Below are 72,089 nucleotides of genomic sequence, written 5' to 3' on the forward strand. Positions count from 1 at the left end.
CCTCAAATCCAAGGGGTGTCGGCGCCGGCATCGTCTTAGAAGGCCCCAACGACATCCTCATTGAAAAATCCCTTCACTTTGCTTTCAAAACGTCAAATAACCAAGCCGAATACGAAGCCATCCTCGCCGGCCTTTCCCTAGCCCGTGAAGTAGGCGTCAAGAAGTTAACGTGCAAAACCGACTCCAAACTCACTATAAGTCATCTAAATGATGAGTTTCAGATCAAAGACCCCATCCTTCTACAATATTACTATCTGGTCCGTGTAGTTATTCAATCCGCCTTCAAACAAGTCCGCGTCGAACACATCCCAAGAACCGACAACGTCAGGGCCGACATCCTTTCCAAATTGGCCAGTACCAAGCTCAAAAACCGTAACCGATCTTTACTACAACAAACACTATCCACACCTTCCATCACACACACTTGCCTAAATTTAACCCACACCCCAGCCAACAATGTCACCCCCTCCCAAAGCCAAAACTGGACCACCCCCTACATTCAATACCTCAAAACCGGCAACCCCCGCTCGACGCGGACAAAACTTGGCTGGCTAAGGCCGCCAGATACACCATGATAGGAGACGACCTCTACAAGCGCAGATATGGCCAACCCCTACTTAAGTGTGTCACAGCAGAGGAAGCCCAATATATCATCAAAGAGCTACACGAAGGAATTTGTGGTTACCATTCCGGTGCACGCACCATGGCTACCAGAGTCCTTAGAGCCGGATACTTCTGGCCGACCATAGAAGCAGACTGCCAGGATCATGTCAGGAAATGCAAGCCATGTCAGAAACATGGCAACCTTATTCACCAGAAACAAGAACAACTACACCACATACTGTCCCCATGGCCATTTGCTAAATGGGGAATGGACATCCTCGACCCCTTTTCACCCGGCAAGGGGCAGGTAAAATTCCTAATTGTAGCCGTCCATTATTTCACTAAATGGATCGAAGTCAAGCCCCTAACTACCATCACGACCCAACAAGTCCAACAATTTGTGTGGAAAGATATTATATGCAGATATGGCGTACCACATACCATCATCACAGACAATGGCCGACAATTTATTGACAATGAGTTAGCCAAATTCTATATTGGCCTAGGCATCAAGCACATCACAAGTTCTGTAGAACATCCACAAACCAATGGGCAAGCGGAGGCGGCAAATAAAGTCATCCTCGTAGAGCTTCGCAAGAGATTGGATACCGCTAAAGGCCGATGGCCCGAATAGTTAATAGAAGTACTATGGGCTTACAGATGCACCCCCCAATCATCAACAAATGAATCCCCATTCAGCCTAGTCTACGGTGCAGACGCCATGATACCAGTAGAAATTGGCGAACCATCCCTGCACCGAGAACTATACAACCCAACCCACAACCACCAAAACATGGCCTTACATCTCGACCTTCTACCCGAACTCAGAGAAAAAGCCCAGATACGCAATTTAGCTACCAAACAGCGAGCTGCCAGGAAATATAATGCAAAACTACATCCACGATCATTCGTCATCGGGGACCTAGTATGGAGAATGGCCAGCAGTGCAAGAAAGAAGGATTACAAGTTCTCCGCCAATTGGGACGACCCGTACTGCATACGAGAAGATGCAGGAGGAGGAGTTTATCGCCTAGAACAATTATCCGGGGAAGAGATTCCCAACACTTGGAATGTATCCCACCTTAAGTTCTACTTCAGCTGAATGTGTATTCTAATCAAACAAATACTTGTAACCCCGGGTGTACTCTTTTTCCTCACTTGGTCTTTTTTCCCTAAGGAGGGTTTTGGCCAAGGAGGTTTTAACGAGGCACCCCTATTCAATAAATAAAAAAAGGGTTCCCTACTTTACGACTTTCTACGTGTTTTTCCTTTTAATTCGTTTAAGTTCCCCATCCTTAACCCAAGTAAGCGGCCTGGGTCGAACACCCTTAACTCGTGCTTAATTCATTTAAGTTCCCCACCCTTACCCCAAGTAAGCGGCCTGGGTCAAACACCCTTATCTCATGCTTAATTCGTTTAAGTTCCCCACCCTTCCCCCAAGTAAGCGGCCTGGGTCGAACACCCTTAACTCGTGCTTAATTCGTTTAAGTTTTCCACCCTTACCCCAAGTAAGCGGCCTGGGTCGAACACCCTTAACTCGTGCTTAATTCGTTTAAGTTCCCCACCCTTACCCCAAGTAAGCGGTCTGAGTCGAACACCCTTAACTCGTGCTTAATTCGTTTAAGTTCCCCACTGTTACCACAAGTAAGTGGCCTGGGTCAAACACCCTTAACTCGTGCTTAATTCGTTTAAGTTCCCCACCCTTACCACAAGTAAGCGGCCTGGGTCGAACACCTTTAACTCATGCTTAATTCGTTTAAGTTCCCCACCCTTACCCCAAGTAAGCGGCCTGGGTCGAACACCCTTAATGATGAAGGATTATCTTGTTTCCTTTTAGAGTTATGAATATGGTGAAGTTGTTTAAGAAAGCTTTTTGAAAATTCCCACTGGACATTAAGATAGCATGATATCTAGATGTGAAGGTTCATTTCTCAAGCTCATGAAAGGAAGAAGAGAGTTGGATTCAAGCTTAAACACACACAGCAATAACAATACTAAAGAGCAAAATGAAAGAAGAAACAATAAAAATGGAAAGCATAGAAGATGAAGAATGGAAGAAGCACGCCACTCATAGGGGGGGATCTAAGCCAACCAAGCCCTAGAGATGAGTGATGGTGCCGCCACTTGCAAGTAAGATAAGGCAAAGGTGAGTTCACTTCTAGGAAGGAGAGCTCACGAAAATTGGTGGTTGAATGCACAAAGTTTATAACAAAATGATCAACCCTTTTACAAGACAAGGAGCACCCTTTAAATAGGAGTTCATAGGGGTCCTTTAGCAAATACAAAAACATGAAAAAGGATTAACTAGCAAACCCTAAACCTAATGTGAGAGTGAGTCTTGGCCAAGTGAAGGGAGATGATTGGTGGAGGCATTCCCATGAGGATTCTAGGCCAAAAGAGGAAGGAGACCAAGTGACCTTCTAAGGCATAAACCACAAAGGCAAAAGGAGACAAGGTACATGTCTACTTTTGCTTTTGCTTTATGCTTTTTGCTTTCCTATCTCTTCCACTTCATCCAAGTGCTCCAATCACCAAATGCCACCTAGCCATGCTCTACTTTCTCTTAATTACCTACAAAACAAGACAAACAAGGATTAACATGTTGGTTTAAGTTAATCTAATCTTGGTCAAAGGTCAACTTTGGATCAAAGTCAACAAGTCAACCAAAATAAATCAACTATAAACCAACTTAGGGAATTCAAACTAAAGTAATGCAAAACAAAGATAAAGGTGAAGGAATAGAAGACTCCCCTCTAGACATGCTTCTAGTGATCCTTCTTGAGGGAGCTTCTAAGGAGGTGGTCATGTCTTCATCATCTAACTCATAAGCATTGTTGTTAATTCTCCTAATGACTTGAAAGGGGCCATCCCCTCTAGGGAGGAGCTTAGACTTCCTTTGAGTAGGGAATCTCTCCTTTCTCAAATGAAGCCAAACCCAATCTCCCTCTTGGAAGATGACTTCCTTTCTTCCCTTATTACCATCCTGTTGTTGTTTCTTAACTCTCCTCTCAATGGTTTCCTTGACTTGTGAATGCAAGTCTTGGATGTACTTGGCTTTAGCCTCACCATCTTGGCAAGTCCATGCCTCATGAGTGGGTAGGGGAAGGAGGTCTAAGGGAGTTAGGGGATTGAACCCATACACAACCTCAAAAGGGGAATGAGAAGTAGTGGAATGCACAACCCTATTGTAGGCAAACTCTATGTGGGGAAGAAGTTCCTCCCACTCTCTAATGTTTTGCACTATCATACATCTTAGCATTTGCCCTAGGGTTCTATTAAACACCTTAGTTTGGCCATCACTTTGGGGATGACAAGTGGTGGAGAAAAGAAGCTTGGTGCCAAGTTTACCCCACAAGGTTCTCCAAAAATGGCTTAGGAACTTGGAGTCCCTATCACTTACAATGGACCTAGGTAGGCCTTGTAGTATTACCACTTCCTTGAAGAAAATATTTGCAATATAAGTTGCATCATCAATCTTATGGCAAGGAATGAAATGGGCCATCTTAGAGAACCTATCCACCACTACAAAAATGGAATCCCTACCTTTTTTGGTCCTTGGGAGGCCTAAGACAAAATCCATAAAAATGTCAACCCAAGGCTTGGAAGGGATAGGCAAGGGGGTGTAAAGACCATGGGGTTGGACTCTAGACTTGGCTTTCATGCATGCTATGCAACCTTTTGCAATGCCTATCTACATGCTTCCTCATGTGAGGCCAATAGAAGTGTTCTTTCAAGACTTCCAAAGTCTTGTTTGGCCCAAAATGCCCCATTAATCCTCCCTCACGTGCCTCTCTAATGAGTGAGGCTCTTAAGGAACCTTGGGGAATGCAAAGTCTCTTACCTTTGAAAAGATATTGATTGAGAAGGTAAAAGTCTTTTTAAGCCCCTTGGTGGCACTCACTAAGAATGGGGGAGAAATCAACATCCTTTGGATACAATTCCTTAATATGATCAAAACTAAGAAATTTAGTTTCAAGAATGGAAAGGAGGGAATGCCTTCTTGAAAGTGCATCCGCCACAATGTTAGCCTTTCCTTGCTTATGTTTGATCACATATGGGAATTGCTCTAAGAACTCTACCCACCTAGCATGTCTCTTGTTTAACTTGCCTTGGCTTTTCAAATATTTGAGTGACTCATGGTCACTATGTATCACAAACTCCTTTGAAAGAAGATAGTGTTGCCAAGTTTGCAAAGTTCTCACAAGGGCATAAAGCTCTTTGTCATAAGTGGAGTAGTTGATGTGACTCCCCTTGAGTTTCTCACTAAAATAAGCTATGGGGTGCCCTTCTTGGAGAAGCACGACCCCAATGCCTACATTGGATGCATCACACCCAATTTCAAAAGTTTTGGAGAAGTTAGGGAGGGCTAAGAGTGGTGCATTGATCAATTTTTGTTTTAAAGTTTCAAAAGCCTTTTCTTGATCTTTGCCCCACTTATAGGCCACACCTTTCTTGACCAATTCATTGAGAGGGGCGGCTATGGTGCTAAAGTTTGGCACAAACCTCCTATAGAAACTAGCTAACCCATGGAAAGACCTAAGCTCACTTACATTCTTTGGGGGAGGCCAATCCTTGATGGCCATCACTTTTTCTTGGTCCACATGGACCCCGTGTTGATTTATGTTGAAACCTAGGAAGATCACATGATCCATCCCAAACACACATTTCTCCATGTTAGCATACAAGGATGCCTTCCTTAAGGTTTCTAACACACTCCTTAAATGATGCAAGTGGTCATCTTGAGACATACTATAAATGAGAATGTAATCAAAGTACACCACAACAAACTTCCCTAAGAACTCTCTAAGAACATGGTGCATGAGTTTCATGAATGTACTAGGTGCATTGGTCAAGCCAAAAGGCATGACTAACCACTCATATAATCCAAACTTAGTCTTGAAAGAGGTTTTCCATTCATCACCTTCTTTGATTCTAATTTGATTGTACCCACTCTTCAAGTCTATTTTGGAAAATATGGTTGCACCATGTAACTCATCAATCAAATCATCTAATCTAGGAATAAGATGCCTATACTTGATGGTTATGTTGTTGATAGCCCTACAATCTATGCACATTCTCCATGTTCCATCCTTTTTGGGGACAAGAATCACGGGCATTGCACAAGGACTCATGCTATGTTGCACCCACCCCTTTTCTAACAACTCATTCACTTGTTTTTGAATTTCCTTAGCCTCCTCGGGACTAGTCCTATAGGCTGGCCTATTAGGCAAAGATGAGCCTTGTATGAAATCAATTTGGTGTTCTATACTTCTTAGGGGTGGGAGACCCTTTGGAGGTTCTTGAAAAACATCTTTGAACACATCTAAGACTAATGACAAGTCTAAGGGACATCTAAAGTGAGGGTTTTGGAAGGAGGGGGAAGATTCACTAGGATAAGCTAAGAAGATGGGTTTTTGGGCAAGCATTACCTTCTTCACCCCTTTGAGGGTGATCATGCTCTTCTTGGACTCATTGCCATGCCCTTGCGCCTTCTTTTGCGCCTTCTCTTCTTTTCTTTTCTTTATCATTTGCAATTGGTCCTCATTGACTTCTCTTGGTGAAAGAGGTAGTAATGTGATCTTTTTGCCTTGGAAGCTAAATGTAAATTTGTTGGCATGGCCATCATGAAAAGCTTTCCTATCAAATTGCCATGGCCTTCCTAATAAAATGTGGGTTGTGTAACATCCCGTCAGGATATTACTAATTTATAAATAAATAAATGGAATAAATAAAACAGCGCGTTTAATAATACCTCATTTTCCCAAAACGCGGGAAAATTTAAAGCTTTATTAATTGAGCGGATAAAATTTAGAACGTCCATTACATAATTAAAACCACAATGTTATTAAGTCACCCATCCGGGTTTACAAATGTTTCCAAAACAAAGTAATACAAGTAAAAGTTTCCCAAGTCAATCCCCTCTCCGCGACTAAGCTGCACCAGGGCCACCTGCATCACCAACATCTGCTCCCGTGTACCGCGTACACGATCGTCGCCACACACACGCAGATAGGGTGAGCTTAGCAGATAAAACACATATATATACAAAGCTATAAACATATATATATAAATCAGTATACATACACAAAACATCACTTAACTTAACTTTCCACATTGCCCTATATTTTTATTTCCGCAATCTGATCCCCAATACGGTTATTCGTGTTCTACATCGTCTGATGATTACTTCAAGGTGACTTGCTGCCATACCTATCGGCCACAACCGATAGAGCACGTGCGGGAAAACATGCTACAGATCATACACCGCAACGCCAGGTAGAGTTCCCATATACGAACAAAGCCCGTATCGTCCCAAGACTACCAAACTCGTCAGCCAACAACTGAGGAGGGCAATCTATCCGGACCCATCCGTACTGGCCACAACCAGCACACTCATACCGGCAACACTCGCCAACCCGAGCCACAACTCAAGGGTTTCTCGTGTTCATCCGCCATCCCGAGCCACAACTCAAGAGATGCTATTCCGAGCCACAACTCAAGGAATACCACGTGCTTAACCCCTATCCCGAGCCACAACTCAAGGGATACATTCCGAGCCACAACTCAAGGAACTCCAGCAACCTCACCTCTAAAGCACTACCAGAAGCCTTGTAGAACACCCTACGAAGTCCAACAACTAGGACTTACAGCAGCTAAATCGCCTAGCGGGGGACACGTACCGCTAGGCACCACAGCTTCCAGACCGCCTGGCGGGTGTCGCGTACCGCCAGGCGCACAGTGCCTTTTAAATTGTTCACGCAACAGCGACCGCCTGGCGGAACTGTCTCTGCCGCCAGGCGCACCAAGCCCTAAGACTCGTCTGTGATCCCGCTACCGCCTGGCGGTTCCACATCACCGTTGGGCGCCAACACTTATAAGACATTCCTGTTTCATACTATCGCCTGGCGATTCAGTCTACACTACTAGGCGCTACACTAGTAATGTGACACTACTAGTTTTAGGTACTCTAATTCATTTCCTAGAATTCGACCATTTAATTCTCAAACATCCAGAAATCAACATACACATTCATATATTCCAAATTACAACATCACAACACATATGCATCTTTCAAGTATAAGCACACATTCCTCTCTTTTATAATTCATATATACTTACCTCTTAAATCAATTCCAACACACTTTATTTTCCCCTTCTCATTTTCCCAACCCTTTGCATGCTTACAATTCCATTACATTTAAAGTATGATTATCATGTTCCCATACTTTTCCAAAAACCCATCATGATCATGCAACACTCGGTCATAGTGATATCATCAATAGTGGCCTTATGCCCACACTTATAACATCTTACCTTCGAGCTAACATATATAGGTTCATATATTCAACATGTCTCAGCAAGCACTACCAAAAACATAGTCATCAATCATGCATCAATATATTTATATATATACATTCACCAATCAAGGCCATACTAGCACTTGATCACACTTAATCATCCATTAGTAATCATACTATTAGGGAATTCAACAACCAATCATGAGTGACGTATATCTCCCTCTTCAGGCATCCAAAATGAATCTCCACCGTTCAAAGTGAAGAACAACATGTTGTGAAACACCTTACAAAATTTCACCTAAATCGGACGGTTAACGAAGCGGGAAATGCAGTTTCACGAAAACTGCGCAGACTAGAAAAATCGGTGGCGCCTGGCGGCATGAAACTACCGTCGGGCGGTTCCTGTTCCACGAAAAGTACGAAAAACAGCGTTTTTCGTGAATCGGACACCATGTCTCACTGGTATGGCGCTTGGCGGCCAAATGGGTGCCGCCAGGCGGTTCCTGCACCTGCGAACCTTACCCCCTTCACAACAACTCTAATTTCCATCATTTTCTGACTCTATAAGATCCGATTCTATCTCTTAGGATTACAATTCATCTCTAACACTTTCCATACCCGAATTCATTCGCATTTTTCCATTTAGATGTGTGTCGTTTTCGAAATCCCAATTCATCAACCTAAAAAGGTGTTCTTAACGGTTCTCTCAAATTAACTCTAATTGATAGTGAAATTCCCCAATTTCTTTAGTCAAGTATTCAATTAAAAGTTAATGATCCCTTTCCTTCCATTTAGAATCCAATCAGAACACTCAAAACACCAAAACCGAACCAAAAATTGGTCCGCGTCGCCTAGCGGGTGTTCGTCACCGCCAGGCAGTTCAAGCAAAAACCCAGAATCTGGGTTGGTCGTCACGCGTCGCCTGGCGGCACAACGCTCACCGCCAGGCGGTTCCTCTCTGGAACCCAAGAAACAAGTAAAAATTGGATGAGTCGCCTGGCAGCAGTTCATCGTCCGCCAGGCGGTTTCTGGAAAATTCCAGAAACACGAATTATACACAACAGGGCATTGTACATGCATCAATTTAATCATACAGTTCATGAAATTAAACAGTACGCAATTAAAGGTACAATTCCAGCTCCCCTAACCTGGAATTCCTTCGCTTAAATTGAATTGTTTGAGATACTCCAATGATCACTACGTCTCCCCCTTCTTGATGTGGTCACTCAAACCTCACCAGAACCTTACTCAAACCTCACCAATCTCTCTGATTTTCGTGCTCTAATTCAGGTTGCTATTTCAGTTTGCCAAAACCTTCCCTATGGCCACTTTTTACCCTTTTAAACTTGGCTTTTAGTAAAGTTTAATTACCCAAAACGAAATTTACCTAATGGTACTGTTAACTACCATTTAATTGACCTTTATGATCTGTTTTTCAGCTACCCAAGGCTGCCTCTCAACTATCTAGGGTTTTTCCCCAACCTTTCATATTCAATTCAAAGCCAAAATGCCAAAAATAATGTTTTTAGTTTGGTTCTCCAAGGTTTGAACCCATAACCATTCAATCACAAAGTAATTACACCACCAATTCAACCAAGTCATGTTTCATGCTTAACAAATCCAATTCAGACATCATATCATACCAGAACATAATTACATAGATTTAAATAATAAAACAATAAAACAAAAGTTAGCATACATAGGACTCGAACCCAAGTCCTCTCACACAATTTAAGTACTCTCAACCACTTGAGCTAGTACTTTTCCACGTCATACCAACCATAATTTAATGTCATAATTATTTCCCCTCCCGTATTTATTAATTAGTTATTTAATTAATTAATTAAATTCTACGGGTCTTACAGGTTGCTTCCATGGGCACTAAGTCACATAATACCTCATCTTTGTAGTTTCCAATGGAAAAGTTAATAAGGACTTGTTTGTCCACTTTAATCTCACCTTCCTCACTAAGCCAAGAAAGCTTATAGGGCTTGGCATGAGGGATGGTTTTCAAGCCAAGCTTGTCCACAACCCTTGTGCTAGCCACATTAAAACAACTTCCATTATCAATTATGAGGGAGCAAGTTTTGTTGTTGATTTGGCACCTTGAGTGAAAAATATTTTCTCTTTGGTTTTCAAATTCTTTAGGAACTTGGCCTAGCATGCGCCTAACCACCAACAAACCTCCTTCATTAGGTTTGATTTCATCCTCACTAGAAGATTGGGAAAAAGTGTGGGAGGAAGAACCTTTAGGGGAGGGGGGAGAAGAATGTTCACTTTCAACCTCTCCTTTAAGGTTCAAGATCATGTTCCTCTTTGTTGAGCAATTTGAAGTAATGTGACCATTGCCCAAACACTTAAAACATTTGATGGAACTAGTTCTTGAACTTTGAGAAGAGTTTGCACTTTCATGGGAGGTTCTAGACGAATTAGTCCTAGGTGGGTGGTCTTTGGAAGGTGGTTTCTCATCCTTTCTTTCTTTTCCTTTCCAAGTTCTAGAGTAGTATTCATTGTATGAAGTATTCCTCTTGGCCTCTTGTTTCTTTTTCAATTGACTTTCAACTTTTAAGGCCAAGTGTAAAATTTTGTCAAGAGTGGAATACTCATACAACTCAACTACATCTTGAACTTCTCTTCTAAGACCACTCACAAATCTAGCTACCTTTTCTTCTTCACTTTCAAATTGGAGTCCTACTTTGAGAAGCATGGACTCCATCATTTTAAAATATTCATTCACACACATAGACCCTTGTTAAAGCCTTTGGAGCTTCAAAAGAGTCTCCCTCCCATAGTAGGAAGGAACAAATCTAGCGCGCATCAAAGTCTTAATGTCCATCCAAGAGGCTGCGGGTGGCTCTTGGTTAATATTGTCTATACACAATTGATGCCACAATGTCATGGCATAATCTTCAAATTCTAAAACTACTAAATCTACTTGTTCTTGATCACCAACTAAATGAATGTCGAAGATTTGGTCCACTTTTTACTCCCACTCTACGTAGAGGTTTGGGTCATTCTCCCCCTTGAACTTTGGAATCTTGATTGGTGGAGGTTGTCTTTGTGGGAGTTGATTGCGCCTTCCACCACCATCATAGCCGTGCCTTCTTCTTCTTCCACCATGGCTAGAGTCCTCGGAAGAAGACCTCCTCCTTCTCCTCTCATCTTCCCTAAGCTCAAGTCTTTGGATGTGCTCTTGTAGGAAGATCTCACTTTGCCTCCTATCCGCCCTCAATTGGTCAAAAGTTTCTCTCCTACTCACTTCCATCTCACGTAAGATGTTGGCAAGGGTCATTTGTTCACTTTCTTGGGCCATAGGAGTCACCATGGGAGGAGAATAAGGTGAGACCGACTCCTCCTCTTCTTCTACCTCCAATATTGGATCCATATTCATGTTCCTACACCAAATACTCACCAAAAACCGAGACAAGGAAGAGGTTAGCTAACAAAAAATTCCAAACCCGAGACCAAGTGTGGTCTTCTCAAGCACCCAAGTGTTTTTGATCACACTCCCAAAGCACACAAGCAAGGCTAGCACTCAAAAACCTTCCAAACAAGTGAAAATACCTTTAAAGAGATGAAAACCTTTTCAAAGCTCAAACAAGTGGCTCGACCACAACACTCTAGGAAGACAAGGAAAAGAAAACTACTAAGACAAAACAAAGATTACCTAAAGACAAGCAAGCAAAGCTCAAAAAACAAGAAAGTTTAACTTCTAAGGAAACTTGTTTTTAAAGACAAAACTTGAACAAGACTAAAGCAATGAAAAGCACTTTCAAAGACTCTATGGAAAGCATTTGAACAAGTCAAGATTATACCTCAAATTATGCATACACCAAGAAAGATCATAACCAAGTTAAAGCATGGAACTAATTTGCCAATATCACCCAAAATCCAAGTATAAAATTTGGTAGCATAACACCTAGTAAAAATGGCCAAATGGATTCACCAAGCAACACATTAGCTCTCGGCCAAACTGTTTTTGGTCATGAAAATAATTTTTCTTTTCAAAACTAGGTACTTAAGATGATGAGAAGGATATTTTAGGGTGTCTTGAACACTTAGTTCCCAAAAAAATTAGGTCAAAATCAATTTCAAGGAGCATACAACAACAAAAGGCATAGATCTCATGCAATAGCTCAAATACTTAGAAACAAGAACAAGAAAACTCAAAGAAGCATATGACAAGAGACTCAAGCATCCAAAGACATGTTATCCAACCACATTTAGGAGCAAAAGAGTCACAAAACCGAAGCCAAAATTGCCACAACATAACCTGAAAACGTTGTTTTTCGTATTCTCGGCAGCTCTGACCTTTTCTCACTCATTTGATCATAACTCTCTCCACAGAACTCCAAATGCGTTAATTCTTTTTTTTTTGGAAACTAGACTCACAGAGCTTTCTTTTGATATAAAGAACGTTACTTTTGGACCACTGAGCTAGCTGCAGTATTTTTTTCAAAAACGCACACGTTGCTGCCAGCACTGTTTTTATGTGGACCATTCAAAGATAACTACACAAGACAAGGTTAGAACATGAAAACACCATATTCAAGGACAACCAAAGCTCTAGATACCAAATGTTGAAGGATTATCTTGTTTCCTTTTAGAGTTATGAATATGGTGAAGTTGTTTAAGAAAGCTTTTTGAAAATTCTCACTGGACATTAAGATAGCATACTATCTAGATGTGAAGGTTCATTTCTCAAGCTCATAAAAGGAAGAAGAGAGTTGGATTCAAGCTTAAACACACACAGCAATAACAACACTAAAGAGCAAAATGAAAGAAGAAACAATAAAAATGGAAAGCATAGAAGATGAAGAATGGAAGAAGCACGCCACTCATAGGGGGGGATCTAAGCCAACCAAGCCCTAGAGATGAGTGATGGTGCCGCCACTTGCAAGTAAGATAAGGCAAAGGTGAGTTCACTTCTAGGAAGGAGAGCTCACGAAAATTGGTGGTTGAATGCACAAAGTTTATAACAAAATGATCAACCCTTTTAAAAGACAAGGAGCACCCTTTAAATAGGAGTTCATAGGGGTCCTTTAGCAAATACAAAAACATGAAAAAGGATTAACTAGCAAACCCTAAACCTAATGTGAGAGTGAGTCTTGGCCAAGTGAAGGGAGATGATTGGTGGAGACATTCCCATGAGGATTCTAGGCTAAAAGAGGAAGGAGACCAAGTGACCTTCTAAGGCATAAACCACAAAGGCAAAAGGAGACAAGGTACATGTCTACTTTTGCTTTTGCTTTATGCTTTTTGCTTTCCTCTCTCTTCCACTTCATCCAAGTGCTCCAATCACCAAGTGCCACCTAGCCATGCTCTACTTTCTCTTAATTACCTACAAAACAAGACAAACAAGGATTAACATGTTGGTTTAAGTTAATCTAATCTTGGTCAAAGGTCAACTTTGGATCAAAGTCAACAAGTCAACCAAAATAAATCAACTAGAAACCAACTTAGGGAATTCAAACTAAAGTAATGCAAAACAAAGATAAAGGTTAAGGAATAGAAGACTCCCCTCTAAACATGCTTCTAGTGATCCTTCTTAAGGGAGCTTCTAAGGAGGTGGTCATGTCTTCATCATCTAACTCGTGCTTAATTCGTTTAAGTTCCCCACCCCTACCCCAAGTAAGCGGCCTGGGTCGAACACCCTTAACTCGTGCTTAATTCGTTTAAGTTCCCCACCCTTACCCCAAGTAAGCGGCCTGGGTCGAACACCCTTAACTCGTGCTTAATTCGTTTAAGTTCCCCACCCTTACCACAAGTAAGCGGCCTGGGTCAAACACCCTTAACTCGTGCTTAATTCGTTTAAGTTCCCCACCCTTACCCCAAGTAAGCGGTCTAGGTCGAACACCCTTAACATACAATCGATTGCGTCACACATACACCACATATAATCAAAAACTGACATACACAATAACATACAGAACCTTAATTGCATTTAAACATAAGTGCAAGAATGTACCAATGTAACAAAATGTACCAAATATTACAGACATAGGCTTATAATATTCTCGAATCAATTAAAACCGAAATCCTATTCTGCTGCATCAGTTGCTACCTCCTCGGCATCGCCCACCTTCTTCTCGTCCTCTACCACCTTCTCCTACGCCTCCTCATTCCCACTCTCCTCATCCTCCTGGACCAACTTCCCGTCAATAACATCCTTATTTACATCAAACCTCGAATCTGTTATGTCCACATCTTGATGGAAAAAAGCCGCCTGCCGCAACCCCTTCTCAAAACCATTGATGTGCTCCTGTATGATGTTGTTCTTCATATCATCAAGCTCACCAACAACTCCATCATACTTGTCCTTCAAATCATCGTAGTCCTCCTCCAATTCCCCTATACGTTTATTCAGCTTTTCCTCAGAGTCCAAGCAACGAACCCTCCATGTTGCCAACCTTTTCCTCTCCGCTTCCCAGCCTTCCTTTACCTTCTCCAATGCAACCTTTTCCTCCTCCAGCTTATCCACCTTCCCCTGCAACTCCTCCACCTTCTCCCGGCCACCCTCCTTCACTTCCCTCCTAAAAAGCGACCCCACACGCCGGCTCAAGACTAAGGCCTTGCTTCCAATTCGACCATTGTTCTCACAATGTGCTCCGCATCCATGTTGTCAATAGAATTGACGATGGTATCTAGGAGGGTAATTGAAATGTCCTTCCTCACGGATATCTCCGGTAGCTCGATCAACCCAGCTTCCGGCCCCTTCTCTCCACTATTCAACCCCGTTCCAAGCAGGGCCGCCCTTACTTTCTTCACATCTTTTCCCTTTCCAGGTCGAGGCGGAAGCTCAACCTTCCTTTTTGTCCCGCCGTGCACGTACACCTCCACCACCGATTCTTGTAAGTTGGGAACATCAGTCTTCCCAGCCACCTTGGCCTTAGCGGCCATTTCTTTCCTCAACGTTTGAAAGAGCGCCAGATTCTTCTTTCCAGACTGCGCCATATGCCCTACAATAACACATCACAACTCGGATCAAAACAACTTAGCATTATTAACACAATTTAAGTAATAAACAGATACCTTCGATATCTATTATCGGATGCATCGAATTATAAACCCTAACTAAGCCCTTAGTGGGCAACTTATCGACAAACTTCAACAACATCCCCACCACCTCCTTATCATCAACCGACAACTCCTCCATCCCCATGTCTTTATACCGGGAGGGATTGCTGGTCCAACTAAAGGGAAACTTGGTACTCCCATCCGCATTCAAAAAGTGAGCTTTGCCTCCTTCCTTGACGACGACCTTGAAGTACCCATCCTTGAAGTGCTTGAAAGACTGGGAGAAGGCATCCAATCTGCTGATGCTAGGATGACTTATCAAAGATAGCCAAGTAGCCGGCCGCCGAGGTCTGGTGTCGTAAAAATACAAGAAAGCGTAAGGAGTGGGCTCCAAGTATAAGGACTGGCACAAAATGCGGAAAGCCTGCAAGTAGGCCCAACTATTCGGATGTAGCTGTGTAGGTGCAACATTCAACGCCCGCAATACGCCTATAGCAAAATCATCTAACGGCAATCGCACATGAAGTTGAGAAAAGTGGCACATATACATGTAGCAAAACTTTTCGGTAGCCCCCTCCTGGCCATGGCATACCCGGTCGATAGCACTAACCCTCTCCAGAGAAACAATATCCCCACTGACGCCCTTAGAGATAATAGGTGTGCAGTTCAACCAAGAGTTCAGTAGACGGGACCACCTGAACAACGATGATTGATCACGAACGTCAGTAGCCACCCACCCGTAGCTGCCTTTCGCCGGCCAGTTGCTCTCCTCCAACTCTTCGGGGGGGATCCTCTCAAACCTCCCTCACAATCTCCATGGGCATCCCACTTGTAACAACCCCAGAACTCGTACCCTCGTCATCAAGTCGCCTATCTCTACTCCTCTCCGACTCGGTACTCTCACTATTACTAGACGTAGACATGCTATCACTACTAGACATACCTGGTTTCGTTTTTACGGGAAGATGTCAGTTGATTTTGGGAACTAGTCGGACAGTATAACGCGCACAAGATCTCTGAATTCAGGATTCTCACAAATGAAGCAAGTAACCCCTCATCTGTTTTCAAATCCATATTTATAGTCCACGATCCCAAACGACGACAACTCTTCCCGCCAAAATAATGCCCCAGACCAATCGACACCATCATTGCGAAGGATATGACACTTAAAAATGACGGCGCAAAAACTTTTTCGATTTGACCACTAACACCCCTTCACCTACCTTCCGACGGTTACCACTTTTTAGCCTTAACACTGTTCACCACACTTAAAGGCTGGAAGACTAGTGTATCACACCTAGCCGGTTCCGCTAGCATACCAACACATATCACCCTTGACCGACAACCCATATCGGACAAGGCTAGGGGACTGGTGTACCACACCTAGCCAAACTCGACCAAATAAGTAAACAATGTATATATCAAGGCAGCCAAGTATCCAGCCTAGGCCGAGTTAGCCTAACTTGTACCGGTTTTAACCTATACATCTGAAAGAATGACCTACACCTCGTATAACCAATATAAGTCGTCAAGGTAGCCGGTCCGGGCCGCCTACTCCAGGCCGACAACTCTAATAGATTTAGTAAAATAGAAGCCCTCACCTTCAATAGGTCTTAAGGGCCTGGGTTAGGGCCCAGGCCCACTCATGGCCCAAGCTAGGACCCAAGTCAAGGCCCGGCCCATGAGGTTATCAGACATAATTAATGCTCTATAAATAAGCATGGACCCCAGTAATTAAAGGTACGCATTCATTAATCATTGATTTGACTCTCTGAGAGCTTTGACTTACTTGAGCTTCGGAGACTCTTCTACAGGTAACCCCTCCTGGGTTCAAGCTGACATGTATCAACCGGGGAGAAACCAACCGAAGAGATAGCGGTCTACATGGTAAGGTGATGCTTGTGCCTAACTCATCTTATTTGTTCTCTACAGGAACAACCAACAAAAGTTCAAGTCCATAATCACTAAACAAATGTTTATAAAAATCTCGTAAGGGTTTACATCTTATTTCAAAAGCCAAAGTAAAATAAACAATAGTTTTTCCCCAATCTATCCCCTCTTTGCAGCTAAGCTTCACCTGAACCACCTACATCAACAACATCTACTGCATACACGATCATCGCCAATCACAAGCACATAGGGTGAGCTTAACAAATATAACATATAAAAACAACACATCATTTATAACACATATATATTTAATCATGCCTACATATCGTTAGAATACCATGTATTATAATCACACCATAACTTTCGTGTTCTACCTCTCATAGTGATTACTTCAAGGTGACTTGCTGCCATACCTATCGACCATAACCGATAGAGCACGTGCGAGAAACCATGTTACGGATCATACACCATAACGCCTGGTGGAGTTCCCAAATACAAACAGAGTTCGCATCGTCCCAAGACTACCAAACTCGTAAGTCCACTACTGAGGAGGGCAATCTATCCGAACCCATCCGTACTGGCCTTAACCAGCACACTCACACCAGCAACACTCGCCAACCCGAGCCACAACTCAAGGGTTCCTCGTGTTCATCTGTCATCCCGAGCCACAACTCAAGAGATGTTATTCCGAGCCACAACTCAAGGAATACCACGTGCTTAACCCCTATCCCGAGCCACAACTCAAGGGATACGTTCCGAGTCACAACTCAAGGAACACCAGCAATCCCACCTTTAAAGCATCACTAGAAGCCTTGTAGATCACACATATGAAATCAAAGTTCCAAGCTGCAGCAGTACAAATTGCTTGGCGGGGGACATGTGCCGCCAGGCACACAGCGCCTCAAAACCCTTCTCGCTGCAGGTACCGCCTGGCGGAACTGCCCTCACCGCCAGGCGCCCATGTACCAGTGACCCACTATTGGCCATCTATCGCCTGGCACCACAGACTCGACCGCTAGGCGCTGCTCTCTCTGTTATTCTCTAATGCCCATGGTATCGCCTGGCGGAACCATTCCTACCGCCAGGCGCTATACCAGAACTACGTTGTTCTAATTAAAAATGTCTTAGCACCTCAATGTCTTTTCCAAAGTCCTCCCCTCGACTTAGCCCACCGAATTGGGTCTCACCATCTTAACTTACGATCCTTAGTTCCCTTTTTCCTTACCATCACTTAATTATGAACTATTGGCTAAGTCAACACACCCTAGAGTTTCATATTCATATTGTCCATCCCTTTTTAGTCCAAAGGCACCATTACACCTGAACTTACTACCATCTTTCTTTGCTAGTTCTCATTTAACTCTAACTTTACATGTCTCCCTCAAGAACAACCCACTCAATAAACACCTATATCAACTTTTGCATTATTCTATATCTCATTAACAAGCTCCTGGTGATAGATTCTTGTCATTCACTTGCATAAGTCATTTACCAAGCTTGCTATCCTATATTTACTTTATGCCTACATACAATAAAACATTCCTACATTTCCAAAATCACAGATCCTACATATTTCAGAATCCCCACAAAGAAAACGAAATCTCTGCACTAGCACCTGGCGGTAAACCACGTGCCGCTAGGCGGTGCATATCAGTTCTGGATTTTCCAGAATTCTTCCTCCCTGTAACAGCCCCCAAATCTCACAATTAAACCTTTGTTTTGTCCAATTTCTCCTAGTTCACACCCTAACTCACTCGTATATAGCCCTAAGTGTAAACCACACTCAATTCTTACCATTCTTCTTTAAAATTTCCGCACTGATTGGTCTAATAGCAGATATCTCCATATTTTCCAGCCCTATCACTGTTCCATCGATTATAATCAACGTTTATACTGGAATTCAATAAAATAATGCATCAATCATCTCGTAACCACTAAACCTTGATTCTTCCCCGATTAGAATCCTTCTAGAATGAACTTAATCACAAAATCAAGCCAAACAGACTCGCGTCGCCTGTCGGAAATTCATCCCCGCCAGGCAATTCATCAGAGAAACCCAGAAATGGTTATAAGTTTGCATCGCCTAGCGGTACAGGGCTTCACCGCCAGGCGGTCCCTCGTGGGAACCCAGGAACACTCAATTTTGGCATAAGCCGCCTGGCGGCTATGTGTAGCTCGCCAGGCGGTTTCTGGAAAATTCCCAGAAATCAGAAAAAACGCAGAATTAAACAGGAAGCATACATCCAATTATCATACTACTCATGTAATTGAATAAGAAAATCGAAGTTCAGCTCCCCTAACCTGGATCCTTTTGCTTTAAGCCTTGACACTTGAGAATTTCCAATGATCAACTTTGGCCCTCCTCTTTGGCTTCCTCTCAATTCAGCCCCTAAGAACCTCACTCCAACCTCACCACAACTTAGAATTCGCACTTAGCTTTCTGGTTTAACCTCAGTTTTTGCAAAACTCTAACTATTAGCCAAAACTTTCTTTTTAAAGGGTGTCTAAAAACTAGGTTAATTACTTAAACGAAAATTCAGTCTTTAAATGAGTTGTTAATGCCATTTACCATCTCCTTATGGCCATTTTCCGACCACCACCCACTAGGGTTTTCCCCCCAACCTTTCATATTCAAGCCAAAGCCAAAATACCAAAAAAATTAAGGTTTTAGTTTGGGGTCTCCAAGGTTTGAATCCATGACCACTCAATCACAATTCAAGAGCACAACCAATTCAACAAATCATATTTCATGCTTAACAAATCCAATTCAGACATCATATCATTCCATAACATGATTAACATATATTTAAATAATAACAACAATAACACAAAAATTAGCATACATAGGACTTGAACCCAAGTCCTCTCACACATATAAAGTACTCTCAACCAATTAAGCTAGCACTTTTCCACGTCATACCAACCATAATTTAATGTCATAAATGTTCTTCCCTCCCGCATTTATTAATTAATTATTTATTTAATTAATTAAATTCCACGGGTCTTACATTTCTCCCACCTTTAAAATTTTTCGTCCTCGAAAAAGAGAACTTACCAGTGAAAAGATTAGGATAAGACCTCCTCATGACATCTTCCATCTCCCATGTCATTTCCTGAGTTGCCTCATCCCATAGCACCTTCACCGTTCTGATCTCCTTCCCTCTGAGTTGATTTACTAGAGAATCCAAGATTCTAACTGGTTCGACTCCAATTGTCAAGTCCTCCCGCACCTGCACATCATCCTCCTCCAGAACATGTGTAGGATCTGCTATGTATTTTCTCAGCTGCGACACATGGAAAACATTATGCAAGTTTGCCAAGTGTGATGGCAAAGCAATCTCATATGCTACAGGACCAATCCTCCTCGTGATCTGATATGGCCCGATGAATCGAGGAGTCATTTCCTCGATTTAAGTGCTCTCCCAATGCTTGCTGTAGGAGTCACTCGAAGAAACACATGGTCACGTGCCTCAAACTCAAGCGGCCTCCTCCTCTTGTCTGCATAAGATTTCTGCCTGCTCTGAGTTGCGCGCATCCGATCCTAAATCACTCTCACCTTCTTAGTGGTCTTCTGCAGGAACTATGGCCCAAGAACCACTGACTCTCCATCCTGCTGCCAACATAATGGTGTCCTGCATCTCCTACCATAGAGAGCCTCGTAGGGCGTCATTCCAATACTGGAATGATAACTGTTATTATAAGTAAATTCTACCAGCGGCAGCACATCATTCCATGTACCCAAGTGATCCAAAACACATGTCCTTAGCAGATCCTCCAACGACTGTATAGTCCACTCATATTGTCCATCTATCTGAGGATGATAGGCGGAGCTCATTCTCAGTTGAGTGCCCAAGGCATTCTGTACTGACTGCCAGAACCTCGATGTGAACCTTAGGTCTCTATCCGACACAATGCTCGTCGGCACCCCATGTAATCTGACAATCTCTCTGACATACAAATTCGTCAATCTATCCATTGACATCTTTTGATCTATCGACAAGAAATGAGCACACTTCGTTAATTTGTCTACTATTACCCAGATCGAGTCATGCCTTCTCACCGATCTCGGCAGGTGGGTGACGAAGTCCATGGAAATGCTATCCCATTTCCACTGTGGAATATCTAGAGGCTCCAACATACCACCCAGCCTCTGATGCTCAATCTTCGCTTTTTGACATACCAAGCAAGAAGCGATGTAATCAGCCACATCTATCTTCATGCCCGTCCACCAGAAAGTAGCTTTTGTAACATCCCGCCCGGATATTATGAATTTAATAAAACGAAATAGAGATAATACATCAGCATCATTTATCAAAAACTCATTTATTAATAAAAAAAATACCTCGTTTCCCAAAACACGGGAAATGTAAAACTTCATTAAATTACCAATAAGTCCATAAATACAAAAATGTGATTTTAGTCAAATAGGCCATAAGCCTTTACATCATAATTCAAAATAGAATAACAAAACGTGAACATAAAAGTTCCTCTAAACATCCCCTCTCCGCAGCTAAGCTTCACCAGCTCCACCTACTCACGTGTACCGCGTACACGATCATCGCCAAACACAAACAAATAGGGTAAGTTAACAGTTAAAACACACAAAAATATACCTAACATACATATACATGTAAACCTAATACAAATAATGCAACAATAGTACGAACTCTTTCTTTATACTGCATGGCCACAACCACATAGAATATCCTTACTTTTCCCACCGAACCTTACTCCATTTCCATCACATGGCCACCACCATGTATACCGATGCACCTAGTGGAAGACTCGTTACCTTCCCTCCACATGGCCACCACCATGTATATTAAGTACATCAGGGAACCTCGTTCCATTTCTTTCACATGGCCACAACCGTATTAGCAGTGTTCTACATCTTCTAGTAAGTATCTCAGAGCGCCTTCCTGCCACACCTATCGGCCACAACCGATAGAGCACGTGCAGAAACCATGCTACAGATCACACATCGTAACGCCAGGTGGAGTTCCCAAATATGAACATAGTCTACAACGTCCCAGGACTACCAAACTCGTCAGTGACTCACTAAGGAGGGCAATCCATCTGGACCCATCCGTATTGGCCACAACCAGCACACTCACACCGGCACACTCGCCAACCCGAGCCACAACTCAAGGTTCCTCGTGTTCATCCGCTATCCCGAGCCACTACTCAAGGAAAGTCATTCTAGGCAACAACCCATAGAATGCCAAGTGCTTAACCCCTATCCTGAGCCACAACTCGAGGATACGTTCCGGGCCACAACCCATGGAACACTAGCAAGCCCACCAAGAAGATATTTTAAAAGCCATGTAGAACACCTCTCACAAGTTTCATCTCATCTTATAAACATAGCAGGTACATCTTCCTTAAACGTACCTCTTCACCCTTACTTGCTTTAATTGAGAGCCTTTGTTTAACCACTACAGCCCACCTCCCTTAAGCTAGGCCCCTAACCTGTGCAAGCCTGCATAACCACTGCAGCCTACGTATTCTCACTTAAGCGAGCTCATGCTCGCTTGGGCGAGACTCTCGTTCGCCCAGAATAAAAATGCCTCGTCTAGGCGACGAGTCCCACAAAAACACAAACCTTCCCTCGCAATCTCGCTTAGGCAAGAGTGTCTCGCCTGGGCAAGATGTACTCCCGCTCAGAACAACAATCAAGCTCGCCTAAGCGAGTTGTTCAATCAAAACACCCAATTGCATACGAATTCTCGCTTAGGCGAGTCTCACTCGCCTAAGTGAGATGAGCCCTCGCCCAAACCCCAAAACTCTCCGCCCGAGCGATGGCCATGAGCAGATAGAGGATACGCGTCCCTGCATATCTCGCCTAGGTGAGCCTGAATCGCCTGAGCGAAAATTGCAGGTTTTGACACTGATTCACGCACGCACACACTGCACCAGGGACCCCAAAACACATCTCAACCACACCAATTCTTTAAGCACAATTTAGATAGGCCTATACGCATTATTTGGACGCGAAAATAACCCCCAACCACCCAACTTTGCATAATCACAGAATACACCACATACCATCCCATTATAGGCAACTTTTAGGTCCAATTCCAATGCAACAGTCCCCAAAATCCACAACCCCGAATTTCCTCAAGTATAGCACGAATTTTAGTGCAACAATTCATCAAAATCAAACAAAAATAGTGCAGTAAAGCTAAGGTTCGGGTTCAGCTCCCCTAACCTGAAAAATCCCTTGCTTAACTTCTGAAATTGGGAAATTTCTTTTGATCACCAAGGCTTGCCTTATCACCACTTCAATTACCCTCTCTCCTTCACTCCCAACTATCCTTTCACTCCCAAATTTCGTCCTCCCTCTAAAGCTTTCAGAAAATAGCCTTCCAAAACCCTATTCTCCTCTCAAATTTTGCCTTTTATAGGTCTTACTAATTGGTTAATGAAAAAAAACGGGAATATGATTAAATTTGGGTTTTATTACTTTTCAAGGGCCATGACTTGATTGTTTCTCAGCCCTTTAGCTGCCCACTTTCTGCTAGGTTTCTCCACCTATTCATATTCAGCCCACAACTAAAGTTTAAGCCAAAAAGAGTTAAATTTAACTCACCAAGGTTTGAACCCACGACCTTCCCCATGCCAAATCAAAGCTAAACCACTAGGCCAACTTATGTTTCTTGCTAACACACACAATTCAAGCATTATGTCATACAAAAATGTGGCCCGACATACCATTAAAACAATAATAACAAAAATACACACAATTGGCGTGCATAGGACTTGAACCCAAATCCTCTCACACAAACCAAGTACTCTCAACCACTTGAGCTAGTACTTTTCCACGTCATACATTACAGAATTTAATGTCATAAATGCACAACCTACCCGCATTTATTAATTAATTATTTATTTAATTAATTAAATTTCGCGGGTCTTACAGCTTTCAAATCTTTATACATCTTAGTCATACCTATGTGTATGCTAAGACGACTCTTATGCCCCTCATCTAGGAGCATCTTCCTCAAGACTCTACTGTTGGGAACACACACCCTCTCCCTGAACCATAGGATACCGTCCCTGCCCATCCTGAAGTCCTTTCTCTTCTCAGTGCCCACTCACTAACGATCTGTTGCAGTTCATGATCATTACCTTATTCCACTCGAACCTCATCTAGGAACTCATTACTGATCCTCAGCATGTTGCACCGTATCTGTCATGCCCCCATATCCAGCCCCAGATTCATGTCCCGTAGCTGCTCTATCAGTTCCAACTCCTTAATCATCATGGCTGACACATGAACTCTCTTCTTGCTCAAGGCATCCGCTACGACATTAGCTTTACCAGGGTGGTATAATAGCTCAAAGTCGTCGTCCTTTTGATATTCCATCCAACGCCTCTGTCTCATATTCAGCTCCTTCTGATCAAACAAATATTTTAGGCTTTTATGATTGCTGAATACCTGAAACAGCGCCCCATACAAATAATGCCTCCATGTCTTGAGGGCAAACACAACTGCCGCTAACTCCAAGTTGTGCGTCGGGTAATTTTTCTCATGCACCTTCAACTGTCTCGATGCATAGGCCACAGATCGCTAGTACTGGTACGGTAGTCAATCTTCTCTTCATATCTTTAAAGCAGGCCTCACACTCATCTGTCCACGAGAATGGCTGGTCCTTTTTGGTGAGTTGTGTTAGAGGACTCACCATCTTGGAGAAATCCTCCACGAATCGTCGATAATACCTTGCCAAACCCAGGAAACTCTGCACCTCTATAACTGTCTATGGCCTCTCCCACCTCACAATTGTCTCGATCTTGGCCGGATCCACTACTATTCCTTGGGCTGAGATCACATGACCTAGGAATTATACCTCCTCCAGCCAGAACTCGCATTTCGATAGCTTCCCATACAACTGATGTTCTCTGAGAATCCCCAATACCACTCTTAGATGCTTTGCTTGTTCTTCTCTGCTCTCATAATAGATCAGAATATCGTCAATAAACATTACCACAAACTGATCCATATATGGCTGGAAAATCCTATTCATATAATTCATGAATATGGTCGGCACATTAGTCACCCCAAATGGCATCACCACATACTCATAGTGATCATAACGCGACCTAAAAGCGGTCTTCTGCACATCCTCCGGCCTGACTAGGATTTGATGGTATCCCGATCTCAAGTCTATTTTTGAGAATACCGTAGCTCCCATCAGCTAATCCAACAGGTCGTCAATCCTCGGCAGCGGGTACTTATTCTTTATCGTTAACTTGTTCAATTGTCGGTAGTCAACACACAACCTGGAGCTACCATCCTTCTTTTTCACTAACAAAACCGGTGCTCCCCATGGTGATGCACTCGGTCGGATGAACTTCTTCTCAAGTAGATCTTCAATCTGCTTCTTTAATTTAGCTAACTCAGCTGGCGCCATCATGTACGGTGCTATAGAAACTGGCCCAGCGCTAGGGATGAGATCAATGGAGTAATCCACATCCCTGCTAGGAGGCAACTCTGGAATCTCATCCGGAAAAAATCTGCAAAGTCATCCACTACTGGAATCCTGCTAATTTTCTCGGTCATACTCATCTTCTCCTCATGAGCCACTATCATAAAACATGTAGCTCCAGCCTCAATTTCCTTCACAGCCTGATTAGACGAGATAAGCTCCAACCCGGCTGTATCTGGGAACACTACCCTACGCCGTCCGCAATCGATGACAACATGGTTGCTCGACAGCCAGTCCATGCCCAAAATCACGTCCAAACCCTCCATCGGTAGGCAAATAAGATTCAGCTTGAACCTACGGCCTGCCACCTCGATAGGGCACCCTGCACACACAGAAGTGGTGGATACCTCGCCAGATGCTGGCGTCGCAACTATCAGTTTGCACCCCAGCTCTCGTATCGCAAGCCCGAGCCTCCTCACGCATTCATTAGACAAGAATGAATGGGTGGCTCCTGAGTCAAACAACACCACAACCTCATGGCTACACAACAAACACAAAAACTGCACTTCCTTCGTCCTTCATGTTGAGGTTTGGTGTAGGTTTTCTCTTGTCATTTCTCATTGATGCTATTATTGTTAGGATGTGCCCTCATGACCCGACTTGGGCCCCTCTCCAGTTGTTCCACCATCTTTGCATGTTTCACCGATACAGGGAACTCTCCGATCCTCAGAGGTACGAGGAATCGACGCAACTCATGGTTCAGACCGCCTTCAAATTTTTTGTAGTGCCATTCTTCAGTGACAGCCTGCGAGTAGAACCTCGCCAAGTACTCGAATCGATCAGTATATGCATGTATCGTCATAGTCCCCTACTGCAAGGTAAGGAATTCTGCTTCCTTCTCATATCTGGCATTGTTAGGAAAGTATTTCTCCAAGAATCGTGTCCTGAGGTTAGCCCAAGTCACATGCTCTTCGCGGGTCTGCATCACTGTTGCATCCCCATCCACTAGTATTTCAAAGTCAACCACAAGAAGGAATGTGACGAAGGTTAAGTTCTGTGCATCAGTGCACCCAATCGCTCGGCATATCTTCTTACACTCCCTCAGCTATGCATCCGCTTCGTCCAGAGTGGCCTTACCAGTGAACTTAGCTGGCATGTGCCTCATGAAGTCTTCCATAGTCACGGCACGAGTAGGTGTGACTCTGGCTCTGGATTGTGCTTCATTAGGCTGCACCACGTCCACCATCCGATGAATCGCATGTGCAATCTCATCCGCCCTAGTATTATCCCTTCTTCTCTTGTTTGCCAAAGCTAGTGCACGCCACATTTTAGCTGGATTATACCACACAACTTAGGTCATGACTATGCAACAAAAGGTTTAACACAAAAAAATTAACACACTGACTCGTAAGCGGAACACGATAAGCTCACTCCCCATAGACCCCAAAAATCTTTTGCAAACCATTGCTCTGATACCAAATGTAACATCCCGTATGGATATTACGAATTTAAATAATAAAATAAAAACATAACAATAATACTTCATTTATTATAAATCGTTTCCCAAAAACCGCGAGAATTTAAAACTTTATTACACTAATAAAACCAAATCCAATCGAAATATTTATTAAACACAATACATTATCAACTCAGTCTCATTATAAAGCCAAGTTCTGTAGTTCAAATGATTACAAGAAAATCCTTAAAACTCATAAAAATGATAAAATGTTGCCATTAAGTTTCCCAACTAGCACACGCTCCGGCTCTACGCTCCACAAGTCCCACCTGCAACATCATCTGCTCTCGTGTACTGCGTAAACGATCATCGCCAAACACGCGCAAATAGGGTGAGCTAAAGGAATATAAACATATGCAACAATTTATATAACAAAACACACACATTAAAGGAACTCCATCCTTTGGTCTCATCACACATGGCCACCACCATGTAATCCATGTTCTACGTCTTTGGTTGATAATCTCAAGCTATCGTTGTTGTCCAACCTACAAGCCACCACTTGTAGAACACATGCGGGAACACTCGCTATTTCGAGCCACAACTCAAAGAATGCTCATATTACCCTCCATCATGAGCCACAAGTCCAGGAATACTCCAGCATCTGACCCTTCAGATATCGCCCAAAGTCTCGTAGACCACGCACATCCAAAGCAAGCAAAACACAATGTCCGCTTCATCAAAAATCGATTGGCGCTCAACAGGAGTCACCAAACGCCAAGGCTTCCAGACCACCTGGCGGGGGACACATGCTGCCAGGCGCCAAGCGTCTCTAATGCTATTATTTATACAAGTATCGCATGGCGGGACAACCCTTATTGCCAAGTGCTACATGCTTCAATTCTCTACTGGTTTTGTAGCTATCGCTTGGCGGTCAAACACCACCGTCAGGCGTTACACTAGTACTTGCGCAGTACTGGTTTTTGCCTTTCTTTTCTCCTTTCAAATGTTCTTGATAGGTTACTGTGAAAGAACCTTATGGTCAGAGATAAAACCTCAATCCTTTTATAAACCGACATCCATCAAGTTGATTTTTATTTTATCTTTATTTTATTTTATTATCACTTCCCATAATAACCAATAGGTCGTTATATTTGATTGAATCACAATTGGACTCATCATAATATTTCAAATGAGTCACATAATAGAATTAATTCGTCAATTAATTCTAACAATACTCACTCTGAAAAAAATCACTTAAACTCATTCTCTCTAAACAGACTCTTACTCTTTTACTAACTCATTAGAGAGTCTTTTGCAAGTGAATCTTCGCCTTTGTTCCAACCTTCAAGAGGATTGAACTAGGATCCATCAGGTCATTTATATCTTGTCACTTGTCTAAAGACTAACTTCGAGTCATTAGATATTTGTAATTTTGAAATATACCCTGTAGTCTACCATTTTATCTATTAAAACATTTTCTTATACTAAATAAATTGTATTTTTAATTTATTACACCTATTAATTTTATATTCAAAAAGAATTCGTCTAACATTTTTTAAAAATAATTTTAACTCATCAGATCTCTATTTTATGTTACTTTCAATTTAAACTCATCAAATATTTATTTTATATTACTTTCAACTACAAGAACAAATTTGTAATCTTTAATATTTATATATTTTTTTATTTATTACATCCATTTATTATTCACAAATCTTATCTTTAAATTCATTCACTCACATCTCTAAACTTTTTAAAATAAACAAAAGTTTTACCTTCAAATTCTCTTAAATATATCCATTAATTTTTCTCCAAATTTATCTTTCAAATGAACGTAACTTGAAAAAAAAAAGTGAGAGGAAAGAAACAAAAGAAAACGAGAAGAAAATGAAAAAATACATTAACATTCAAATATTAAATTGTCAGACCGACAAAAATCAAAAAATAATTAAAAACAAAGAAATAATATTAAATGAACAAGTATAACTGTGTTATTATATAATATTATATAATATAATGTTACGTTATTATATTATATTATATTATATTATATTATATTATATTATATTATATTATATTATATTATATTATATTATATTATATTATATTATATTATATTATATTATATTATATTATATTATATTATATTATATAATATTATATTATATTATATTATATAATATTATATTATATTATATTATATTATAAAATAATTAACTACTAATTAAATATAGTAAAGAAAAAGTGTATTTAATTTTTTTAACAGATTGAACAAACAATTAGGCATATCCAAATATGTTTAATTCTATGGTTAGTGTGGAGCTTTCACAGTTGAATGTTTAGGGAAAGAGGGTGATTTTTTATGAAATAAAGCGAATAACAGAAAAAATAATAGATAATAGAAAAGAGAAGAAACAATAGAGAATAGAGAATGAGAGAATAAGAAGCAACTCATCCGTGTATTATTATTGATAGGAAGAGTCTTATTTATAGATACAATATGTAATAAGGAAACAAATCAACTTAGTTAATACAAATATTTACATTAAGAGTAACGAATCATATGAGTATCATTCATATGAGTAAATGTATCAAATCAATGGACAATCATTAATTCATAACACTTCCCCTTGAGTGTCCATTGATAAAAGAATGTGTCTCATAAATGTGCCTCGTTAAAACCTTACCAAGAAAAACCCTTTGAGATAAAAAAAACCTAGTAAAGGAAAAAGAGTACAACATTATGTATTCTTTAATACAATATTGTTCATCACATATTATATTTCTCCCCCTCACGTAAACTTACATCATTAAGGTGACAGAGTCCGAACTTGTGAATTATTTGCTCAAAAGTTCTTCTTGGCAAAAACTTCATAAATAAACCTGCCATATTTTCACATAAATGAATTTTTGGATATCTATATAATCCTTTCAATTGAACAATACGCTATTGTCTTCATATATGATTGTCGATTCCATCTTTGTCGGGGATAGTCACAAGTTTCTTGCACATGTTGAATTATAGACCTTAACCAAATATATTCACAACTTTTCGCGTAATTTTGTATGATTAGACGATGTTACTACTATGGTTTGTTTCATATACCTTCATGAAACCATTGTGCTACCACATGTGAACAAACATCTTGTTTGTGATCAACCATTGTGACATTGTAAGAATATGTAAAATAACATGCATATACATAACCCATTGGTCTGAATCTAAATCATTTAGATGGAATAAGCTCATATTCATAGTACCCTTAAAGTAATGAACTATATGTTTTACTCCAAACCATTTTCTTCTTGTAGTTGAAGAATTGTATCTTGCTTAACAAATTTACAACAAATGCAATATTAGATCGAGTATAATTAGCAAGATACATTAGTGTTTCTATGACACTAAGATATGGTGCTTCTGGACCAAGAAGATCTTCATTATTTTCTTGAGGTCTAAGACGATTCTTTATCAACATCTAACGACCTCACAACTATTGGAATGCATAATGAACATGACTTGTCCATTTAGAACATTTTAAGCACCTTAATTATATAAGCCTCTTGACGTATAAAAACACCTTTATTTAAATACTGAATTTCTAATTTCAAATAAGACTTTGCCCTTTAAAGATCAGTCATCTCAAATTATTTCTTTAAGTAATCAATTGCCTTTGTGAGCTCATTAGGAGTTCCAACGGTGTTTATGTCATCTACATAAACAATAATTATGACAAATTCATTTTTGGATCTTTTCATATAAGTACAAGAACAAATAGAATCATTTCTATATCCTTCTTTTAATAAGTACTCAATAAGACGGTTATGCCACGCACGTTCTGATTGCTTTAATCAATAAAAAAACATGTTCAATTTTATTGAATAACCCTCTTTAAAATTTCTCTTGTTGGGAAAATAAAATCATTTAGGGATTTTCATATAAATATGATTCTCAAAAGAACCGTATGAATAGGTTGTAACATCATCCTTTAGATGTAAATGCAAACCTTGTTATGAAACTAGGATAATTGAATATTGCAATGTTGTTGCATCCAATACTAGTGAATACATTTTTTCACAAATCAATACAAGGTTTTATGAGCAACCTTGAGCAACCAATTGTGCTTTGTATCTAACAATTTCATCATTCTTAATTTGAGTTTTGCGGAAAAATCCATATGTACCCAATGGGTTTCACAACTTCAGGTGTGCGAACTATAGGTCCAAAAACCTTTCGTTTAGCAAGCAAATATAATTACGCTTCTTTGCATATTTTCATTTTGGCCAATCTTTTCTTTGTCGACAATCTTCAATGATCATTGCTTATTGATCTTCATTGTCATTCATAGCATTCATTGCTATGTTATAAGTAAAAGTTTAGTCAATGTTAACTTCATTTTGGTTCCATATTATATGATTTATGACATAATTTATTGAGATCTCATCATTTTCAACAATTTCAGGTACCTGAGGTTCTTCTGGAACCAAACCATTAATTATGTCAAATGAATCTTTTGGGATTTCAACCTTTTCGATTAGGTCATTTTGCATTTTAGCTCCCTTTCTCATTCAAGAGTTTTTATCTTTGGAACCACACTAAAAAATTATTACATGAAAATATTAGGTCACTAACCAAAAACCAACTGCATAATAGAGTATTTGCGATAACTTATTGGCTTGATGCAAATCAATAATGCAACATGCGAAATTGCATATTTCCAAGTAGCCATTGGAAGATTAGCTTTCGTAAGTAATGGTCTTGCAATTAATTTTAGACGTTTTAGTAATGATTTTGCAAGTCTATTTTGAGTATCAACATGTGCCACTGGATGCTTAACTTCAATTCCAATTGATATACGATACTCATGAAAAGCATGATATGTAATTTCACCAGTATTATCAAAACAAATTTTCTAAATCGGATAATCTGGGAAGTGAGCTCTTAATTGTATTAATAACTTTGCAATTACTTGATTGCGAGTTGATAATAAAAAAATATCTGACCATCTAGTTGATGCATTATTTAAACCCATGAAATATATAAATGTTCCACATAATAGGTGTATTGGACCACAAATATCACCTTGTATTCGTTCTGAAGATGAGATTGACTCATTTCTAATTTTTCTAATGATGGTCTAATTATCAACTTCTGTGAACGTATAGTACATGAAAACTCATTGGTCTGAAGAAGTTTCTTGACTCTTAAGTGGGTGTCAACATGAATTTTTCAACCCTTTTTTTCGCATCATAATAGATCCAGGATGACCCAAACGATCATACCAAACAAGGAATTCATTTTGAATCGTAAACTTCTGGTTTACCATGACATGCCTTTTAATTGTACTAATATATGCATAATACAAATCATCCAACTGATCATGTCAAACAAGGCATTCATTTTTATTTGTAAACTTCTAGTTTACCATGACATGCATTTCAATTATACTAATATACGTGTAGTATAAACCATAAGAGAATGTTGATAATTTCTCCAATATACATTTTTTTTTCAACTCAATCGTAGAGATATAAAGTTATTTCATATCTTTTTTATTGTTTGTCTCATTATAATAGCCATTTAGACAAATATCCTTGAAACTTAATAAGTTTCTATTCAACTTCTTAGTAGAAGTATAATAGCTCTTCTAGAGTCTTCAAATATATTTGTAGTACTATAAATAATACTAACATTGATGTCTCACATTATCAAACAAGAGAAAAATTTATTACTCTTGAGAATTGTATAAGTTGTTGCACTATCAATAAGACACATATCCTTTGGTACTAATGCAAACATTCGTTTTTCATATAAACGTTATCAATATGAGATTTATTTTTTTAACACTCTCATAATCAATGAGGTGATCAATACTTCCATTTGCTTTAGCAAAGAAAATAATAATATCAAGATGAGTAGCATCCATATGGCCATAAAGCAAAGTGTGTTTCTATGTTTTTCTCATTATTTGTAAGATGTTTTGGTGTACAATAAGTACAACTCAAATGGCCTTTACCACCTTAATGATAATATATACTTTCATCTTTTTGTCAATATTTTCACATTTTCCTTTTCCCTTTTTCACATTATTGTGCCACTTCTGGTGACAAAATGTGTCTTTGAAATTTTCTTTATAACCATGTTTGTAATCAATATCACGATCACGATCATGAAAATATAAATCAAATGTTGTTGCATTCACTTCTGGGAATGGAGCAGAACCAATTTGGACAGTTTTCTTAATTTTCTATCAAAAGCTCATTACTTTGTTCAGCCATACAAAGGCATGAAATAAATTCATAATATTTATTGCTGCATTCACTTCTGGGAATGGAGCAGATTAGGCGGATCTCATGATTTTTCATCAAAAGCTTTATTGCTTTGTCCAGCCAGCGATACATAGCCATGAAATAAATTCATAATATTTGTGAAATCTCTTTTCACAATATTTTTGTCATAAACAAATGAGTTGCTTAGATGTTTTATTTCTTTATTTAATGGTATCCCAATATCCATTGCATCTAAATATATTTCAACATTTAAAATCCAATATAAGGAATTCTTCCTTGTAATATCAAGGGTCACAAATCCAAATTTTGCAATGTTTCGCGTGTTTAGAACTAGCACATAAAATAATAATATTAATAATAATAATCATCATCATCAAAATAATAATAAACACCGTCATAATAAAAATAAAAAAATAAGACAGGGATGAAAATTGATAAAGTTAAACAATTCTTATCACAAGAGGAAGAATATAAGGTAAAATTATAAATTGAGAAAGGATTAGAAAGAGCCCACGCAGAGCACTGTCGTTAGCGAGAAAAAGCTTCCACTAGTCCTCAATTGGTTGGAGCATGGTGCTCATAACGTGTTATGAAATAAAGCGAATAACAAAGAAAATAATAGATAATAGAGAAGAAAATAGACAATAGAGAATAGAGGATGAGAGAATAGGGAACAATTCATTTGTGTATTATTATTGATAGGAAGAGTCTTATTTATAGATACAATATGTAATCCATAAAGGAAACAAATCAACTTAGTTAATACAAGTATTTACATTAAGAGTAATGAATTATATGAGTAAATATATCAAATCAATGGACAATCATTCATTCATAACAATTTCTTCAAAATATTATCATGCATTATAAAACATCCAAAAGTAACATATAATCAAAAACTGAATCAATGATCAATAATTAAAGAATAACTAAACAATGATCAAGTCGTAATAGAATGAGATCAAAGACTTATTTAGTTACCGATACTCAAATATGGAATCAACCGTGATCTTTGTAGATAAGTTCAATTTAACTAGTTTTAATTCAGATATTTTCATAGAAAATGGATGAGAAAAAGGTTAGACACAAAATTTATGTATATGGTAATTTAATTAGTCTTTTTTAATATATTAATTTTTCTTTTTTAAGTTTTTGAAATAGTTTATAAGAAAGAGAGTCCTAACCGGTGTCCAAATACTAGTTAAGAAAATTAACATGAAATTTTACAAAAATTCATAATTAAGCATGATATTAAATAAATTATGACCTCAATAATTATTAATGTTTAGTTATTGGATAAAAATGTCCGTAAATACTATAAACTTGTAATTGATAATTTATTTGATACATAAAAAAAATAAAAGATAATTAAACATGAAATAATTAATAATTTTAATAATGTTATATTGTTTCTCTTCCTTTTTAACCATTACAAATCAAAATATAATTAAATGTGTATATCGACATAAATAAAGTGGATCAAACATCATCTATATGAATTTATATTATTTTAATTAATAAAATTAATTATTTTAAATTTCAACATAAATATAATAAATGAAGAATTATTACTTATATGTTAAATAGTGTCTTTATAACCTTTCGTAGCATTTCCTGTAAGAAAATAAATAATTATTTTATTAATGATCTGGTTAAAATTTTGTACTTAAAAGAATCAAGTTTTTTTTTTTCTGATATCCTGGCTACAATAATTCTATTCTGGTAATGTTTGGTATTGTTTTAAAAATCATGAGAAACTAAGGCCTCTTTTATTTATATTAAACAATTTTATATACCTTATCGGGAAAATTGATATAATACCTTAAAAAATATCGATATATTTATGAATAAATTTTTATAACCTAACCAAAATTTAAAAAGAATACTTACATTAATATCTTATATAATAACTAGGAAATTAAATGAATTGTTCACCAATCATGAATAACGGTAATGTAGAAATTTTAAGATCTTAAAGGGTGGTGATTAAATAGTTGGTCGGTTATCAATTATTTAACTGGTGTATGCTAATTTAATGATAATATTAACGGTTAAATAGTGAAGACCAAAATTCTCCTATTTTATTGACATTGAACTGTTATTTAAGCTTATACGTTTTTATATTTATTATATTAATATATGAAATATGGACAATATTTAAATGCATTAGTAACTTTGATTTATTAAGAAACCTTGTAAATATTATAATATATATATATATATATATATATATATATATATATATATATGATGAATCTAAAATTTATTAAAGTTTTTCATTTTGTTTTTGGAGATAAATAGAAAGTTGAGTTATTTTTTATAAATTATAAATCCTTTCGTCTATGATATTTTTATTTTTCAAGTTAAGACGTCTCTTTAAAGTTCTGAGATGACAATAGAAGAAATATCATTGAACAAATTCTTACCGAAATTTCCTTTTTCATGTCCAATGTTAAAAAAAGGAAAGGTCTATATGCCAGTTGACATTTTTTTTTTCATCTTACTTCTCTCTTTTATGTTATTCATTAAAATTGAAGAAAAATACATTCACTAAACGGACAGCATCTTTGGAAATGTTATAAATTTGTCGCTAATCACATTTTTCACTGACAAGTTAATGGTAAAAAATCAGTTGAAAAAACAATCGTCAAGTATTATTTACAAATAATTTATATTTTTCGATAATTATTGTTGGATACATTTTTCAATAGTAATTATAGATGGATATATTATCGTTTCGATAAAACACATGGAAACGTCATTACCATGATGCTTTAAACTCATCCTAATCCATGGAATTGAGGTTTTTCATACCTAAGGTGCTTAAATAAGTCAAATATTAGTTTTTGATAAAATAGATTCATTTGTGTTGATTTATAGTTGAAATTGAAACTAATTATGTTTATATGATTATAATGGATTCAAATTGATTTAATTTATTTATAATATTAACTTTAATTCTAATTACTTATTTTTTTAATTTGTTGTTTGTGTAATAATTTATTATAATTCTATTTGATAAATGAATAAATATTGAGGCAAGTTACGAGATATTGAAGATTTCAAATGTGTTAAAGATATTACTAAATTATAATTACAAGTGAATGCAAAACACAATTTATAAAAGTTGCTTTTGTGAGGTTGAGTGAGACATAAACACACTTACAAGAGTATCTTCTAAGTCACTCTAGTAAGTGCTTTGTCTAATCCATTTTTTATAAAAGAAATTTAAATTGAATTTTTTAAAATTTGTGTCCTTAAGGCCAACATGACTCAGTCCGTAAAGGTCGTCGGACAAGACTCGTCTGAGTCGTCAAGCCGACCCATCCTAGTCCATTTGAGTCTTTGGGCCCGTTGGGCCCATTCGGGTAATCGGGTCCACCTAACCCGTTCGGTTCTTCGGGCTTGCCTAGCCTGTTCGATTCTTCGGGTCTGCCTTGGTCATCGGGACCGTTCGGGTCTTCAGGCCGTCTGGCCCGTTCGGGTCTTGGGGCCCGCCTGGCTCGTTCGGGTCTTCAGGCCCACTGGCCCCTTCGAATCTTCGGGCTTGCCTAGCTCGTTCGGGTCATCGGGCCCGCTTGGCCCGTTCAGGTCTTTGGGTCCGCTTGACCCATTCTGGTCATCGGGCTCACCTGAATTTTCCGGGTCGTTGGGCCCGATCAGTGGCGGATCTTGACCAAAAGTTGTGGAGGGGCCAGAATAATATAATTTTTTGATTATTTGATTGGACCACTAGTATAACATTTTAAAAAATGACTCTTCTATAAAACAATTGGATCGTTAGATTGGATTATTAGTATAATGCTTTAAATACTTTAAAAGATATGAAGAAATATAATTTAACTTGTTTTCATCTTCACGTGTAGCTTCTTCCCTTTTACTACTTCTACAAAATAAATTAATTATTCTATTCTTCATCGATATGTTTTTTTTAAATATATTAAAAAATAATTTATCATAATCTAATAAATATTGAGAGACATAAGTATTAGAATAAAAAATATTATAATCAAGTCACAATTAAAAATCGGTTATAAAAAAACACATATACATTAATTTTTTTCTTCTATAATCATAAAAAGTAAGTATACAAAAGGCTCATGAGATAAAAAATAATTTTAATAACTATTAAAGTAATATTTCATCATCAAGTAAGACAAGAGAGAGTTACATTTTTTTCTTCGAGAAATGAAGGAAACAGATGAGAAATGAGAGCAAACATAATGAGTATGTGTCTAACTTTATTTTTCTTCAAAAAAAAAAACATATGATAGTGAGAGATGAGTACAATTTTGTCAAAATTTAAAAAGGCAATAAAAGAAGAAAATAAAAAATATTTTAATAAATGTTTGGTTTAATTACTCTTTTGGTTATTGTTTCCAAAAATGTAAGTTGATCTTCCAATTGTTTTAGTTTCAATTTAGTGGCAATTTGATATTTTTAGACCAAAAAAATACTAGAAGACTAATTAAACCTAATTTTTTTTATTTTTTTTATTTTGAATTTTATGTTTTATTATTTATTAAAATTAAATTTTGTATTTTATAAAAAAATAAAGAAACACAATTTAATTATCATTAATTTCTAAAATATACTATTTAAAATTTTAAAATTTTAAAAAATTTTAAAAATTAAAAAAATGGATATATAATTTTTAAAAAAAATCAAAAATATTGGGGGGGCCTAGGCCCCTCCCTACTCCTATGATGTTCCGCCCCTGGGTCCGATCGACTCGTCCGGTTAATCGGGCCTGCCTAGCCCGTTCATATATTTAGGCCCTCCCAACCTCTTATGGTCGTTAGGCTCGCCCGACTCTTCTGGATCGTCGGGCCTGCCCGGTCCATACAGGTCATCGAGCAAGGCCCGTCCGAGTCTAAATTTAGCCTAGTCTATCTCAACCTTTAGCTTAACCCAACTAAAAATTTAAACTAAAAATTAGGATTGGATATTTTGGATTATCCATATTTGAAAATCTTGATTTATAGAATGAATATCCAATCCATAAAATATATAAAATGTAGATTATATTGAAATCCAGATCCATTAAATGGATTTTATATGGATTGAATTTTTAATAAAATAAATTTTAAATGGATTGGATCAAAGCAAAAATGAATTGGATCAAGAAAATTAGATTTTTTGTCCACCCCTAATAAAAATAGATGTGCTCAAACAAAGGTTTCTTTTATGTCTTTTATGTCGCTAAGTGAAGATGCCACCTCACTGTAGTGAGTGTTTCGTCTAAAACTATTGCTTGATCAACAAATAGACACACAGCAGACGTATCTACATTTCTAATAAAATTAATGATCATTAATTTTACAAAGACTAAAACTATTTTTATTTAATATTTAATAGTTAATAGTTAAGATGTTTCATTAATGATCCTTAATTTTATAAAGATTAAAAGTATATTTAAGTTTTTATTTAATATTTAATACATAGGTGTTTTTATAATTTTAAAAAAGTGATGTGATAATAAAAAGTTTAATTAAGTCCTTTTTTAATTTGGGTACGTTGAGTCGAATTCTTAATAATATTTTTGTGATCTATTGAATATAAAAAGATAAAACTTATAGTTGTCAATTAAATTTTTGTCTCTTAATTTTTCTATTAATAGCTGATAATAATTTATTCTCTACTCTTACATGGTTGACGTTACATTTATAATTTTGTAATTTTATAGTTTAATAACTTTTATAAGTTTATAACATTTATAGTTTTACAGTTTTACAATTTTACAATAATGAAAAAAGAATAGGAAATACAAGTATAATACGAGAACATAAAATATTAACATTGTGATTTATTTAAATAATTTAAATTAATTTTTTATTAAAAAATAGTGACAAAAAAATCTTTGACTGCATTTGTACATACTGCATAGCACTTTCTTGGGGAGGTTCTTCAAGATTAAATAAGTAATTAAGGATATAATTAATCATTTGTGACAGTTTAAATTAATGTTATAATAATATAGATAATGAGCTAATAAATTGATGGTATGTTTATCATTAATGAATTTAATTAGTATTACTTTCTCTTTTTCAAGTGTAGTTAAGGTTGTCTTAAAAAATTAAGAAATAGAATATTTTCTTATCTCAATAAAATATTTATATAATTTTCTATTTATAATTTTTATTATTACGAAATATAAAATTTAATTAGAAGAAAATAAAAATAAAAATATTAATATTACATTGAATTTTGAAAATAAAAGTTAAAAATTTTAAAATATTCAAAAATTAAAAACAATTTTTTTTTTGTTAACTTGTTGAATTGATGTATCACTATAAGACATCAGTAATCAATCTTAGTGACAAAATTAGTCACTATAGTATAATAAAAAAAATTCTCCTTTTTTGGAAGCACTACTACCATGATGTCTTCGTACACATGTATTTGTTCACGAGTGAGTGATTCTTAAAGGGTTGTATGTTCGTTAGCCATTTCTTATTCATTATAATTTAGATCACCAACAATAAATATATTTTCAAAAAGAATTGAATATGCAAGTTAAGATTGGGGTAAGCAAGCATAATATTTCAAAGTCCTACCATTTGACATCAACGATTCTTATATTTGTAGAAGACAAAGGTTTTGTAAATTCATCATCCCCAATTTGAGGACCTATAAAAAGAATGAGTAGTTAATGATATAAAGTTTTAATTATACGATTATCTTAGATCACTACAAAAAAAATCGATATTACCGACGGTCAAAATCCGTCGGTAATGGTCAAAAATTCGAGAGATTATCGACGGTCAAAAATTCGTCAGTAAAATGCTTGTCGGTAAAATTTTATCGACGAAAATCATGTTTCGTCGGTAATTATCGACGAAAAAGTCCGCCGATAAATTTGTCGGTAATTATCGACGAAAAAATCCGTCGGTAAATCTGCCGGTAATTACCGACGAAAAATCCGTCAGTAATTACCAAAAAATCTGGTGGTAAATTTGTTGCACTGTTCATCTTCTTCCTCCTCCCTCTTTCAATTTCTTTTTTCGTGGTTGTCGTCGTCGTTGTTGCCGCTGCCACCATCGCCGCCACCATCGCCGCCACTGCCGTCGCCGCTGTTGTCGCCACTACCGTCGCCGCTGTTGCACATTGTTAAAATAGTATAGTTTAGTTTGTTAAGTTAATTCATAGCCTTGAGTTGTTTCTATTTGTTTGAATTGAATGTGTAACATTCTAGCATTTTAAATGAGTTAGGTTCTAAAGTTTAACACATTGTAATTGTTTTTATTGCAGTTTCATTGTTTATCTTTTATGCTCCTAAAATTCTCTTAAAAACATGTATTTTGTATTCAATCCACTCATTGCATTGGCCCTGTCCTTGGAGTTACCTGAGTTGATCTTTATACTATATTAGTAAGGGTGATTAATTTAGTTTGTTTGGGATAGTTTAGGCAACAAAGGTGTCACAAATCCACTAATTATGAAACCTAAGACACTCAATCTTTGTAAGGGTGATTCTTCCTTATGTACCTCCCTATTTTTCCTCTTACACCCGCAAAAAAGTGAAACTTCCCAAACTACCCTTGATTAAAAATATAAAAAAGGTATACACCTCTATAGTTTTAATATTTTCTGGATTAAATATTATGCAAGGTATTTTTGGATTTGGAAAATGTCTTCCGCAACATCTTCCAAAACACTTGGTCTTATTTGTTTTTTTTTAATATTCTAGAAAACCTTATGCAAATTATTAAAAAAATTTCGAAACGAGTGTTTCGGAAGATTTTTTGTATTTTGAATTGACTAATCTGGAAAGAAATTTTGGATCCAAAAATACGATTTAGACCGTCATTTGGAATAAAAAAAGATTCTTGATTGGGTGTTCCAAAATGTATTTACATACCCGAAAATAAGTTCCGAAAGAATTATTTTGGAAACCCTTTTTTTATATTTCGGAATATATATTTTTGAATCTAAAATGTATTTTTAGATCTGGATATACATTTCTAAATAGTCATTTCGAAATATAAAAAGAAAATTAAATGATTATTCGGGAAGACATTTTCAGATCTAGAAGTACGTTCCAAAATACTAGTTTTGGATTGTATGAAATATAAATATTCCATTAAATAGTGAATCTTAACATTACCAAAATATTGAATTTTCACGTCAGTTTAATGTGTTATTTAGTGGCAGTTTCAACCGTCACTATTAAGGTTAATAGTGGTAATGAATATATATATATATATATATATATATATATATATATATATATATAAAATAAATTAAACACTGAAAACAACTTTTTTTACAAAAAGCATGACAACTTGGCCGCAAATATGTCCATCTTTCAAATAATTGTCGATGTAACTTAGGACGGATGCCCATGCCAACCAAATTTGGTTGTTTTTTAACTTTATCTTTTCTCTTTTCTTTTATGTTTAGCAAAGTACCAATTACATTATTACAAACATTTTTTTCAACATGCATCCATGTATATAATGTCTTACATCAATTTTGCACTAATGTGGAAGATTATAGAACGTTGATAGTTTTTTTCCAAATGTTCTTCTTAGTGTTCTTCGTTTAATGCTTTTCAAACACAGTGTTAATGTTTTTCACCACGTCACATACTTTTTCACCATTGTGGGGTCTTGACGTAACTTCATCCTCCTACCTTTCATTAAATGTTTTCTTCATTTTACGTAAGGATGATTACAAGGAAGTAACTTTCAATTCTTAGTATAAACAGATTTTTGCCCATGCTTCAATTGAGTATAACTCGTGTTTTCTATGACCTTTTACACTATAACCACTCAAGTTCCCATATATTAGGAAATCATTTATTCTTTAGTGGAAAAATAGTCATTCCAATCTGGGTATTGTAGGAAGGTTCCACAAAACCTTAGCTAGGAGACCATATGTTTCTTCATCAATATTATTTTCATCAACTTCCTTTTTAAATCATGATAACCTACACGTTGAACACAACTTTAATGTAGCAAACTCAACTATGTATAATACACAATCATAGTGGCTACTTCTATGTTAGTGTCTTATTGTTTGATTTTCCAAGAATCCTAGAATGATAACTATTAAAGACCTTGTTTTAGATTCTATAAAGATTGTAGGTTGGGTAGACCAAAGATATTTTCTTCAAGACCTTGATTTTATAAGTATGTTTTTAGTCCACGAACCTTAACCAAAAATTGAAATTTGTCCCTATCTAAAAGTTCAATACATTGTGGTCCCTAAACTTTGAAAGTGAATGAATATAGTCCTTTTAACCTAATTACACTAACATTTTTTTTGTGTGTGTTGAACGCGTTTCATGTTAGTTTTGGAGTTGTTTACAACGTTTGACACATTTTCGGTTCAATATCTGCTGGGAAATTCATTCGACACCTCCAAAAAAGTTAATGTAATTGGGTTAAAAGGACTATATTCATCCATTTTTAAAGTTTAGGGATCAAAATGTATTGAAGTTTCGTATAGGAACGAATTCCAATTTATGATCAAACTTTAGGGACTAAAAATATACTTAATCCAAATTTTGTAGTGAGACTTGTTGCAAAATATGAATGAATGAAAAATATAAGTTGACGACTTAATAGTCATCATAAGGGGATGTAGCTCAAATGGTGGAGTGCTCGCTTTGCATGCGAGAGGTACAGGGTTTGATCCCCTGCATCTCCATTTCTTTTGACCATGAATTTCTGGGTCGTTTTGACCATGAATTTGTAAAATAGGCCGTTGAATTTTTTTTTTCAAAATTGGGTAAGTTGTCATGGGGGAGGACGTAATTAAAGGTGAACTCGTCCTCCCCCTAGTCGGGTTTTTTTTTGAAAAAACAATGTCATCAGAGCGGACTACAATTTCTACACATCTGAGAGTGAAGTTGTCGTCTCATATAACGATTTCACTTTTAGTTTTTTTTTTTAACTTTGATGCAATTTTATTTTATTTTTTCAAATTTTTCACTTTTCAAGTTTTTTAACCTTATAGTTTTTATATATTATTTTTACAAAATTTTGTTAACAAATTATATTTATTTTTTTGGTAATTATTTTTTATTGGTACAATAAATTAATTTAATAGAATATATTAGATAATAAAAATGACATAATAAAAATTACGTAATAATATTAAACTATATTAATGTTTATTTTTATTCAAATTTAATTTTTTTACCACTGCTAAAAGAAAAAAAGGTAAATGATATTTCTTGATAATTTTAAAAATGTATATTAACATAAAACTAATAAATGATTTTGTAATGCCTTAGCTTTTAAAATTTCTCCACACGGACGATGAAAATTTGGAAACGGACGTTGATGAACACCGCTGTGTTTCGAAAATGTTTTTTGAGGATTTTAGATCGGTTGTTGCAGAACCGACCTAATATGTCTCTGACATATTATATCGGTGTATATTACATCGGTTATAAAATCGATCTAACATGTGCTCCAGAACCAATCTAATATACATATTTTGTACTAGTGATGGATTTATTTGGACGCATTTAATAAATTTGTTTTAAATTTTCCCACACCTTGTAAACGACATCATAATAAATGTAGTTTGTTTTTCTCTATTATTTCAATTATTTTAAATTAGTAATATTCGACAAAGATGTTACATGTGACACAAATTGTAATTATAGATTAATTACTTTTTAGTTGTGTATTTATGATCATTTTCATTAGATCAACCGCATACATGATCAATGTGTTAGTAAATTTTTCTATATTTGAGTGTAATTGTTAATGATAATTAGTGTGTCACATTTTTTTTTTGTTCATAATTAGTAGTTGCTAACGAACAAAAGTGAATCAGAATTATTGACATGGATAGACTTGTTGTCAAGACATACAGCATGCTACATAATTGTAGCTCAATTAATTAAGGAAATGGGGATGATAGGTTCATAGAAGGAATGAAAAATAAGAACTTAACATAGTAATTTGCAATAAAAAAAACAACACCATAACCTTTGTGAACCTATGGGATAAGTGACATGCATGTTGATGTCACAAAGACCTTCAAGGACACTAGTGCTCCTCAAAATCTTCATGTAACTACATAATTATGTTTTTATTATTTTCGAATTTGAATCCACTCCTAACTATATAACATAGCATACGAACATCACAAGAACAAGAAACAACATATACAAGTGCATGAATGCATTGAAATGAAAAATAAACCGAAGAACACAGTGGATGAATAACAAAAAACTTTCGAAATTGTGAAAACACCTTAAACTCTGATTCAAACATGAACAACTAACACTTTTGATTTCCAGGAGTTACTTTTCACTTCTCAAATATAAGTCAGGCCACTTTGTGTTCACTACACTAGTGAGGTTACTTTGCACTCACATTAGCACGACAAAAAATGTAAGGAATACATGATTAACTCGAAGAAAAACGTGAATTTTGAGAATGAGATGGAAGAATATATTCGCACAAACGTTTTGAACAAAAAAATCTTTGAAAATTTGTTAGAAGTTTATAGAATTTGAATTCAATTTATAGACTCGAGCATCACAAACTCAACAACACACCATAGAGAAAAAAAAAAGCAAAACCTGAAGAATCAGGTGACCAAGCTTACTTTGTAGAAAAGGAGACCTTCCTCATCAGAGTTTCCTACTCCTACATGCTGACCAAGAAATGTTAACGGAAATAAATCTAGAAAGTCGTTTGTGTCCCCCTTACATTGTGCAGAACAAATCTTGCCCAAATTGCTATTCTAAGTCACGTAAACCCCTTGCAGTAGGTTACTTCACGTTCCAAAACCTATTTCCAAGCACATTCTTTTTTTCTTGGCCCATCCAAATGCAAGTTTCCATGTGCTGGCTTCATCTTCTCCACTACTGATAACAGGTTGATAGAGTGATGCAGAAATGTCTTATGGAGTTCTTCATATGTTGCGTCAAAATAGTTTATGTGCTTGTGTTGCTTTGAATGCCTTTCCTAAAGTTCAGTTTCGAGCTTCAATCCCTGTAGTACTTGTCTTTAAACACGAAACCAAACAATTAATCTACTCTTCAAGGTGTAAGCTTGCAATACAATCCTATTCCAAGTCTCATTTCTAAAATGATAATTCCTACTGTCTAATAATAAAGCATGCAAATTAATAAAAGCAATCAAGGCTAGCTATTAAGCTTATACTTTTATTTAACTGAAGTAGCAAATTCAACGAGAATTAATTTTTTACAATCAATAGACAATAACTACAGAAACAAAACAGTAACACAATCACAAAGATAATTAATATATTCTACTTCTAACAACAAAATTAAACACTAGAATTAGAACTCAAATCTAAAACTAACAACTATTTTTATCATGAAGAATTAGAAAACATCTTAATCTATCAATTAAAGTCTTAACTAAGAAAATCATAGAGCAAAACTACAAAAATCTCGGTTTCAACTAAAACTAGCCTAAAATTATGTAATTTACATGACATCAAAGAAAAATATCACTTTCTTATTCTAAACTAAATTTATCCTAAAAAGACCAAAATTTACACTACCTAGACCCTAAAGAAGTGCTTTTAAATATGAAAATGTTTATCTAGTGGAGAGATATCAACGTCATCAATTAATTTGCTATTATCTATTTTTGAGTGCAAAGGTCAAGGGTGATGTAAACAAAATGCATTTAGATAAGGCAGAGAGAATATTCTAGAGATATGCAATATTATTTGTGATATAAACAAAATCTATTAATATGGACAAAACTTATTAACCTATTACTCATAGGTGTAAAAAGACTATAAATATATAATATTACTATGTCACTTTTTACTCATGTGCTCACTCCAAATCTAGGAGATAGCTCAACCAAATTTAGTACAAAGAATACTTTTTATTTAAATTGATATTGAATGTATAATAAGAAGACTATAAGACTATACTCAATGGGATGTTTGTCAAACCAAAACCAAAATAAAATGGAGATGCAAGGGATTGAACCTTGTGCCTCTCGCATGCAAAGCGAGCACAAAGCTTAATTATAAAAATATGTAAGATTATAAAATATATTGTATTTACATTGCAAAATGAAGAAAACAATTTTGGCCCATGCAAGTCTTAAACCTACAACCTTCGTGTTATTAACACGACACTCTAACCAACTAAGCTTATAGGCCAATTTGATAACAGTTAAACAATTTATAGTAGGACACTCGAAAAGTTGTCTAACATAGGTGTAAAAAGGCTATAATGCATAATATTACTAGAAGTAGATGCAAAATGAAAAAACAAACTATTTTGGCCCATGCAAGTCTTGAACCTGCAACCTTCACGTTATTAGCACGACGCTCTAACCAACTGAGCTAATAGGCCACTTTGACTAATTATTGTAATTAAACCATTTATCATATTATAAACTATACTTAGTGGTATGTTTGTCAAACCAAAACCAAAACAGAGATGCAGGGATTGAACCTTATGCAGCTCGCATGCAAAGTGAGCGCAAAGCTTAATTGTAAAAATATGTAATATTATAAAGTATATTGTATTTACATTGCAAAATGAAAAAAAAAACAATTTTAGGTCATGCGGGTCTTGAAATTGCAACCTTTGCATTATTAACCCACTAAGCTAATAAGCCACTTTGATAAATTGTTGTAGTTAAACATATTATAGAATTACAATAACTTGTGAATCTGGTTCTCATTTTGAATCTTAAATAGTTCAACTTCACTCAAAAAGTTGTCTAATATAGGTGTAAAAAGGTTATAAATACATAATATTACTAGAAGTAGATATAGTCTCATATCACTTTTTACTCATGTACTCTGTCTAAAGAAGACTATACTTAGCGGGGAATGTTTGTCAAACCAAAACCAAAACAAAACAGAGATGCAGGGGATTGAACCTTGTGCCTCTCGCATGCAAAGCGAGTGCTAAGCTTAATTGTAAAAATATATAATATTATAAAATATATTGTATTTACATTGAAAAATTAAAAAAAATTGGCCCATGCAGGTCTCAAACTTGCAACCTTCGCGTTATTAGCACGACACTCTAACCAACTGAGCTAATAGGCCACTTTGATTAATTGTTGCAGTTAAACCATTTATAGTAGTACAATAACTTGTATTACTAGAAGTAGATGCAATCTCATATCACTTTTTACTTATGTACTCACTCTAAATCTCAGAGACAGCCCAATGAAATTCAGTACGAAGAATATTTTTTATTTAAATTGATATTGAATGTATAATAAGAAGACTATACTTAGTGTGATGTTTGTCAAACCAAAACCAAAATAAAATTGAGATGTAGGGGATTAAACTTTGTGCCTCTCGCATGCAAAGCGAGCGCTCCACCATTTGAGCTACATCCCCTCTTGAAAGAATCATTAAGACCTTTTATAATGTTTTATAATTTTTTATGTACATTGCGACTAGTATTTGTAAATGACCATTAACTTTGTTATATGATATATATATATATATATATATATATATATATATATATATATATATATATATATATATATATATATATATATATATATATATATATATATAATTAAATTTAGAATATTTAATAGTTTTTTAATTAATTTACGATCCACCATGAAAATAACATTTATCTTTAAAATTTATTATTACAAAAGTATAATATCGTAATTATGAGAAATGATTCATATAAATTACATTCACATTTACATGATATTTTTCTATACTTCACCAACTTTAAATCATTATAAGGGTGAATTTGAAAGTAGTTACGAAAAGTTTTAGTATTATTTTTTGTGCTAAATGAAATCAAAATGAATGAATGAACTCCTTTGAAGGGAAAGATTCAAAAGTTGAACTTAAAAAATGATGAGCTATATTCATATAGAAAGTCTTAGAAAATATTTATTTTGGATGTTACATTGGTGTGTGACACAAATTGTAGTTATTGATTGATTACTATTTAGTTGTGTATTTATGATCATTTTCATTAGATCAACCGCAGACATGATCAATTAATGTGTTAGTAAATTTTTCTATTTTTGAGTATAATTGTTAATGATAATTAGTGTGTCATGTTTTTTTTTGTTCGTATTTAGTAGTTGGTAACGAACAAAAGTGAATCAGAATTATTGACACAGATAGACATGTTGTCAAGACATAGAGCACACTACATAATTGTAACTCAATTAATTAAATAAGAAAATGGTGATGGGTGCGTAGAAAGAATGAAAAATAAGAACTTAACATGGTAATTTGCAATAAAAAACAATACCACAACCTTTGTGTAATTAGCATACTTAGACTATGGGATAAGTGACATGCATGCTGATGTCACAAAGACCTTCAAGGGCACTAGTGCCCCTCAGAATCTTCATGTAACTACATGTTTTTATTATTTTCGAATTTGAATCCACTCCTAACTATATAACATATAGCATACGAACATCACAAGAGCAAGAAACAACGTATACAAGTGCATGAATGCATTGAAATGAAAATAAACCGAAGAACACGGTGGATGAATAACAAAAAACTTTCGAAACTGTCAAAACACCTTAAAATCTTATTCAAACATGAATAACTAACACTTTTGATTTCCAAGAGTTACTTTACACTTCTCAGATATAAGTCAAGCCACTTTGTGGTCACTGCACTATATATTGAGGTTACTTTGCACTCACATTAGCTTAGCACGACTAAAAATGTAAGGAATTCATGATTAATTCCAAGAAAAACGTGAATTGAGAGAATGAGATGGAAGAACATATTCGCACAAACATTTTGAACAAAAAAATCTGTGAAAATTTGTTAGAAGCTTATAGAATTTCAATTCTATCACTAAAACTACATAAAACTGAATTAGTAACTCTCAAGCTTAGTTTGCAGACATCAGAGTCACAATCTCAACAACACACCAAAGGAAATAAGAAAAACCTCAAGAGTTAGATGACCTAGCTGACTTTGTAGACAAGGAGACCTTCCTCATCGGAGTTTCCTACTCCTACGTCTTGACATAGAAATTTTAACGAAAACAAATCTAGAAAATCATTTGTGTTCCCCTTTACATTGTGCAGAACAATTATTCTAAGTCTCATTTGTAAAACGATACTTCCTACTGTCTAAAAATAAAGCTTGCAAATTAATAAAAAGCAACCAAAGCTAGCTATTAAAGCTTATACTTTTATTTAACTAAAGCAACAAATTCAACGAGATCTAATTTTTTACAATCTATTAAGATAATAACTACTCAAACAGAACAGTAACACAATCACAGAGGAAATTAATCTATGCCACTTTTAACAACAAAATTAAATCACAAGCATTAGAACTCAAATATAAAATTAATAACTATTTCTATCATAAAGAATTAGAGAACATCTTAATCTATCAATTAAAGTCTTAACTAAGAAAACTTAAACTAAGAAAACACTACAACAATTTATAGTTTAGACCATACTAAAATAGACAACGGCTAAATAAATGTAGCCTAAACATATAATAATAAACATTTTTATAAATGATGTATAAATATCATGAAAGTCCATGATTATATAATTGCTGCTTTAAACTATGTGGGCAAAACTAGTAAAAATATGGTCTAAAAACATAGGTAAGGTATAAAATCAACATGTAAAATTGTTGTCTATTGTAAGAATTTTAAGCAACGGTTTTAAAAATATTGTCATACTAAAAACCGTTGTTTATTACCTATAGTTACACTCACCTATACCACGCCTAAAAAATTGTGGTCTAATCTTTAGACCACGATTTTTATAATTTATATAATAATTTTATGTCGTTGTCTAAAGTCGTTTTTATTGTAGTGAAATCATTTGTCATACTAAAAACCGTTGTCTATTACCTATAGTTACACTCACCTATACCACGCCTAAAAAATTGTGGTCTAATCTTTAGACCACGATTTTTATAATTTATATAATAATTTTATGTCGTTGTCTAAAGTCGTTTTTATTGTAGTGAAATCATAGAGCAAAACTACATGACACATCACTTTTACTTTCTATCAATACTTGATGTTTGTCAAACCAAAATAAAAGTGGAGATGCAGGGGATCAAACCCTGTGCCTCTCGCATGCAAAGCTCTACCATTTGAACTACATCCTCTTTATTTCTATCCTAAAGAATTAGAAAACATCTTAATCTATCAATTAAAGTCTTAACTAAGAAAACTTAAACTAAGAAAATCATAGAGCAAAACTACATTAATCTCGGTTTCAACTAAAACTAGCTTAAAAATATCTAATTAACATAACACATCACTTTTTACTTTCTATCAAGATTATGACTTGATGTTTGTCAAACCAACATAAAAGTGGAGATGCAGGGGATCGAACCCTGTGCCTTTCGCATGCAAAGCGAGCACTCTACCATTTGAGCTACATCCCCTTTTGAATGAAATACTAAGCCCCTTTATAATGTTTTATCTGTTTTGTGTAAATTTCAACTAGTATTTGTATATGAAAATTAATTATTTTATATGATACATATATATAATTAAATTAAGATTTAATAGTTGTTCAAATTAATGTACAATTCACCATGAAAATAACATTTATCTTTAAAATTTATTAATATAAAAGAATAATATCTTAATTATGAGAAATGTCTTATTCGTAGAAATTACATTAACATTTAAATAATATTCTTCTATACTTCACCAACTTTAAATCATGATAAGTGTGAATTTGAAAGTAATTAAGAAAATTCTTAGTATTATTTTTTGTGCTAAATGAAATCAAAATGAATGAATGAATTCCTTTGAAGGAAAAGATTCAAAAGTTGAACTTAAAAAAAGATGAGCTATATTCCTATAGAAAACCTTATAAATATTTATTTTGGATGTTACATTGGTGTGTGACTTAATTTGTTACAAATTAGTGTTTTTTAGTTGTGTATTTATGATCATTTTCATTATATCAACTATAGACATCATCAATTAATGCATTAGTAGTATTTCTGTTTTTGAGTACAAAGGTAAATAGTTAATTGTATGGTCCTCATCATACCTAATTGCAGTAACTGCATGGTTAAGTTGAGTTCCACACTCAACCATTGAAAACTCCTCCCTTTGTAAAACTCCTTTTCTAATCTACTTCACTCATTCTTACTTGAAATGTCTAGTCAACAAATTTTGCCTTAGTAGTTTTGACTCGTGTGGTAAACTTGGTCAACAAATTTTGCCTTAGTATTTTTGACTCGTGTGGTAAACTTGTTTGTCTTGGCTATCTACTATTTACTTTTATACTTGTTTCTTTTGTACTTTATGTTTGTTTAGGTAACATTATTAGACAACACACACACACACACTTTCTAACTTATGTCTTTCAATTATATATTTTTTTACCATCCGAACTTGCTTTGTCACGCTAGAATCTGATGGGGTTTTAATGTTATTATTGTATTTATTAATTCTTTTATGATCATATAAATAATAAAAACTCATGGTTAAACTTGGACTTCACTACTAAACTCTTTCTAACTTTATGTCTTTCAATTATAGATTTTGTTATCATCCGAACTTGCTTTGTCACGCTAGAATCTGATGGGGTTTAAGTCATTTGGTTCTAGCAATATGTATTCTTGTTAATTCACTATTTACTAAAACTATTTGGTTTTAATGTTATTATTGTATTTATTAATTCTTTTATGGTCATATAAATAAAAAACACGAAAGATAAATAAGGTTATTGAATATGTTTATTATAGGACATGGATAAAATCCTAAAATTTCTTATCTCCAATAATTGGTTAGATTGAGAAAATAAATGATCGCTTATTGCTTATTGATTTATTGAATACTTATTATGCTCAATTATAGTTGTTTTTTAGTGAAGATAACAATATTAGATGTGGAGGATTTATAAGAGATTGATCTAGATCCGCGATCATAAATTAAAAAGACTCAACCCGGGGACTAGAAGAGACCCGTTGCATGAAAAATAGCTTAAAAGCAACACGACATTATAACACACGAGTATCCCAAAATGTTGACCTAATCTGGAGGATGCTTGGGGAAACTTGGTAAATCAAGTCAAAGTGTCCAACTATGGACCTACATAAAAAAAAAAAAAAAAACTCCAAGTACCTTTTGTGTGTATGACCGTGGACTTACATGGAAAACACTCCAAGTACCTTATGAGTGTCCAACCTCAAATTACTTTGAAAACACTCAAAATACCTTACAGCTTTAAGGACACTCATCCTGCACCACAGATCTTGTTAATTAAAAGGACACTTCTCCTTACACTTGTACTTCATCATAAAGAATAACATATGAGGGCACTCGTACAGATGAAGTTCTAATGTTACTTCTAAGACTAAATTTGTCTAGTATTCTGGGATGTTATCATCGTTCAAGCTAGGGTTCAAAAAATTGAAGTAAGGACTGGGATTTATAATCTACACGGAGAAAGAAGAAATACTTAACGAAGAGAGAAAATACTTACGACTTAGCTTTTCGAGACAACAATGGAAGACAAAAGAAGAAATACTTCACGAGAAAAAGATGATGACTACTTGAGAAGGCTTCAATCGGGACGAGAGGATATGGTCGCCATTAGAGAACGTGCTCTCTGTTGATGATGAGAAATGAACATACAGATGAAGAGAAATGAAGAACTGGGAAGATGAAGAAGCTCAAGTAACAAAAAGATAAATGAATAAGTGGAAAGAAGAAAAAGCTAAGGTAACGGGAAGAAAGAATTAAAGCATAAATTTCCCGTCAGTTTTAAAGTGACCCTAAGTACAAATTAAATTTAATCTTTTAAAAACATAACGTGAGTTTTAAACCACCAAAAAAATTTTGCCACTATAAAATACTTTTCTTCTAGTGGCTCTTGTGTGACCAAATTTCACAAAGGTTGAAAGGAGATGGTATTGCAGAATAGGTTGATGCTAAGGTGAATGGCAAAGTTGGTTAGTTTACACTATATCATTACTTTTATGTCTTATTTTGATGCATTTTACTCGTGCCAATGTACTCATGTGCTTGGTATATTATTATGTCAGTTCATGGGATTCTGAAACTGTTAAACACTTAAAGCAGGTGTTGTCTACTTGCTTTTCCTATTTCATTATGTATATACTCATCTCAGGTTTCCTTTCCATTTTGTCTATTATAAATTCCCTTGATGTGTATTAGATGTGTTAATGCAAGTTCATTAAAAAAATACAACCTCTAAATCAATTGAGAGTGACCTTGAAGAGATTTATGGAAAGTATGAGCCCTATCAGTTCCTAGCATTCTGGTAAAATTAATATGTCTCAATCTGCAACTTCCTTTTTGTTCTCTGATGTTATTTTTTATGTGTAAATTTCCTCACTCGAGTTGGTTTGACCAAGTTTGAGATGTGGGATTTCTATGAAACAAGGTTTGGGAAGATGAATGAAAGCAACAAACAAGAGGAAGGGGCCTTCACGGAATTCTCGATATTATTGATGTTGTAGGATCTTGTTACCTAGTTCCATTTTCTGCCAACTTTACTTTGTCTCAATAGTGAAAAAAAAACAGGAATATTAAGATGTGGAGGATAAGATCCTACTAAGTCAAATTGAGCCAAACAAAAAAGTGCAGAAAAGACAAACACATTAAAACAATAAAGCTTTTTCTTTATTTGCTACTTGTCAAGTATGATATATAAAACATGACTTCATTCTCTTTTTAATGTCAGCATGTTTTCTGCCCTTATAACAAATTGTTTATTTCATATTGGAAATTCATCAATTAAGTACTAATGTATGGTTAAACTTATATACTTGCAAGGTGCTTCAGATGACTATTCTATTTTGGTGGTTGTGTTTTGCATTGTTTTGCATTGGCCAAGTAGAGGTGTGTTTTACTTGTTTCAAGCTTTTTTTTATTTGAGTATTCTTTCTTATGATCTAGACTATAATTAATAAACTGATGGACCATATTTCCATGTGGTGGACCCAATAATGAGCAATGGTTAAGCCTTGTCTACCTTATGGTTAAGGCTCATATTCTAACATAGCTAGATATAACAGATCAAACAAAACTCATTAGTTCTCGAGCTCAACTTATTAATTCAAACAATTGAGTTCAGTTGTAGAGACATATTTCATTGCAATTATTTGTTTTAATGATATTTTTAATTATCTATTTCTCTACATTTGTCATTGCAATTAATATTTTGTATCTTTATGATGACTTTCGATGTGTTCAAGATTACGTAGGTATTGTAGAAAAAACTAATTTAATTAAAATTGTCAAACACATTACCTACGAATTAGATCATTAGAGCTACGAATCAAATCGATAGATAATTAGAGATCCGTAGGTAAGTTAGCTACAACCACTTTACTTACTGTTTTTGTTTGTAAGTAATCTATAGGTAAATCAGTCTTACCTATGAATTGTATGGGTTACCTTCGAAGTTCTACAATAGGTAATACCAATTTTTCTTGTAGTGCATAGTTTCCTGCATAAGTCTTCATTTTTAGCCCTGAAAAATATTAAATTTTGTGTTGCACATTGTTAAAATAGTATAGTTTAGTTTGTTAAGTTAATTCATAGCCTTGAGTTGTTTCTATTTGTTTGAATTGAATGTGTAACAGTCTAGCATTTTAAATGAGTTAGGTTCTTTAGTTTAACACATTGTAATTGCTTTTATTGCAATTTCATTGTTTATCTTTTATGCTTCTAAAATTCTCTTAAAAACATGTATTTTGTATTCAATCCACTCATTGCATTGGCCTTGTCCTTGGAGTTACCTGAGTTGATCTTTATACTATATTAGTAAGGGTGATTTAGTTTGTTTGGGATAGTTTAGGCAACAAAGGTGTCACAACTCCACTAATTATGAAACCTAAGACACTCAATCTTCCTAAGGGTGCTTCTTCCTCCTGTACCTCCCTCTTTTTCCTCTTACACCCGCAAAAAAGTGAAACTTCCCAAACTACCCTTGATTAAAAATATAAAAATTGAATATTATGCAAGGTATTTTTGGATTTGGAAAATGTCTTCCGCAACATCCAATTCGGAACATAAGAAAAATATTTTGGAAGTGTTCCAGAAGATATTTCCAGATCTAAAAATATCTTCCAAAACACTTGGTCTTATTTGTTTTTTTTTAATATTCTAGAATACCTAATGCAAATTATTAAAAAAATTTCGAAACTAGTGTTTCGGAAGATGTTTTGTATTTTGAATTGACTAATTTGGAAAGAAATTTAGGATCCAAAAATACTATTTAGACTGTCATTTGGAATAAAAAAAGATTCTTGATTGGGTGTTCCAAAATGTATTTACATACCCGAAAATAACTTCCAGAAGAATTATTTTGGAAACCCTTTTTTTATATTTCGGAATATGTATTTTTGAATCTAAAATGTATTTTTAGATCTGGATATACATTTTTAAATAGTCATTTCGAAATATATAAAAAATTGAATGACTATTCGGGAATACATTTCCAAATCCAGAAATACATTCCAAAATACTAGTTTTGGATTGTATGAAATATAACATTAAATAGTGAATCTTAACATTACCAAAATATTGAATTTTCATGTCAGTTTAATGTGTTATTTAGTGGCGGTTGGAACCGCCACTATTAGGGTTAATAATGGTAATGAATATATATATATATATATATATATATATATATATATATATATATATATATATATATAACTGAGTATAACGGATTTTTGCCCATGCTTTAATTGAGTATAACTCGTGTTTTCTATACATATGTGACATGAAAAATGACCTTTTACACTATAACCACTCAAGTTCCCATATATTAGGAAATCATTTATTCTTTAGTGGAAAAATAGTCATTCCAATCTGGGTATTGTAGGAAGGTTCCACAAAACCTTAGCTAGGAGACCATATGTTTCTTCATCAATATTATTTTCATCAACTTCCTTTTTAAATCATGATAACCTACACGTTGAACACAACTTTAATGTAGCAAACTCAACTATGTATAATACACAATCATAGTGACTACTTCTATGTTAGTGTCTTATTGTTTGATTTTACAATAATCCTAGAATGACAATTATTCAAGACCTTATTTTAGATTCTATAAAGATTATAGGTTGGGTAGACCAAAGATATTTTCTTCAAGACCTTGATTTTATAAGTATGTTTTTAGTCCACGAACCTTGACCAAAAATTGAAATTTGTCTCTATCTAAAAGTTCAATACATTGTGGTCCTTAAACTTTGAAAGTGAATGAATATAGTCCTTTTAACCTAATTACACTAACATTTTTGTGTGTGTTGAACGCGTTTCATGTTAGTATTGGAGTTGCTTACACCGTTTGACACATTTTTGATTCAATATCTGCTGGGAAATGCATTCGACACCTCCAAAAAAGTTAATATAATTGGATTAAAAGGACTATATTCATCCATTTTTAAAGTTTAGGGATCAAAATGTATTGAAGTTTCGGATAGGTACTAATTTCAATTTATGATCAAACTTTATGGGCTAAAAATATACTTAATCCAAATTTTGTAGTGAGACTTGTTGCAAAATATGAATGAATGAAATATATAAGTTGACGACTTAATAGTCATCATAAGGGGATGTAGCTTAAATGGTAGAGCGCTCGCTTTGCATGCGAGAGGTACAGGGTTCGATCCCCTGCATCTCCATTTCTTTTGAGTTTAAATCACAAGTTGGCTTTTTTGTATTTTTGGGTCGTTTTGACCATGAATTTGTAAAATAAGGTCCGTTGGATTTTTTTTTTTCAAAATTGGATTAAGTCGTCATGGGTGAGTACGACATTAAAGGTGAAGTCGTCATCCCCCTAATCGATTAAAATAATGTCGTCAGAGTGGACTACGGTTTCTACACATTTGAGAGTGAAGTCGTCGTCTCATATAACGACTTCAATTTTAGTTTTTTTTTTTTAACGTTGATGCAATTTTATTTTATTTTTTCAAATTTTTCACTTTTCAATTTTTTTAACCTTATAGTTTTTATATATATTTTTTTTACAAAATTTTATTATATTTATTTTTTTGGTAATTATTTTTGATGGGTACAATAAATTAATTTAATAAAATATATTAGATAATAAAAATGACATAATAATATTAAACTATATTAATGTTTATTTTTATTCAAATTTAATTTTTTTACCATTGTTAAAAGGAAAAAAGGTAAATCATATTTCTTAATAATTTTAAAAATGAATATTAACATAAAACTAATAAATGATTTTGTAATGCCTTAGCTTTTAAAATTTCTCCACACGGCACTGGTTTTTCCAGAAAAAGAAAAGTCAGACCTTGATTGAAGGAAAATTAGGGTAACGAGAGACAAAATAGAAATTGACTTGATAAGGTACAAGTTGCAAATAACATTTTCAATGTAAATAAATTTTGTAGTAAATGAAGGACAAGGAAGGTAGTCCCCATATCGAAACTAAAAATCTGGAATATTTGTATCAATGAAATAAATTTACAAGTAAAGCATATATACAATTTAATATTGAATTAATATTGTTTTAGGCTCTAGAAAATAAATATGTTCTGTAAAATTAAGTTTTAGATGGAAGATGATAATTAACATTTATTTTAGGGATGTAGAAAATATTTGAAGAATGAAAGTATTATACTTTTCAAAAGAGAGAGGAAGTTAACCATGATGAGATTATGATAAGTGAGAGGTATAGCTAAATATTAACGAAGGCAAGAGACAAAGACATGCATGTGATATATGACAGACGCAGCAAACGAAGCAAACACGGCTTGATTGCTGGAGATGATCTGTGATGTTGTAACCCATCGGGCACGCCCCGGCGTCAGGACACACCAATCTCCCACTTCTATTCTATTTATACTTGTTCACTTCTTCACAATCACTTAAACACATTCATCAACTCCTAGGTGCAAGTGCATGCAATGGCATCAATACTAGACACAAAATCTGTAGTTGTTACCTTGTTCATATTTTTGTGGACATGCACATCTCGTGCTACATCCCGGGCACTCTCTGAACCTTCCATTGCTGCACTGCATGCAGACTGGGCTGCCCTGCATGGCCGTGTTTATGCTAATAGCGCTGAGAAGGACAGACGGCAACAGATATTCAAGGACAACTTGGAGTTCATACACAAACACAACAACCAAGGAAACAAGAGCTACACTTTAGGCCTAAACCTTTTTGCTGATTTAACTAACCACGAATTCCTCGCGTCTCACACAGGAGCTCTTTATAACCCACACACTCTACCACCACCATCCTCCAACATCAACCATAGTCTCTCTGACATTTCGTTAAGCTTGGATTGGAGAAAGAAAGGAGCCGTTAACAAAATTAAGTTCCAGGGCCAGTGTGGTACGTTGTTGCTTTGCATTTGCATGCATTGATATATATGTTTGGATGACTATATTTGACTTTGATTTGATGTGGCAGGGAGTTGCTGGGCATTTTCAGCCGTGGCCACCGTTGAGGGGATTAACCAAATAAAAACCGGAAACTTGATTTCGTTGTCTGAGCAACAATTGGTGGATTGTGCCAGCTATCACGGATGCCAAGGAGAATCCTTGGAAAACGCCTTTGGGTATATAAAAAGCACGGGTCTTGGAACTGATGAACAATACCCTTACAAGGAAACAACTCAGACTTGTCATTCTGTGAATCCTGCAGTCAGGATTCTAGGTTTCCAGATGGTGCCTCCGCAGAGGGAGGACCAACTTCTTCAGGCAGTGAACAACCAACCTGTCTCAGTAATCCTTGATGCTTCTGGACAAGCATTTCAGTTTTACAGGGGAGGAGTTTTCTCTGGTAATTGTGGAACTCAACTTAACCATGCAGTTACTGCAATCGGGTATGATGAGGACGCAAGTGGCAAGTACTGGTTGATAAGAAATTCCTGGGGCCAAGGATGGGGAGAGGAAGGTTACATGAAGATTCGCAGGGACACCGGCTCCCCCCAAGGTCTCTGCGGCATCAACATGCATGCCACTTATCCCCTACTCTGACTATTCTATGCTCATTCCTTCTATACGCACCTATCATCACCATGCTCTTTTCTCTTTTCTTATTCACTTATTTAAGCTACAATTATGTACCATGCTCTACATGTGTTCACCACAGATCTAGCTATCTGTGTGTCAATAATTCTCGTTCACTTTTGTTTTATTATTCATCACCAGTACCATTTATAGATCCACATTTCACTTTCCTCTTCAAGTCTTACTAACTACTAATTAAAAACAAAAACATTACACACTAATTATCCTTAACAATGCATTTCTAAGGTTTTGCATAGGAATATAGTTCATCTTTCTTATAAAAGTGATGTAAGTCAGATGGTAGAGCGCTCGCTTTGCATGCGAGAGACACAGGTTGGATCCCTTACAAAAATCCCACTCTTGGATACTTTGCTTATCGGTACTATTTAAGGACTACCAAATAGAAAAATCTTGCAAGTGGACCAAGTTATTAAATGAACAACTTTATATGTTTCTTTTAGCTAATGACCAAGTTATATTCAAGTAATTATATCGTCACGCTTTTTATATGTTTCTTTAGCTAATGGCCAAGTTATATTCAAGTAATTATATCGTCACGCTTTTAGACGTTTAATTTATTCTCAGAGTTTATCGGATAAGTCCATAATGAGACACTAGTAAAGTATTTGGAGTTTTCCAAATAAGTCCATGGTTGAACACTCATACACTACTTACAGTGTTTTCCAAATAAGTTCATGGTCGGATACTCCTAAAATACTTCGAATGTTTTTCATGTAAATCTATGGTTGGACACTCATAACGTACTTAGAGTGTTTTCCATGTAAGTCCTAAAAGTTATTCTACTAATCTATTATCTATTAAGAGAAAAAGATATTAGCAAAATTATTACATTACCCGTTTTATTTTACTGATAAGCGTTCTAAAAGTTAATTCTTTAGTCATTTGACATTTTTAATTTCTTTTATATTTATATTTATTTTGTTGCCACATGTGCATGAAAGTTATTCTATTTTTTTATCCATTTATTTTATTTTATTTTTTATTTATTTATATTTATTTTTCTGCCACACTTGCATATAATTTATTTTACTTTTTTATCCACTTATTTTATTTTTAAACTAATTTGCCTATACTATTTTTTTATTCTTAATTTTACACTAATTAATTTGACATTTCATAACTTCCCCAAAAAAATATTTTACTCTTTTATATATTTTATTTGTTTTTAAATTGATAAAAATAGCAATATATTTCAACTCACTCGTTTAATATGGAATAAATTATTATTTTTTCTCTTAAATAGAATTATTATAATTCTCAAATTTAAAATTATTATTTTAGGTCTTAAACAATACTATAACTTTCTCAAATTTAAAATTTTATATCAATCTTCAAAAATACAATTATGAATAAATATGAAATTACTTTTTAAATTAATTCAATCCATGACATGCATTCATAAAAAGATATTTTTAAATTTTTTTGATTTTTGAAATAAATAAATAGTTATTTCTTTAATGTTCGTTCTTACACACATTTTAATTATCACTAAAAAAATTATAATGTATTTTCAATATATTTATTATTCAAGAATACCTTATAATTAAAATATAAATTTCATTATTTTATACTATTTTTTCATTCTTAATTTTATTCATTCATAATTTTTAATTATTTAGTCATTTAATAATTTTTTAAAGAATAACTTATATTAAAGTATTAATAATTTTCTATACTATTTTTTTTCCATTTTTGATTTTATCCTTTATGATTTCTAATTACTTCGAAACTTAATAAAACTAAATTTAGATAAATATATTTTATTATTATTTATTAAATAATATTTAAAAATATAATATATATTTATTAAGAATACAAATTGTTTATATTGTCAATATATTTATCATGTTAAAGAATGACTTATATTTAAATTATAAATTTTTTAATCTAATTACTTAGTCCTTTATAAAATTAAATTTAAAAAAATTATTTTTATTTCTTAAGATAATAATATTTAAAAGTAATATATGTTTATTGATAATAAAGTACAAAAATAAATTTGATGAAATAATTTTGTCGTGCAAAATATAAAAATAAATTTTATGAAATAATTTTGTCGTAAAAAAATTATTAATAAAAAATATTTTTATATTTTTTATATTAAATAATAATATAAATATTCTTATCGTTAAATATCCTTCTTCATTTTAGAATATAAAAATTAAATTAGTTTTATCTGATAAAAAGTTACATTAATGATATGTACATAAAATTCCATATAAGGTTTTAAATAATTATATAGATAGCAAAATAAATTAAAATGTTGTATTTAATAATTCATTTCAAAGGTTTAAAATATATATTTGTAACAAAAAAAGTTACACTACTTAATATTATAATCTTTGTTTTACTTAATTGTTCACTTCAAAAGTATAAAACATATATTTGTAATAAAAAAAACCATACTTCTTAATATTATAATATTGAAGTAGAAATGTATTAAACAGTGTAAACAACTAAAATAATAGAATGAAATCGTTTAAAGTGCCAAAAATAGTTGACTTAATTGGATTAAAAGGACTATATTCATTCATGTTTAAAGTTTGAAAACAAAAATATATAAAAGTTTCGGACAGGGACGAATCTCAAATTCGCGTCAAAGTTGGGATTAAAAATGTACTTAACCCTAATTTTAGTAAGACTAAGACAAAAGATAAAAGCTAAAAATCTAATTATCTTAAAATATATCACTAATGTATTTATCTTGTCATTAAAAGAGTCTAAAAACATACCTTGATTAAATAAGTCTAAAAATACACACCAGATGAGTATAGACAAAAATTAGACGAGTTTAACAATATATATTGGATAGTTCTCTCCATACACTAACTAGATGGGTATAGTAAAAAATTAGCCAAGTCTAGCAATATACATTGGACGAGTCTATCTATATATTAATTAGACGAGTATAACAAAAAACATTAGATGACCCATTTCGTTCATTAATTAAACGAATATAACAAAAAATATTAAACAGATCTTGCAATACACATTAGACCAACCTGTCTATACACTGATTATAGATTAGCACAACAAAAAATATTAGACAAGTCTAGCAATATACATTAGACGAGTCTTTCCATATACAAATGGATGAATATTGCAAGATGTGAAATTTTTAAGATAAAATTTAGAACATCTATCATTTTCATGCATGGTGAATTCGGTTTTGCAGCTCCATGACATTAGATGTCGACATCCATAGAGCAAAACAAAAAACAAGATGTCGACATCTGTAAGAAAATGTTCTTAATTAACAGAGGGATTAATCTTTTAATCAGAAGCATTAAAACAGATATATAATATTTTCCATCTTAAGCAGAAAATGTTTGTATAGTATGATCCATAAGAAGTTTTGGGTGCTGCCATGATTTTGGTATGCAGTGCGAGCAATGGTGGAACATTGTAATGACATAGGGAAGCTATGGCTCCCTAAAAGTTTTTAATTTTTAATTTTTATATATGTTAAATATATTTTTTAAAATTATATTTATATATTATTATTTTATTTATATTAAATTTAGTAAAAAATTTATTGAATTATCTATTATATATATATATATATATATATATTAAAATTTATATATATTTATTATTTAAAAAATAAAATAAAAATTAACTTGATGGACATTGGTTAATAAAAGATAGTAGGGTTCTGTCACTAATTATAAGATTCTTTTATCATAAATGATTAAAAAAGAATGAGAGTAAAAAAAAGGTAAAGAAATAAATTTAGAAACAAAAAGATTTAAAAACACACAATATGTGGTTAGTATCTTATTATGATTTATGATTATCCTATTGCGATGTTTTTCTCAAGTTAAACTTTTTCCAAATTAGTATGCCTAATTATGATAGAGATTCTTTTATAAAATTAACATGAACCCTAATTATATTTTTCCCGAAATTGGTATAACCTTAATTATGAAATTTAGAATTTTGGTGTTTTTCGCAGTATATGGTAAATTTTGTAAAATTTTATAGATATATCTTGGACTGCATTACGAATTTTTCTGCACATAATGAATTACTTGAATGGCTTTGAATTGGAGTAGAATTTAGAATGTCCCTGTTGAGTTAATTTAATGAATTAGAAATATTATAAATTGAAAAATGCATACGATAATCACTATATGAAAATGATTTAAAGAGAGAAAATAAAAAAAAATAATTTATATATAAAAAATTTAGTTTGGCACCTCCAAAATTTTTGTTCAAGTTCTATCACTGAGTGCGAGCAAATTAATGGGTACAAGCATATAAGATTAATGGGGGTACAACCATCTAAGTTATCCTTAAGCTCTACTTAAAGATAATACAGTACAAATTAAAAAAAAAATTACTTACTTAACTCTGCTTGCACTTGAATGTGGGGGGAGAGGAGTTTCCACTTGCGGATGTGGAGAGAATTAGAGATGTGAGGAGAAGACAAAAGGAGAGACTTGCGGATGTGGAGTGAGGGAAAGAGCGGTGCAACAACTAGGTTAAAAAATTAGGGGGTGGGACTTAATTCTTGTGCATTAAATAGGAAAGAGAAAAAAATGTATTTATTTTAACTGAGGGGCAAAGTGAGAATTTAACTACTATATGTATGTTTGCCAATGCCACTTTATCTAGTAGTGATGCTCATGTATGTTTGGTTACACTATCTATGTATGCTTGATTATGCCATTATATATTATTATGTATTGCTGAACTTTATCAAGCTATAAAGAACACTTATAAAGCATCGTCCTACAACTTAATTTTGAATTTATCTCCCACAAGCTTTTGCCAATTAACCGTTGATGTCAATATGTTGTATTGTCGGACTTAATCTCTGCCAAGACAACTTTTGGTTGTGCTAGAGTCGATGCTAACCTTGGTCATAGCCAAAGTTAGCCTTTGACCGAGCTAGGGTCGATACCAAACTTGATCTTTTGCCAAGACAACCTCTAGTCAATCCAAGGTTGATCTTAGCCTTGGTCATAGACAAAATCAACCTCCAACTTAGGTCAAGGTTGATGCCAAACTTGGTCTTGCCAAGATGGTCTCTAGCTAAACCACGATTAGTGACTGTACCTGATCGATACTATTTAGGTGCGGAACCAGACGGTCTCAAGAACCCTCTGTGTCGAACCTCCTCTTGTTCCTCTCTGGACTCCTCCTGAGACTCCCAGCCGTCTGCACTCCAGGGGTGGGGGTACCTGCAGGTACTCCGACGCTCAAGTTAGAGAGTGATTGATATGGGTAGTAGTAGGTTAATCAGAAAAGTGTACCTTTACCTGTTCACTAGGCCTTAATTTATACTAATTTCTTAATGGACCCGTTATTAATGTTTGCGGTCCGTTTGTATTTGAGGATCGATTCCTTCCCTTTCCGACTGAGGTTGCACGCAGCGGTTCTTTCCTTATTGGCAAGAATTGTTCTTCTGTGCCTTTAATAAAGATCAGTCCTTTCCATTCCAAAGTTTGTCCGTCTGTACTTCTCACATATCAGCTCCTTCCTTTTTGGCCTCTGTACTTCTCAAATATCAACTCCTTCCTTTTTGGGGTTTGGCCGCCTGTACTTCTCACATATCAACTCCTTCCTTTTGGGGTTTGTACTTCTCAAATATCAACTCCTTCCTTTCTTAGCCGTCTGTACTTCTTGAGGTTTGATTGCATGTTGCCCCTCTATAACACATGTTCCGCCTGCTACCCCTTGGGCCGGGGTGTACTCGGCCAAGAGGGTCGGGAAGTACACGACCGTTGTGCTTACTGGGCTGCCAGCGTTGCGCTGGATCCAAGCCTTCGCGGCTGGGCCATCATGTGGGGATGCCCCTATCTGGGCCGGGATGATCCCGGCCAGTTTCTTCTTATTGGGCCGGGTACTACTCGGCCATACACTAACACCAGCCCCCCTAGGCTTGTAATGAACGAAGTTCACAAGAGGCTATGATGTGTTGCCTTTGGTAATGGTGTCGAGACGTCCCCCACCACATGCATTTATGAGTCTTGCTTTAATTATGGGGAAGGAGAAAGTATTAACTCGGCTCGTCGTTCGAGGCTGTCTTGTCATAATAATGAGGTGGTTGAGGTGGGAAGTTTTAAAGGAGATGTGCCGCCAACCGTTGGATGGAGCGAGATCTCATGGTGATAAGGGGGTTACTTTTGTGAGAGTGGTCCACTATAAATAGAGGTGGGGTCTTGATGTTATGGTGCAAAGGATTCATTTAGGAAGTGAGCCACCACCAGCCGAGCCTTTCCCGTCTGCGCCATCCCAGGTATGTCGTCCTCCTCTGCTTATTATCTTTCCAGTAGGCATAGCGACTCTGAGGAGGAGGGGACCATATCTGACTCCCCGTGTAGTGATAGTGTGCAGAGAGACGATGAGGACTCTGTGGGTACCGAGGAGTTCTCGGCCCTGCGTTACCCGGGGTACGAGTGGGTAGATCCCCGGGTGAAACTCCCTCTGTCTAGGTTTAGTAAATCTGCCACCATAGTTGATTTTCATAAGAAGTATGATATTCTAGCTGATACAGTAGACGATCGTATTATTAGTGTAGAGCGAGCCAGGAGTGGGGATAGTGTGTGTCACGGTCGAGAAGGTCATTCGCATGACTTTTTCTACATATACTCTGCCTTAGTCTCTGATTTGCATGTGCATCTTCCCTTCGATGATTTTACAATGGGAGTGCTACGAGTGCTGAATGTAGCACCCACCCAGATGCATCCTAATAGTTGGGCGTCCCTTCAGGCGTTCCGACTGGTCTGCTGAGTGTTCCATTTGAGACCCTCCCCTCAGGTTTTCTTGTAGTACTACTATACGCGCCTGAGGGATCTGGTTAGTTGGTTGTCTCTAGTGGGTCAAAGCCACCAGTGTCTACTCGCGTCTTATACGCAATCTTTTAAAAGGTTTAAGACTGGTTTCTTTAAGGTTGTCATCCGGTCCGTTGGGGCTGGATATTTTTACTTTGAGAATGGCGAGCCCAAATTTCCGTTCTACTGGACCAAACATCCCACCCCCTATCGAGTTTGGCCGAGAGCATCCCTTACCCAGGAGGATCTGTATGTGCTGTCTTATTTGGACCAATTGCCCAAGAAAAACTCTCCTCCAAGAAAATTATTGGTGTGTTTAGTTCCTCTCGTCCGCGCGATGACCTTTTTGGTATGTATGTTCGTCTGACTCCCTATAGAGATGCGTCTGGTATGTTTGGTCTAACGCTTATTTCTTTTTTGCAGATATCATGGCTGTTGCTGGTCCTTCTGGCAAAGAAGTGTTTCTGGAGCTGAGGAGGAAAAAGCTGGAGGAGGAGAAGAGGAAAGGGGGTGAAAGTGCTAGCCGTGTGCCCACGGAGACGCCTTCCCATAAAGGCGACCTGATGCCTCCGGCCGCGGCGAAGAAGAAAAGCAAGCGTAGGGATTGTGCCGCAAGGCCTAGTACTCCCCAGTTATCCTCCCCCAAGAAGTCTCGAGGCACTTCCTCTGCTGATGTGCGGCTGATGCTTTGTCTGCGATGTTTGATGCACAACTCAAAATTAACCAAGGCATAGAGGTTTCTTTGTCGTCAGAGGAGGTTGAGATTGTTTCAGCCATGCGTCCTGAGACTGTGCTGTATGCGCTGAATGAATTTCACGCCAGGGCGATGGTGATGGGTCACCACCTGAACACAATGCTAAGCCAACTGCCAGAGACAAGCAAACTGGCTGCTGAGATAGAGAGTTTACAGAGGGAATTGGCCGAGGCCAATAGTAGGAGGCAAGAGGTTTCACTTCAGTTGGAAAGTGTGAAAAATGAGCGATCTCAACTGCTAGCAGAGCGTAATGTCTTGAAGGCGCATTGTAGGGATTTTGAGAAGAAGGATGAGGATTCCCAGGCGGCCTTGGAGCGCCTAAAGGAGGAGCTGGTCACTGAGAAGAGGGATAACGCTGAGAAGGCTGGCCGGATTTACCAGTTGGAGGGGTACGTAATGTCCCAGCACGAGGAAGGTTTCCACAAGGCCCTGCGCCAGGCTGCTCACTACTTTAAATTTGACGCGGGAGATGGGCGTTTCAATATTGATGAGGATGTGTACCAAGGTTCCGTCATGGCTATGGAGGACATTCCTGTGGCTGGGCAATAGAAACCTACCCCCGAGGATTGATATGTTACTTTGTATTTTCGTACTTTTAGAAACTATTTCTTGAGCTTTACTTTCTATTTGTTGGACATGTATTAACACACATTATATGTTTGGATGTGGTGCTTCGAACTTTCTTTTAGACTTTTGTGTTTACATCTGTTGCATGTGCCTCTTTGTATGTTGCTTTGTATTTGCAGGTGAAGGTGAGATGCGTTCGGCCACTTTGGGCCGTGATGTGGCTAGCCATCTTTGGCCGGGATGTGCTCGGTCATACCTGGCCGGGATGTACTCGGCCACTTCTGGCCAGGATTGCGTTTTCTTTTACGTTATCTGCTCCTTAAGCTTTTGTTTGTGTATTTACCTTAGGTTTTGGCTTGTATGGGGGGATCATCTATGGCGATGAAGCTTCCTTTCCCATTGGTATAGGTATAGGGGGATCATCTAGTTCGATGAAGCTTCCTTTCCCATGAGAGAGTGTGAAATTTTATCGGTTATTGTTCTTGATCAAGATATATGCATTTGTTGACAATAGATAAGATAATTATAGGATAATGAAATGATCATGCTTTATTTATGACTATGATGCCTCGTTAAAACCTTCTTGACCAAAACCCCTCCTTAGGGAAAAAAGATCAAGGTAGGAAAGAGTACATCATTTATTCCGCAATCAAAATCACAAAAGAGTCTGAAAAATAAATGTTTGGCAAACTAACTGTAATAAAACTTGAGATGTGAGGCGTTCCAGGTGGCTGGGACAGGGGCACCGGATAGGTGCTTCAACCTGTATGCGCCGTTCCCCATGGCTTCGCTGATTCGGAATGGCCCCTCCCAATTGGGCGAGAACTTTCCTTCATGCTTCCGAGCGGCACTTGCCATACACCATACTAGATCTCCCTGGTGAAAGGATCGGGGTTTGACTTTGGTACTATATCGACGCTAGGCCCTTAGTTTGGATGCCTCCTCCCGAATGCGCACTTGATCTCGGAGCTCTTGAACCAGGTTCAGGCTTGTTAGCATACTTTCTTCATTAAGACGCGCGTCGAACAGGCGGCGCCGTAAAGAGGGCTCTCCAATCTCGACCGGGATCATTGCGTCTACTCCATATGCTAAGCAGTAGGGTGTCTCTTGTGTTGTTGACTGCGGGGTGCAGCGATATGCCCATAAGACTTCTAATAACTCGTCAGCCCACCTTCCTTTGGCATCTCCCAACCTCTTCTTAAGTTCTCGCAGTATGACCTTGTTTGCTGCTTCGGCTTGCCCATTTGTTTGTGGGTGTTCGACTGAGTTGGTTATATGTTGTATATGGAGTCCCCTATAGAACTCAGCTAGCCCCTTGTCGATGAACTGTTTACCATTGTCTGTTATGACGATGCTTGGTATGCCAAACCTGCACACTATATTCTTCCAGACAAATTTTTGTACCTGCTGGGCCGTGATCAGGGCCAGTGGCTTCGCCTCAATCCACTTAGTGAAGTAGTCTATAGCTACCAACAAGAATTTTACCTGACCTTTCCTTGGGTTGAAGGGCCCTAGAATATCCATGTCCAACTTAGCGAAAGGCCAAAGAAAGGTAATACCGTGCAACTCCTCTGACTTGAGATGTATCATGTTACCGTGCTGTTGGCACTGAGTGCACTTCCTTACGTACTTCTCGCAATCTTCTTTGACAATCGGCCAATAGTATCCTGCTTGTAGTACCCGAGCTGCCATGGTTTGGGATCCTGAATGTAAGCCACAAATTCTCATGTGTAACTCTTCCATAATATACTGGGCCTGGTAGTTTGTGACGCATCTTAACAGAGGGTTGGAGAAGTCCCGTTTGTACAATTCTTCACCAACCAAAGTGAATCGAGAAGCTTTCCTACGCATGATAGGATTATCAATTCCGTCTATGTCACCGTGTTGAATGAACTGTATAATAGGAGCCATCCACCCTTTCTCCTCTGGTGTGACTGTCTCAGTAGCATTGCATTCTGCCAAAGTCATAGTAGGACGGTCGAGTGTGGCATGGATCACTGTATGATGTTATCCTTTTACTTTGGTAGTTGCCAACTTCGAGAGCAAGTCGGCTCTGGAATTTTGGGCTCTATCAACATGCTTTACGTTTGTCGTTCTGAATCTGTTCAACATGCCCTGCACAACGTGATAATATCATAATAGGAGGGGGTCCTTTACCTGGAAAGTATCGTCCGAGTGTCCTACGATTAGTTGAGAATCAGTTCGGCATGTCACCGTATTTGCTCCCATGTCTGCTGCGAGGGTTAACCCTGCTATTAGTGCCTCATATTCTGCCTGATTGTTAGAGGGTTTAAAGCCAAAGCGCAAAGCTTGCTCGAGTAGCAAATCATTCGGTCCTTGCAAAACAATCCCAGCGCCCCCACCTTTCGCATTTGAAGAGCCATCCACCGACAAGATCCAACCTTCCTCGCGTACGTCAGCATCTCCCGTTAATTCGTTGACAAAGTCTGCCAGGCATTGTCCCTTGATCGGCCCTCGAGCTTCACATCGAAGATGATACTCAGATAGTTTCACGGACCACCCAACCATTCGGTCGGCGAGGTCGGGTCGCCTCAAGACTTTGTGTATGGGGTAGTCAGACTTGATTATTACCTCGTTCCCCTGAAAGTACGGTCGCAGTCGTCTGGTTGTTACCACAAGTGCTAGGATTACCTTTTCCATTGTCTGGTACCGCAATTCTGCATCATGTAGGGCTTTGCTGATAAAGTATACAGGTTGCTGGTCCCCCGCATGATCTTGTACAATGGCCGCGTTGACAGCATTGGTAGAGATGGCTAAATATACTAACAGGGGTTTCCCCTTGCTAGGCTTCTGTAGTATTGGGGGAGAAGACAAATACTCCTTTAGTGCTTGGAAAGATTGCTCGCAAGCCTCATCCCATACGAATTTTTGTGCTTTTTTCATGAGCCTCAACATCGGCTGGATTCTTTCTGCTAATTTAGGCATAAAACGTGACAACGCAGTTAGCCTCCCTACCAATCTTTGTATCTCCTTGATGTTGGATGGACTCCTCATGTTGACAACCGCTTGGCACTTATTGGGGTTGGCCTCTATTCCCTTGTGGGTTCACATGAAACATAAGAACTTTCCACCTGCAACCCCGAAAACATACTTTTCTGGATTCAGTCTCATGTCATACTTCCGTACAGTTGCCAAGACCTCATCCAAATCTTTGACGTGTTGCTCGAGTGAATCTGACATGACTACCATGTCGTCGACATAGACCTCCATACATTTTCCGATGAGATGACGAAACACCCTGTCCATCAGCCACTGGTATGTGGCGCCAGCATTCTTTAGTCCAAAAGGCATGACTTCATAGTAAAAGTTAGCTTCTTTCGTGATGAATGCCGTTTTTTCTTTGTCAGGAGGATACATTGGAATCTAATTGTACCCAGAGTAGGCATCCAGAAAACTAAGCACCCTGTGTCCAGCTGCACCGTCTACCGATCTATCGATGCTTGGGAGAGGGTATTGTCTTTAGAGCACGCCTTGTTAAGGTTGTTGTAGTCTGTACACATCCGCCATTTTCCATTTGCCTTTTTTACCAACACTACGTTGGCTAGCCAGGTCGTGTAGGTGGCCTCCTTGATGAAGCCTGCTGAAATTAACTTTTGTACCTCTGCTCTGGCTGCTTCCCTTTTTTCTCCACCCATCTTTCTTCTCTTCTGTGCAACGGGCCGAGCTTCCTGAAAAATAGACAGTTTGTGACTGGCTACTCTTGGGTCAATGCTTGGCATGTCGACCGCACTCCAGGCGAACAAATCAACGTTCCTCTGTAACACTTCCCGCATCTCGGGGGTCTTTACAAGTGTCTTGCTTACATGGGTGTATCGATGCTCATCGAAATGGAATTCCTCTGTGCTTTCGATTGGTTCCACCCTCTCCTCGCTGCTGACCCGAGGATCCAGGTCTACTTCTGCTTCCCCTGGGACCTTCTCAACGTTATTCACTGCTCGTCTGGGAGGAGACTCAGGTCTTTCTCTCAAACTGTCCGCGTAGCATCTGCGAGCAGTCGGTTGGTCTACATGCACCGTGATTATGTCTCCTGAGGCGGATGGAAACTTCATGGCCAAGTGATATGTGGAGACTATTGCACCGAGCGTATTTAACGAGGGTCTCCCTAGCAAAATATTATAAGAGGTGTGAGCATCAACAATAAGGTATCGGATTTTTACCGTTCGTGTTACCATTCCTGTCCCGAACTTGGTGAATAAGTCAATGTAGCCTTTCGTATTCACTCGCTCCCCTGCGAAGCCCACAATCAGCTCTGAGTATTGCTGGATCTCTCCTTCTGGAATTTTCAGCTTCTTGAGAGTGCCCCAATATAGAATGTCTACCGAACTACTTGGGTCCACCAGGGTTTTCCTGACCGCGAAGTCCTCGATCTCTACTGATATCACCATTGGGTCGTCATGTTGGGGGTCGATCGCTTGGAAATCGTCGTCTCGGAACGTGATGGGTGGCATGTGCCGTCTGGGACATACTGTCACGGCGTTGACACTCTGGATCGCTCGCACATACTTCTTCCTTGCAGACATAGTGGCCCCACCTCCTGCGAAACCTCCGGAAATGTAATTAATTACTCCTCTCAGTGGCCTTTCTCTCGTATCTCGCTCATCATCTTTTTTGGGTTCGGCCCCTCTGCGGGCGCTATCTCCTTCCCTATCCCGGTACTCTGACGTCCTTCATGGTCACTCCTCGTAGCGTTTTTCTCGTTCTCCCCTTGAGGAGAATCCTCCACCTTCCCGCTTTACGAATCTTCTTAGGTGTCCTGCCTGTATCAGTTCATCGATTTTGTCTTTCAAGGTAAAACATTCCTCTGTTGTGTGCCCATAATTTCGGTGATACCGACAATGCTTGGTGGTGTCGGCGTTCGGGGGAGTCGGGGCCCTTCGAGGGGCTGTTATTATATCGGTGTTCAGTGCTTCTTCCAGAATTCTTGCCCTGTTGGACACGAGTGGTGTGTACCTGTTGTATTTCGACTGCCTAGAGTCTTTGAACATGTGGTCGGATCGGGGTGCTAAC

At 36.3% G+C, this 72,089-nt stretch overlaps 1 protein-coding gene and 4 non-coding genes across 5 annotated transcripts; 2 read left to right on the plus strand and 3 right to left on the minus strand.

The window, feature by feature from the left end:
• Window positions 1–46,222: 46,222 nt before the first annotated feature.
• On the minus strand, window positions 46,223–46,296 carry TRNAI-AAU. The gene has a single exon. It is a non-coding gene; the product is annotated as a tRNA-Ile (tRNA).
• Window positions 46,297–46,929: 633 nt separating this feature from the next.
• Window positions 46,930–47,003, minus strand: TRNAI-AAU. The gene has a single exon. It is a non-coding gene; the product is annotated as a tRNA-Ile (tRNA).
• A 3,254-nt stretch (window positions 47,004–50,257) lies between these two features.
• Window positions 50,258–50,330, minus strand: TRNAA-UGC. The gene has a single exon. It is a non-coding gene; the product is annotated as a tRNA-Ala (tRNA).
• Window positions 50,331–56,497: 6,167 nt separating this feature from the next.
• On the plus strand, window positions 56,498–56,570 carry TRNAA-UGC. The gene has a single exon. It is a non-coding gene; the product is annotated as a tRNA-Ala (tRNA).
• A 1,234-nt stretch (window positions 56,571–57,804) lies between these two features.
• Window positions 57,805–59,098, plus strand: LOC114179632 (macrodontain-1-like). The gene is made up of 2 exons (XM_028066046.1): window positions 57,805–58,260; window positions 58,339–59,098. The coding sequence occupies exons 1-2, from the start codon at window positions 57,825–57,827 to the stop codon at window positions 58,905–58,907; spliced, it is 1,005 nt and encodes a 334-aa protein (XP_027921847.1). The 5' UTR covers window positions 57,805–57,824; the 3' UTR covers window positions 58,908–59,098.
• The last annotated feature ends 12,991 nt before the right edge of the window (window positions 59,099–72,089 follow it).

The sequence above is a fragment of the Vigna unguiculata genome, chromosome 3 (genome assembly GCF_004118075.2).
Source record: "Vigna unguiculata cultivar IT97K-499-35 chromosome 3, ASM411807v1, whole genome shotgun sequence".
Classification (NCBI taxonomy): Eukaryota; Viridiplantae; Streptophyta; class Magnoliopsida; order Fabales; family Fabaceae; genus Vigna; species Vigna unguiculata.

Coding starts and splice junctions, on each gene's coding strand:
- LOC114179632 (XM_028066046.1), top strand. CDS start 57,825: ATGGCATCAATACTAGACACAAAATCTGTAGTTGTTACCTTGTTCATA. Junction 58,261..58,338: donor TAAGTTCCAGGGCCAGTGTG/GTACGTTGTTGC, acceptor TTGATGTGGCAG/GGAGTTGCTGGGCATTTTCA.